This window comes from Helianthus annuus, chromosome 2 (assembly GCF_002127325.2).
Source record: "Helianthus annuus cultivar XRQ/B chromosome 2, HanXRQr2.0-SUNRISE, whole genome shotgun sequence".
Classification (NCBI taxonomy): Eukaryota; Viridiplantae; Streptophyta; class Magnoliopsida; order Asterales; family Asteraceae; genus Helianthus; species Helianthus annuus.
Window position 1 is genome coordinate 128353734 of NC_035434.2, and position 72089 is coordinate 128425822.

At 37.1% G+C, this 72089-nt stretch overlaps 1 protein-coding gene across 1 annotated transcript; it reads left to right on the top strand.

The window, feature by feature from the left end:
• The first annotated feature begins 24596 nt into the window (after nucleotides 1–24596).
• LOC110895758 (protein FAR1-RELATED SEQUENCE 5-like) lies at nucleotides 24597–27554 on the top strand. Its single transcript, XM_022143117.1, has 7 exons — nucleotides 24597–24618; nucleotides 25114–25788; nucleotides 25853–25955; nucleotides 26051–26246; nucleotides 26544–26885; nucleotides 26953–27372; nucleotides 27459–27554. Exons 1-7 carry the CDS (start codon nucleotides 24597–24599, stop codon nucleotides 27552–27554), a joined length of 1854 nt encoding a protein of 617 aa, XP_021998809.1.
• Nucleotides 27555–72089: the final 44535 nt, after the last annotated feature.

The window sequence follows — 72089 nt, forward strand, 5'->3', positions numbered from 1 at the left end:
TATACAGTCCGAGCAAATCCACCTTTCTATTGTCAGAAGCATAAGGAGGGATGGTTCTAGTTGTGATTCCCAGTTTAACTTCTATGAACCATGTTAAGAAGAGATTTATGTTTATATTTAAACACAAACTCTCCATCCTCCATCATATCAAGAAGAGATTTACAGTCAGTGAAATCATGAAATTCCATTGCATGAATTATCATTTGAGTCCAATCCGGTTCTTGTATTGACAGATTCAAATCTTCGAAATAAGAATTGAGATAATTTTCTTTATATTCATCATTCACAGTACTTGCATCGATTACCTTCTGTTTTTCTTTTAAACCGAATTCCTCTTCTTTGGTTAAACCATTCACATTGTTTACAGAATTCATGACCGATGTCGAGAACATCGGGAATATTTTACAAGTGTCACCAGATTTGTTAACTGTGTAACCTTGCAAAGTTAATTGATCTCCGATCTAATTCCGGTGCATAGAATACACTTTGTATTCTTAACATTTCATTACTCGATTTGATTTCCACTGCCCCGATTCCCCGAGTAAACAAGAAATTACTTTCCCCTGATTTCGTTTCCACCCCAACTAAGGGTTTAATTCGTTTAGACACATTCAAATTACCGGCAATATGATGAGGAAACACAGAACTTACATACCAGATATCGCCCCATTGGCCTCCCTCTGTTCCGGTGACTATCATCTCTTGGTGACTGTTAACTACGTCTTCCTCTCTCTGAATTCTGGTATTTATCGCTGGTTTGATTAACTGGGTTGCCTCATTATGTTCCTTTGCTTTGCACAAGGAGATTTGATGTCCGGGTTGATGACAATAGTAACATAATCTTACACGAGGAAATTTCTTTTCCTTTTCATACTTTTCATCGAGACAATATTGACAGGGCATTGTTGTTGACGTTGGTTGGATTTCTGCATTCCTTGGCAACGTGGCTCTGATACCACTATGTTGGGATTCAGTCACGTTTGCAGCGGAAGTAAGTGAAACATTTGATTCGGTATTCATGATGAATAAGAAACAAGTATATGCAGAAACAGTAATATGAACAAGGATAATCGAAGAGAATAGAATGGATGATTGTAAAGAAACTTAAATTGTCTTGATACTAGAACATAATGCCGGACATAGCATATATATACTTGAGATTTTACGGTTGTTTTATGGCGGGAATAACTGCCATAAGCAATTTGAATGTGCCACCCGCTTATCTCATCGTTTATAAGATCAAGTACATATCGAATATAAGTTACATAAGTATATTAGCATAATTAAGTTTAAATATATCTAACATAATCCACATATACACATATCAATAACTTAGTGTAATTGTTTTCTACAACAAGCGTTGAGTTAAGATATAACGAGATCGAGTAAGCCAGAGCTATATATAAGTTCATCAACCAGACAGTTAAATCTCTCGGATGCCCTTTCGATTCTCGGCATTGCAACTGGAATTACTCCTAAGATAAGGTATATTTTTTATTCGACCATATTCTAATACTATGGAATAAACAGATTTACAAAAAAGTACATCGACGCCGAGCTGCCGCTTGGTAACATAGATCGTTGTCGAAAGCTATATAAAAATATCTAGACTGGTTACCGAAAAATTGCTATGCGTGGATCAAGGGCGGACCCAACGCGTTTTATCACTAATTTTTGGCTTTTTGTTTTTAATGGCGTTTTATTTTTTTTAATGACGTGTTATCATTTGTTGGCGTTTTGAATTTGATCGTCAGATCAAAACAATCCATGGACTAGATTGCGCGGTGGTGTTATAACATCAATTTTATTATGTGGGAAGCGCTTCATTAAGGGTAAAAGGGTCTTTTACCACTCAAATTCAAAACGCCAACAAATGATAACACGCCATTCAAAAAAAAAAAACGCCATTAAAAACAAAATAAAAAATTAGTGATAAAACGCGTTGGATATTACAGGAAGAGGAAACAACACAGTAACTGAATTTCAGTTATTAACATTTAATAGAAGAAATTCCCTCCTAAATTATGCGCCAAAAACATCATTATATAAACGACGTAAAACATCGCTTCCATAATCACTTCAATCTATCCATTTCTGCAAAAAACATCTTTAACCTAAAACACCAATTTAACCAAAACGCCAAAAATGCCAACAATCGTTTGGTGGAGATACACTCTAGCAATCAGGTGATTCGTACTGCGTTTTGACAACAGAAGGAGGGTGTATGTTAGGACGATCAAGGCAATTTTAAAGATGGAAGAAGAGGTACAGAAGGGTATCTTATCTCTTGGCATCGCTCTAGATAACGAATGCCATGAAACACATATGCTTATGAACGCATTAACAAGGAAATTTGGACCAATCAAAGCAGATGTAAAGCCGGACCCTGTCATGACATCATGGCGTTTTGATGATGAAACAGACATGGTGACCGTTATATACGACAGCAGAGAGCAGGAAGACTACTGGCTTGAAAACATCATGACAAAGCAGGGACTTGGTTTCATGGAAGAATTGCATAACGCCACTTGTTTGAACACAGAAATGGACTCAAAATTGGAGTTGATGCAAGACATGTTCAAGTGGAGGCTTCAGAATCTTCAGGAACAAGAATCCGATGAAGGTGAAGGTGATGACATGGATGAAGATCCAGATGAAGACTCCGAGGAAGAAGATGACGCAAGTGATGGATACTTTTCGGATAAAGTACCTTCTGACGAAGGGTTTTATTTTTTTTTCTTTTTTTATTCTGTGTAATCTCTTTTTTTTTTTAAATAATTAAATGATATATTTCTCTATTTATTTGCAAAACGCCAAAAAAATACTATAAAAGGTTATTGTTTACAAACGTCAGAAATAACAAAAAATATTTTTTCTGCTTAATATTTTATTTTTTCCGTTATTGTATTTTCTCATCTTGGTCTGCATAACGCCATTTAAGAAAACGCTAAACTTGGAAGATGGGACGTCTATCACCCTAGAAACTGATAAAAATTGATCAAAACAGTAAATACAAACAGTAACTGAAAAGGCAGTTACTTTTTTACTATCATTTATTACAAATAAAAAAAATCCCGCCTAAATACGCGCAAAAAAAACTCCTATAAGAGAGGGGTCTACACACAATGAATTGATCACACCCAGAAAATAAACGCCATGTTCTCTAAAAAGCACTCACGTTAAAACGCCAAAAAAGGTTAGTTAAAATAACCACAGATGGCAAAGCTTTCACCGAATGGATTCTTCTCTGAGGGCGTTATCTCTATGATCTTTTGCTGAATGAGATTGACAAATATTAAAGAAAAAGAGACCGATGACAGTGATATGTCATCATGTGAGCTTTGTTCTTGATGAATATCGGCATGGCATAAAGGGATCCACACAAGTGTAATAGCATCAAGCAAGAGTTGATCTTCAATGGCATGCCACCAAACAAGAATATCACACCAAAACACAAGATGCCACTAAGCAGCTTCGTCTGAAAAAGACGGGGTTTATGTAGGAAAGTTGGCATCTAGCTAAGGTATTCAAAAGGTTCAAAACGCCAAAAAAAATCAAGAAGAAGAGGCTGATGACAGTGAAGATTCGGAAGAGAAATTAGATTACCATTTTTAATTTTTTTTCTTTTTCATTTTATATTATTTTGTTATCAAGTTATCTGTTGTTTTGTTATCTAATTCTCTACAAATAAAATACATTATTATAGAAAACGCCAAAAACTACAAACACCAAAACGCTACTAGTATATAAAACGCCAAAAACTACAAACACCAAAATGACCTTCTACACCCCCTGGTAGACGGCCCTCATTCATAGGTAAATAGCATACTTAGCAAAACGGGCTAGTCGGATCTAGCATGGTAACATGTCAAAACGGGTTCGGGCCAAACAAGTTGTTTTAAAAGATGGTCATTTTGGTTCGGGTCAGAACGGGTATTGGCAAAAATAAATTGTTGGAAAATCAGCCACTTGATTGAACAGACAAACACAAGATTGAACGAACTCGTTCGAATCTTTTTATTATCAACCGAAACACACAAATAACAATAGTCCTAACCTCTATTTATACGAAATTCATTCTAATCCTAACCAAACTCAACTCTATTTTAATAAATAAATAAAGAGTTAATTACATAGTTAGTCCATGTGGTTTGCACAAAGTAACATACTTAGGTACTAATAGTTTAAAATCACCTTCTAGGCTATTTTTTTTTTTTGAACGGCAAATTTGGATCACTGACGGACCACTGGAGTATCATTGTGCCACCAGTGGAACCACCCGATCATATCCATCTCCACTAGGCATAACACCTATACACCAATTCAGGAGGAAACCCAATAAATATGGGAAAACCACCTTGTGGGAATCGAATCCAGGACCTATTGGTCTCAAAGTCTTATCCCACCACCAAGATGCCACTAGGCTATAAAGCCATGGACCACCTTCTAGGTTATTAACTTTTCATTTTGTTAACGTTTGGATGTATTAACTTTTAGGGTATTAACATAGTTAGTCCTTGTGGTTTGCACAAAATAATATACTTAGGTACTAATAGAATGTGATTTTAAACCTACAAATAACGTTAATACCTCCAAACGTTAAAAATGAAAAGTTAATACCCTAAATGTGATTTTAAACTATTAGTACCTAAATATATTACTTTATGCAAACCATAAGAACTAACTATATAATTAACTCATAAATAAATTAACCAACTAGATAAATCTAAATTCTAATAAAGGATTCAAATTAATGCAATGTGACAGTCTATCTCCTTTAATTTAATAATTTAGTAATTTTATTATTATTATTATTATTATTATTATTATTATTATTATTATTATTATTATTTTTATTATTATTATTATTCAATTTATTAATACATAACAAATAAGTACGTAATTTATAATGATATATTTTCATAATTAACCAAAAAATTTAGAAATTAGAGATAGTATAACAAAATATATAATTAAAAAACTGAAAACGTACATTCATAAAACTTTAAAATACATTAAATTGTTATGATATTAAAATATATTTTGATCAATAAATTTGTATTGAGTTTTTCTTTTTAATTATTTGTCGATTTGATAAATTATCGCAATATATTTTTATGGTTGACTTTTGTACATTTCGTAATAACTACTAAAATCATGTGCACGATACGACACTAATTTAGTTTCAATTGTGAGGTTTGAAACTGTACCGATACTCGGTATAGTAACTGAAAAAACCAAAGAAAAAGTTTTTAAACATCAAAGTAAAAAAAATTGTGGTAATTTTATAAAGAGTTTAAACTTTACTATTGCTTGCAAGAAAACTAAAAAATAAATAAAATAAAACATGATATTAAAGGGAAAACCATTAATGAAATATACACTCAAACTAATGTTTAAAATTTTAGCAATATAACATTCCTCGGCTTTTCATTTCAAATTATCTTAAATTTAAGTTGCGTAAATGGTAATCTTAAGTTGTGTATTTATTAATAATTAGCAATGATTATTTGTGATATATTAACCTTTTAAGTTGTGTAACTTTAAAATTTATTTCAAAATTATTATGTTTTCCTTTAAATTTCAAAGAAAGAAATTAATATTTTCCTGATTATGGATGGTTTTAAGCAATTTTTATATCGTATTTATCATTTTTTTACTTACCGGACATATTTCCACAATTCAACCAGTGTAATACACGGGTCTATAACCTAGTATATCTAATAAACCAACAATGATCCTTTATTTAAACATATAAGACTAAATAAATAATTCACCAAGAAGTATCCATAATCCGTCTTAGTCTTAATCTTAATCTCCTTAATTCAACATTAACGTGTTCATAAATAAGGGTCGAAACGGGCCTTTTTTAAAAATGGTCAATTTATTTGGAAACGTCACTTTCTGATTTAGCAGCAACAGTTTTTTAAAACCATTATGACTGAACAGAACATGAGCATCAACAATCCTTTAAAGCATACTCCACGAACACATTGAACACAAAAACAATACAATCATAACTCATAAGCCAGAATAACAACTTTAGAAGCTTGATAATGATCAAAGGATTGAATGCTATAAGGAGCAGCAGCATTATACATAAAACCATAAGCATGAACGGGTTGATACTGCCACTTCTGAAGATAATGTTTTTAGAGTGGAAATAAGCTGACTTTTGTGTGGATTAAACTTTACAAGATTACCCATAAGATGAACTTAAGTTTATTTTATAATGTACTTGATTGTAAGAGTAAGCATAAGCTGTTTAAATGTAATTATCTACTACTGCCCGCTGAGCTATAGGAAGAGAGGGCCATGCGCCAATGCAGGACCGTCTCTGAAAATCACAAAAAAGGCCCTGTGCGAGATTAAAAAAAAAAATTGGGCCCTATTCATTAATCCGTTATGTTTGTTTATTGATTTGGGCCAAATCATTAATCCATTACAAACTTTTTTTTTAAATCAAAGTCAAATTTTCATTCAATCAACAGGGCAAATTACATAAGAATAGCAGGTAAAACAGTTGGGTTTCTGAATTTGATTGGCAAAAACAGTTGGGCTTCAAAACGGTTGGGCTTCAAAACAGTTGGGTATTAACGTTTTCTGTTCATAAATCTAGGCCCTTTAAGTTTTTTCTTTAAAAACATACAATTTTTTTAATATATATATATATATATATATATATATATATATATATATATATATATATAGGGAGGGGCTTATGCGAGAACCACCCTTATTGTGAGAACCTTGAGAACCAATGTGAACATAACCTAAAATAGCTAAAAAAACCTAAACCCCCCACCCCCACAAAAAAACCTAAACCCCCCCACCCCCCCCCCCCACAAGCTAAATGCTAAAAAAACCTAACCCCACCCCCCCCCCCCCCAAAAAAAAAAAAACCTAACCCCCCCCCCCCCCCCCCAACCCCCCCGAAGCTAAAATGCTAAAAACTAAACCCCCAAAAAACCTAAAAAAATCTAAAATTTTTTTTTTGAATTTTTTAATATTTTTTATGTTAAAATCGCTACTTTTAGAAGCCAAAAAAAAAATTTTTTTTTTAAAAAATTTTTTTTTTTTGCTTCGAAAAGTGGCGATTTTTTTTATAAAAAATATTAAAAAATTCAAAAAAAAAAATTTTTGTGTGATTTTTAGCTATTTTTAGGCATTTTAGTGTGTTCACATTGGTTCTCGCGGTTCTCACAATAAGAGGTGGTTCTCGCATGAACTTCTCCCTATATATATATATATATATATATATATATATATTGTACAATTTTTTCGATTTGGGCCAAGAGCGATCACCCACCCGGCACTTGCTCTGGGCCGGCACTGCGCCAATGCTACTAGGAGAATGGTTGAACATCGAGAGCGTTTTGGTGATTGTGCAGGTTAAGCTGCCAAGCAAACCAAGAAGAGAAGACTAACCAAATAGTTAATGGTCTTACCGGGTAAGTCATTCGACTTGTTTTTCTTACATGATAAACATATAAACCATTAGTTTTTATTACAAAAACAATGTTGTTTCAATAATAACAATAACAAATCACAGAGTAAAATAGTTGCGAGTTGTATGCATTTTAGGAGACTTCCAACCAGTTCAACCCATTTGGGCCTGTTTTCCTTTCAGCTATTTTTTTTTTGGCCCATTTGACCCGTTTGAGATAAAGCAGTGCCCAAATGATCATAATGCTTAAACAGTTCTTATAAATTGTTGAAATGGTATGTCATTCAACTTCTTAATTTATGCTTATGTTACATGATAGATAAATTAAGCCTTTGTTGTTGGAAATTTTATAAATAATATTATATTATCAGTTAATATAATGATTATTTAATAATTAAACCAAGATGAATGAGAGATTTTGTGCATTAAGTTTGTGTGTTGGAACCATAAACATGTGGGAAATTGAGCATGTCCCACATAGGTGGAGAGATAAATCTTTTGTAGATTTATAATTACAATTCTCTACACGAATGTATTCTTGTGTGACAACTCATACCCAGTGGTTGCCAGGACCCGGCACGCGCCCGGGCCGAGGACGAGGGCGATGGGCGCAATCTGGCGCTTTGATGGCGCACTTTGCACTTCGCTTGGAGCCGCCGTTACTATTTTTTAGATGCGTCTGGGTTCGTGTGGCTTGAGCAAGTGGTCTGGTGACAGTTTAGATTCCTACTGGTTAAATTGAATTAAGTTCTCATTAAATTAGAGACTTCAATTTTATTGAATTCTGTATTCAATATGGCTTTAATTTTTATTGAATTATGTATTCAATATGACTTTTCAGTTGGAATTCTAAACAACAATATATACAGTTTGGGTGCTTTGTCTAGAGATACAGCAAAATAGAAATTTGTCTGGTTCATAGCACACACAGAGAATTTCCTAACTTCAAATCCCTGAGAACTCTTGTTTCAGGTATTTTTTCAGGTGCTAGGCTAATCCCGGCAGTACAATCTGCTTAGGCTGTTGTACCCTGGGAAACAGACGGGTTCACCTGGGTGGCCCGAAATCTGTTTTAAGGGAAGCGTGATCTTCACGTGCCTCAATCACCGTTGTTTTACGTTTTTCCTTAATTTTTCTTGTAACCTGTTCCTAGTTTAATTTACATTTCTTGTAATGTATTTTCTTTCAGTTTAGTTCTGTTCCTCTTTATGTATTGTAATCAGAATGTTTATTAATAAAATTGTTATTTTCTTTATTTTGTGAACAGTTGTCCTACATTTGTTTTGTTACAATAATAATGTAAATCATCAAGAAAAACAGTTACGAGTTATATGCATTTTCAGGAGACTTCCAACCCATTCAACCCATTTTGGGCCCGTTTCTCTTTTAGCTAAATTTTCTGATCTACCCATTTGACCCGTTTAAGATAAAGCACTGCCCACGCGATCATAATGCTTAAACAGTTTTAACAAACTGCAGAAATGTTATGTCATTCAACTTCTTATTTTTATGCTTCTGTTACATGATAAATAATAAAGCATTTGTATTTGTTACAGAAAACAATATTGTTACAGTCATAACGTACATCATCGAGAAAAACCGTTATATACATTTTCATGAGACTTCCAACCCGCTCAACCCATTTGGGCCCGTTTCTCTTTTAGCTAAATTTTGTGATCAACTAGTTTGACCCATTTAAGATAAAGCAGTGCCCAAACGATCATCATGCACATGCTTTGACAGTTTTATAAAATGCAGAAATGGAAAAAGCAAAAGGTAGCTTCAGATGATGATGATATTGATTGATTGACATCTTTTTCGCTTGCATTATGTGCTTAAGCTCCTGCTCTTCTTTCTCCATAAGCCTCATATTTTGACCATATTATGAATGTGTAATAAGTTTGTTTCCTCTTTATAGTCAGACCCACATCTTATGATTTTGTCATGTTTGATTCTCATAGCAGTGGGACCCACTTGTCGCGCACATGTGGGCATTTACGAGTTTTTATATTCTTTTCTATTTCGAATTAGTTGGACCCATAATTTTGGGTGCGCTTCCAATGTAAGTTTGATCGGTGTAATCAACTATAATATATGTTCTTACTTTTCGTCGTAGCGATTGAAGTATGGATTATTGGTCTAAAGAGATCATTCTCGGTTATTGAAGTCGATGGCCACTAGATATTTCATAAGAATTTACTAAGTTACATAATTTATTTAATCACATTTAATTATGATTTCTAAGAATACTTATGCGGATCAATGTTTTTCTACCGATGTCACTCTAACAAGCCATGCATAAATGTCCAAGCCAAAACCTAAGATCCCCTTCACTGTTGTATCTTAGTTGTGTCTTTAAGGATTCAAAATTTTTCCCACACTTTAGGTTACTTTGTAAGTGAATGTCTTTTTGTATTTGTGTCTACATGCTATTGTATAAATGTTATATCTTTCTTCTTTACCATCACCACTTATTCTGTGTAGGTAACCGATGAGGTGGTCCTTCATTGGTAAAGGTAAAACCTTTAAACACTTAGGTTTAGGAAGAGAGGTCTTGGACCCACAGACGAAAAGGATTAAAAGAGTTTTGTTGTTAAAAAAAACTTATTATGTGTAGGTAGGTTCCTAATTCTATATTTTTAATTACTTTTGTTTCTTTGTCTATTGTTTATTTTTTTAAGTAAGGAGTTTCTCTAGAACATCAATTCTATATTTAGAAATAGAGTTAATGTTTACCTACATCTCACCCTCCGTAAATTATACCGATAACTTTGCTATTTGTAAGAGTTAGTGGATATGGTTGTATTTTTTTTAAATTGTGAATGTTACTCTACTCTTACTAGGGTTGTTCAACAAATCGATTAACGAAATTTCGAATTAATTGAATCAAATTTGTCATTATTTACTTGAATTTGTATTCAATCGCGAGATTCTATTCGTATTTGGAACTTCGATATAATTCAGATTTATTCTAAACAATAAATTATTTTGCTTTTATTTTTAAATCTACTACAAACTAATTATTTTTAACAATAAAAATACTAATCTGCAAAGGACCAAATTTAAAACTCAGAAGTTAGCCTGGTTATGTGTAGTGATGTAGGTTAGGTTAGAATTTAGAAATAATTAGTATGAGCTATATAGCATTTGAGCTTGGTAATATTATGAATAACACACTTATCACTTGTGAATGTAATTTATATTTTGGCCTAGATTTAGAAGTTATATATATACTATAAAAAGTGTATTAATTGAATTCGAATTTTGAATAATTCGAATTTTTAAAAATCAAATTTGAATGTTGATAATCGAACTCGAACTTCGAATTTTCTGAATTAGAATCGACTTCTAAACACCCCTAACTCTTACTTCTAAATTACACTAAATTAATCCTAATTTACCTCAGAATAAGAATTAAACCCTGCTCTTATCTCCAAAAAGTAAAAACTTCTACTACCCACTCAACGTCGATTGCCAAGTATTATAGAGCATATAAAAATCAATTTGATTTGATTTGTGTCACTACATCATAAAAGTATAAATGTATATGTAAATATGTCATAATAAAAACTAAAAAGATATGGAATGGAAATAGCGGGGTAAGGAGCAAACAAATATAGAAGATGAGTCCATCATTAAAGTGAGCAAGCAAATATGTTTGCCACTTGCGTAGTTGCCACTTGTGAAATACAAGGACAAGAACAAAGTTAGAGGCGGCTCCGAATCAGAAAGACAGGGTGGCACCCGTGGGTGGGTAGGGGGACCATCCACATTTCACACTTTATCCGATGCCCTACCCTTAACCTCCATACTACACTCTTCACACCCACACAAAACTACACCTAAAGGTTTTTATTTTTTTAACGGGAGCGGATTTTTTGAGAAAAGAAACGAGGAACCAACAAGAAGCTAGAAGCGGAAGGGGGGAAAGTTCAGGAATTTAGAAGTACACATTATGATGAGGGTGTTTGCCCTTTTTTCTATCTATGTATATGTGTTTAACTTGATATCATCGGTCACCTTTGTAGCAAATGTTGGCTTGCTATTGAATATTTTATCATTATGTGGCCTATCTTCTTTTTATAAGCAAGCTCCTCTGGCTCGTTTAACTTGATGTCCTCGATCACCTTGTGGATTTTTAGAATAAATCATACTTCAAATTTTTAGCAAAACTAATTTAAAGTAGAAGATCATGTATTAACCGTATATTCATTTATATGCTATACTTTACAAATATAATGAAAGTTAAAAGTAGAGTGGAGTGGTGAGTTAGTTAATCACTTAATCTATTGAAACAGTTTCCGTAATTAACATGTTCCAAATATGTCTCTTTCCGTAAATATTCCTGAATTTAATCTATGTTTTCACTTGTTTGTGAGGTAAATTGCATTTTACGTCCTTTAAGTTTCAGTAAAATTTCAGGCGTTGTCCTTTAACTAACGAAATTACAACGGATGTCCTTTATGTTTTAATTTCTTTATAGCAAATGTCTTTTATGTTTTGATTTCCTTACAGCGGTTGTCCTTTATTTTTAGGGAGAAAGGACACCGCCTGTAAAGAAATTAGAATATAAAGGACATACGCTGTAATTTTGTTCGTTAAAGGACAACGCTTGAAATTTTGCTGAAACTTAAAGGACGTAAAATGCAATTTACCTCTTGTTTGTGTGTAACTTGTCTGTTTATTAAAGTTATAGATAAACCCTTTTGTAATATTTTTTATTTAAAAAACAACAATTAAATTATATTGAATGTTGGTTGTTTTTATAGATGGTAGGAGTTGATAGTAATAAATAGTTTTTTTACCTGACCGGTTTTGATCCAATTCATTCGTGTTCACTGCACCTTTTTACTTCTTACTCAACTGGTCCATAGCCTCCTTTATACAAAGTTTTAATTTCTTATGGATCCCTACCTTGTACAAAAACTAATGTCGGATTCAAGACCAGGCAACCTAGCTATGCGTAGATTTGAATTTATTTTAGTTCATCCAAAAATATCGCTTCGCTCAATAACTCAGTATCATTATGTCCACAGTTTAGTATCATTATCGTGTGTGTTCGCATCAATAAAATGAACTAATAATACATGTGTTTTAAAGCTTATAATTAAAGTTATTTGGCTCATTTCCTTTTCCTATGAAACATCAGGAAATTACAGAAGATTACAAATCCATATATTTGATGAGTTATCACAATCAAATTTTGGGTCAAATCCTGTATTTTGTCCTCCAAACAACTATTGGCCTTAGATTTTAGTAAGTGGCAAAAATAGGTACTGAAAATGCAATACATAAGATTGTAGGGGGACCAAAGAGTGATAACAGAAATTTGAAAGGTTGAAATCAGAAAGAACATAATTCTGTTTGTAGGCCTGCTGTCTCTTTCAACTGTATCTTCCTCTTTATTGCCAATATCTGACTGAAAGTTACATTGCTTAGCCACCCTTTTATCTTTCGTTTCTACCAAAGAAGATAGATGTTATCTTTATGAAAAGATAAGGATGTATTATTAGTATTGCAAAACTTGAAGGACTGATTAGTAAAATACAACTATATATCCTACATATACGTGATTTGAAATTCTTCCTTGTTGTCCACTTGTCCTATTGATGTTTGTTTCGGTTACGACCAAACCCCAAAAGCGTGAGATTGTATGTTATTAGGAATAGGAATTTTCTCCAGTTTAAATAAGTTTAATTAGGTGTGTAAATGAGCTCAACTACTTACGAATTATTTTACGTGGACATACTCTATAAAAGCATGAATTAACTCAAGTTTTAACGAGCTTGACCGTAAATTGAAGCTTATATAGTAAATACGTTCAAGTCCGAGCCCAAGTCTAATAAACATATCATATATATAGGGATGGCAATGGGTCGGGTTTGGGACGGGTTTAGGTAATCCCAAACCCAAACCCGATTAGATAAGCTTGTCCCAAACCCGTCCCAAAACCCGTCAGGTTTCTAGCGGGTAAATTCCCATCGGGTATCGGGTATACCCGCGGGTTTCGGGTAAACCCGTTAATTTAAAAAGATTACTCGTTGGGTATACTCATCTCAAGGCTCATTGGGTATCTATCGGGTAACTACTAAGCGGTTACATTGTGTATTGTTATTATAAAAATATATATCAAATAACTACAATGTATACGGAATAGAGTGTAAAAAATGGATGTATCATATATACACATATTAATAATATAAAAGAAATTATATCGGGTATACAATCGGTTAAACGGGTACACTTTATCGGGTAATTGGGTCGGGTAAACGGGTATATCACTAAATCCCAAACCCGCGAAAAAAAATAAAAACTATTCCCAAACCCGTCCCAAACCCGATTAACCGACCCCAAACCCGTCCCAAATGTGTCGGGTTTCGGGTTTACCCATCGGGTTCGGGTCTGATTGCCATCCCTACATATATAATTATGATAAAAAGTACTACGTAATTATGATACTGCTGTCTCAAGGAATGCATGTCTTAGATATATTACAATCACATCATATTGTCACACGTCTTTGGTGTTTACAGAAGTTACGTATATATGAAATAAAAAATACTACTTTAAAAATATGATTTGTATAATATTAAAAAATTTTCTCATTAAGCCTTTCTAAGATGTATCTTTCCATATCATTTAACACTTTTCAATTAAAGGTAAAGATTCATTCATAAACGCTACTATTTCCATACATTTGTAACTCAAAACGATTAGCGATACAGCTAATTTCAACAAACAAATCCTAAATATTCAAACTTGAGTGTTCAAATTAATGTGACGGTTCAACAACCAACAGTCACCGATATTTTTCTATTACATTTGAGTTATGTAACTTTAGAATCTAACTTATCTTCGGTTTCTTGAATAGGTTCTCCATTCATTGATTGACCATTCGTTTGATACAAGTCAGTAAACTCAACGCCCTTTCTAAGAATCTTATCTTGGTATAAAAACCGCACCAAATAAGTGTTGATGGTCCAAAAGCAATGATCGAAGCTCAAGTTGCAACCCAAAAGGAAACCTAGGGACCAAAATGTAATTACCAATTGTTATGGCCTATGGGTGTACTTAACAACTCATTGAAGGCCAAGGAGACAAAAAAACACAAGAAGCATGAAAGAGACACTTTTAGAGTTATTATGTAAGATTGTGGCCCGATTTAAGATTGCGTGGGGCAACGTGTCCTCAAATTTGAAACTATTTACACAAGTTATTATGTTTTATTTTTTTTTTTTTTTGAACGGCAAATCGCTTTATATATATATATAAAGAGCCAGCAAGAAACTGGGAGAATCCAACAAGAAACGCAACAAACAACAGAAACAACAGAAAAAACGGAAAATTACAACAGCTCAACTATATCAAAAACCAACCATTTCTCCCATATAGGCTTCTTCAACTTAGCCCGATTGCATATCCAAAGAAAGGAGTCTTCTTTCACTTGCTCCACCGTCTTCAAAATGGGAATAAAACAGTTGTCGAAAACCATCGCGTTTCTCGCACTCCATATTCTCCAGACCGTAGCAATGCACACCAAATTCACAATTCTTTTCCAAACTCTACTCCCCGGACTATCTTTTACATACTTTACCAACTCCTCAAGCGAGATACAATCCATCGGGAATTTGATGCGAACCCAAGCTAACACGTTCCACCAAATGCTTCTAGCCCAAAGACAAGAAACAAAAATGTGATCGGAATTTTCAGCTTGTAACCCACATCTCGGGCAGTTAACATCAGCCACCGGCACGCCCCTTTTTGCCAGCTCTTCCTTCGACGCTATACGACCAATACACGCTCTCCATAAAAGATAATTACCTTTAGGGGGAGCCCAACTATTCCAGCACAACTCCGGCTCAATATCCGAAGGCAGCAACCGAGCCTTTTCCAGATCTAGACGGACTTGTTTGACTGAGAAAGAACCATTATCAGCGGTTCTCCATCTGCAGCGGCCATTCTCCACCGATAAAAACTGTTTCAGGTCCATATTTTCTTTCTCGAAGGCCTTATCCATCCTCCCTATATCATTCCACACTCCTGGCAAAGACTTTTTTAAAGGAATAACATAGGTCGGAGCATTACCTTTATGGATCGAATTTATCACCTTGGCCCAAAGTTGGTTCGGACTTGAGTTATACCGCCACCACCATTTGATCAACATAGCGTAGTTGAAATCTTTTATACTTCCAATACCGGATCCTCCTATCTTTTTGGACTTTTGAAGTCTCTCCCATCGCATCCACCTAAGTTTTTTATTAGAATCCGAAACCCCCCAAACAAAATCCCGACGAATCTTCTCAAGCCTTTTGAGGACACCCTTAGGGGCTGCGTAAAGAGAAAGGAAATACGACGGAATGCTACCAAGAACCGCTTTAGCCAGAGTGATTCTACCTGCAAAAGATAAATATCGGGCCTTCCATTTAGATAGTCTTGACTTGAACTTATTTATCACCGGATCCCAAAATTTTACTCTCTTCATGTTAACCCCGATTGGAATTCCCAAATAGGAAAATGGGGTTAGGCCGACACCGCATTTGAGAATGGAAGCTAAAACCGACTTCTCTTCATCGCTAACACCAAAACCATAAATTTTACTTTTCTGAAAATTGACTTTGAGCCCGGAAACTAAGCTAAGCCAACGGAGGAGACGATTTAAAGTTGCCGCATTTTTTTCCGACCACTTCCCAATGAATAACACATCGTCCGCGTAACAGAGATGAGACAACATAGGGCCCCCATTGGGCAGCTGGAACCCCTCGAATAATTCAGCACCCGTGACTCTCGACATGAATAAATTGATTATTTCCATGGCAATGATGAAAAGAAAAGGAGATAAGGGATCTCCCTGTCGGAGACCCCTTTTATATTTGAATTCTTCCGTCGGCGACCCATTGATTAATATAGAGCCCCACCCCGTCCCCAAGCACTCCTTAATCCAACTTATCCATCTCTCGGGGAACGCCATATAATCCATCATTCTAAACAAGAACTTCCAATTTAATGAATCGTAAGCTTTTTCGAAGTCAACCTTAACAATTAGCAGTTTCTCCTTCTTCTTCTTAGCCCAGGCTATCGTCTCACTGATAATGAGAGGACAGTCAAGAATATTTCTTCCGCCTAAAAAAGCCGATTGAGTTTCTGATATTAAACTGTTCATGACTAATTTCAGCCGATTAGCCAATACCTTAGCCAATATTTTATAGATAGAACCGACAAGAGAGATAGGCCTGAAATTAGAGAGAAACTGCGGATCTTTAGATTTCGGAATGAGAGCTACGAACGAGGAGTTGCATTCTTTGCTTAAAGAACCACAGAAATAAAATTCGTTTAGCACTTCCATAACTGGGTTTTTTAGCTCTTTCCAAAAGCTTTTGAAGAATTTTAGCGTAAAGCCGTCCGGACCCGGGCTTTTACCTCCATCACAGTCTTTAACCGCTTTCCAGACTTCCGAACTAGAAAACTCCGCACAAAGTGACTCACCCTCTGAGCTCGATAACCTAGGGAGGCCTTCGCCGTTAAACTTAGGCCTACGCCTAATTGGTTCCGAAAACTGTTTTTTAAACCATCTCCTCACCTCCTCCTTTAGCTCCAGCGGATCGGAAACAATTCTACCGTTAAACCATAGCCCATTTATGTTGTTGCTCGCGATATTCACGTTCAAAAGCTGATGAAAGTATTTAGTGTTATCGTTTCCAAACTTCAGCCACTTAGCTCTCGCTTTTTGATGCAAGTTCCAGGCCTTAACATTTTCCAGCTTATTTAGCCTGACTTTAAGGGCAATATTTGATTTTTTATCCGAATCTGATAATCTTCCCACCGCGGCTCTGCATTCTAAATCACCCAGCTCCTTTTTAATCTTCTCGACTTCCTTATTTTCCGCAACTCTAACTTTGGCTCTCCATTTTTTAATTGCCTCTTTAATACTTTTCAGGGACCTGGCTAACCTCGCATCAGCTCTATCTTGACCCAGAGACACTTCCAACTCGTTTTTGACAATATCTTTCACTTCAGCTGCTTCCACCCATGAGTTGAAAAATTTGAACGGAATAGGACCATAGTCTATAGGATTACACAACAGAGAAATCGGACGATGATCCGAGGCTCCTCTAGCTTGAACCCCAGCTTTGGCAGCAGGCCAATGTTCCAAAAAGGAATTGCAAACTAAGAATCTGTCCAATTTGCTCATTTTTACCTCCGCGTGGCCCGAAAAATAAGTAAACCTACTTCCGGACGTCGCATATTCGAATAAACCAGCTCTGTCAATGAAGCTATTAAACGCCTCAGTGGCCCCCCTATCGAATGTGGAATTAATTCTTTCGTCTTCGGCCCGAACGTCGTTAAAATCCCCAAACAAAAGCCACATCCCTTCTCTACTGCCAATTAGAGCCACTAATTCTTCCCAAACCCCTCTTCTACTCCTGACCTCATTAGGCGCGTGAACATTAATCAAATTAATTCTGGTATCCACCCCTATCAATTTCCCCGAGACCACCAGGTAACGATGATTCTTGAGGGTAAAGTCCTCAACAAATTTATCTGGGTTCCACATAATAACCAAACCTCCCGATCTCCCCACCGAGTCAACCGAAATCGTTTTAAGATTGGACTTGTCCCAAAATTTTCGAAGAAAAATATCCGATAAACCTGACATGTGAGTTTCTTGAAACCCGATAACATCAGCTTTCAAGGATTTTTTGAGATTTTTAACCCAGGGCCCCTTCTTTACTGAGGCTACGCCATTCATATTTATGGAAATAAAATTCATTGCTCACCCTGAAGCTCCAATTCCCCATTGACTAATTTTCTCAAGTGGTTATCGAAACCACTTACCTCGATTCCCAGAGCGTTTCCAACTGCAATAGACTCCTCGACCTCCTTCTCTATTTCCCGGCTTCTAGGATCCGAAGCTTGGCCATTGAAGGCCGGAGTTTCCCGATTCGGACTGCAAGCTTGTTCTTCACCATTTCTAGGGTTATTTTTCTCCATTCTAAATATTTCCTCTAAATTAAACGGGTCGGAGTTATCTTCCTCTGCCACTGTATTGTTTAGATCAGGGGTAAAAAATTCTTGGGCTGAAATATTGTTATTCGATTTCTTTTTTTTTGGGCCTCAAAGTAACATAACTGGGCCGAGGAGAGTTTTCCTTTAGTCCAGTAGTCCCCAAATCAAAACCTGAGTCAACTCCCTTATCACAAACGTTTCCACTTGGCCCCACCCCTTGAATATTTTCTCTTTCCTCACTTAACACATTTTGAGCCGCCTCACGACTCCCAACCTCAGACACCACATAGGGCTGACAACCTGCATGGAGAATGTCAACCGTTTGGTTGTTTCCCATGCACGGGGGCGCTTTACACGAAAACGAACCGTTCGGTTCCTTATGCCGGAGAACGGACGGCATACCCAACTCCGGTGATCTCGCCGGACTATGATCATCCCCTATTTCCTCCACCGCTGCTCCAAAGGAATCAGCTTCCTCCCCATCCGTCTCCTCTACCGATTTCGACGACTCGAAATCCTTCACCGAAGACGAATTATTTAGAAAGCCCGGAATCCACTGGCCGGAGATTTCTTCCACCCAAACTGTAATTCTGTGGTCTTTCCAGATCAACTCGAATTCCTCTGCTATCTTTTTACCTGTCTGAACCAAAACCGCCATTCTATCTTCAGCCAAATTTCCATCTGCCTCAGAGGCTTCCGATTTGACTAGTAAACGGCCACATCTTTCACCAATTTTATTAAACACGTGCCTATCCCAAAGAGTAGCCGGCACTCCAATAACTTTGATCCACGCAACTCTGTCAAACATCGGAGGAAGGCCCTCCCAAACGAATAATCTGGCAAACCATTTCTCCCATGAATCTACCTCCTTTCTCAGGAAGTCATCCGCTTCTTTAGCCGATTTGAACGTAATAAGAACTTTAAGGCCTCCCAGGTAACTTAGTTCTAAGCCTTCATGCAGCAGATTGTTAAGATCATTTAGAATTTCGATATCTTTAGCTACGCCAACCAGGGAAACAACTTCTCTCTTAGCTTTAACCTCGGTAGTGATCGGGGGGAGCTCAATCACCTTCCTGTTTAATTGAGTTCTACCGTTTCCATTACTCACAACGTCCCGGAATGATCTTCCTCCTTTCGGGATATTACCATGAACATTATTTGGGATCTCTGCCTTGTATGAACTAGGATTCGGGTAGTCATTGCCCAGCCTGGTAAACACCGAGGCCCTCTCCTCCTTATTTCCTACAGTCACCTTAGACCCATCTCTACCAAACTTGGCCAAGCTAACATCCAGAATAGCCCCGTCTATTTTTACCTCCTTTAACTTCTCTATCCAGAAATCGGTATCAGTTATCTTGAAAAGTTTGATAAACCCAAACTTGTTACCATCCCTGCCTCTTTTGACCGGCACATAAACGTCCTCTAGTTCCGGAAAGTGACCAAACGCCTTCCATAAGCTCTCGTGGTTACAGGAGTCCGGCAAGTTAGAAATAAAGAATGAAGTACATAGCCGCAGCCTCCATTCTCTATCCCTATATTTCTTTTCCGCTCTATATTGTTTCTTACTTAGCACTGTATTCCACTTATTAGGGTTATGACACCCCTTCCCATTACCGGCATAGTACACCATGATAAACACTGAATGAAGATGCTATCTCCCGGACCCTCCAGAAAACAAACGAAGCAGAAGCTCTCCCACCCTAAGGGTGTTAATGGGATTCGAATCGATCTAGCTAAACTATACTCAGATAGCCGCGACCAATATCAGACCCACTAAGCCCCGAAGAAGTCGAAAAGCCGCTGCGGGAAGTGAGGGTGGAGGAGAAGCCAAACCAAGAAAGAAGGATGAATACCGACCTGGTGCCAAAGAGACGCCGTATCAGGATAGAAGGAAAGGTGCAACCTGTCTTCCGGGAGAGGTAGACGGGACCTGCCGCTCTATTCCGACGAAGCAAACTCCGTTAACACCGCGATACACTAGGTTTATTGCTTCGATGAGCATAATGTCAAACATTTAGTTGACAGTTTTATTATTGTCATTTTCTATGTTATTATGTTTTATTACATGCAAATCAATATCATCAACAAAATACATTTATAGCGCTTTGTAGCGTAGTGGTATATTGAAACTGAGATAAGGTTTCAAGACCAATAGATCTTATGTTTGATTCTTACAAAAGAGGTTTTCTTATATTTTTTGGTTTTTCTTCTAAATAGGTGTAAAAAAATACATGCCGTTCAAAAAAAAAAAAAAACAAAATACATTTATATATATTGTTAGCATGAGCAAAAAAGGGACTGTCCGAACCCATAGCTCAAACCCGCCCTAACTAAAAGTAATGTTCCGGTTTTCGGTTCTTGAAGTTCTAGTATTTTGGTTGATGGTCCAGCCCGCTCTAGGACCGATTTAAACCAATATCAGCCGAGACGGTGATAAAAATTAAAAGCTAAATCTTCTTTAAAGTGTGATTTAAAAATATCTTCGTTTATGATTATTGAATACAAAATCTATTAGGTAGTGTTTGGTATGCAGGAATGAGATGTGGAATGGAATGGATGATTACGAAGGAATGAAGAAAAGGGTGTTTGGTTGGTCAATGGAATGGAATCATCCATCCCAAAAGGCATTCCATTCCCTCAAAATCATTCCTTCCACCCCCCATGTTTTTTTTCCATTCCATCCCCTCTTTCACCATTCATCAACAACACCACAACCCACCACCTTCGCCACAACCCACCACCACCACCCACCACCGACGCCATCGCCACCACCCGCCACCACCTCACCCCGACAGCCACCGCCGCCGCCACCACCCACTCGCCACTGTTATCACCCACAGTTGCGACTAACTGCCAACGCCACTCGCCTCCGCCGCCCACCACCATCATCGATGCCACCACCACCGCCACCACCAACGGCCCCCGCCGCCGCCACCACCAACGGCCACCTCTGCTGCCACCCACCACCAACGACCACCTTGCCGCAACCACCACTCGTCGTCACCGCCGCACCGCCACTCGCCGCCACCACCACCACCCATCGCCGCCACCGACACCCACCACCGCCACCTATAACCACCCGCAATCACTACCACCGGCCACCACCACCACTCACCGCTGATTTTATTACTCCTTTTTTCTTGCCTATCGAACAACACACATTAATAATTCATTCCATTCACATATGGTAACCAAACAAGACATAGAATGGTAATGATCCATTGCGTTCCCTCGTCCATTCCATTACCTCGTCCATTCCATTCCTTCGTCCATTCCATTACCTCATACCAAACAGACCCTTACTTTCACTAAGTGATGGTAATATCTAACACGAAACAAACATGGTATAAAAATAACCAGGTATTTTGTGCTGTCTAACTCATTTGATAAACATGACATGTCCAAGTATGACATGTCCAAGTTGACATGCTTAACCTGTATGATAAAATGAGCCGTGTTTAGATGGTCATGTTTACTCTTTTAATTAAACATGTTAATCTCTCAACATTTTTGTAATTGAAACTTTACACACATATATATAATAAAGTCAACTCATTTATGGCAAGTTTAAGCCATTTATTATAACCCGTTTAGACCATATGTAATGGGGTTTTATAAGGGCATGAAAGAGTTTGATAATGCCCTTACACCATTACTCATGGGCATTATAGGGGCATGAAGAGTGAGGGGCATTTCTATAATAATGCCCAAAGAGAAGAAAAATAATGGAAAGTAATAAATGAAATGGGCATTAACCATTACACTTTTTTTAAAAGTGCATTATGATGATGATGTGGTGAAAAATGCCTCTTAGTGGGCATTAACCATTACCTATGGTCTTATAACTTACTAATCTGCTGAACTTGTTTACAACTCAAAACCCCCCAATCTAACACAATTAACACCTCACTATCTAGTCATTAGTCATTTCTAAAAACTCACATCATAACATACTAAATTATTCAAAATACTAAATCAGGGTCAATGGTGTAAATGAGTAAAAATGTTAAAGTGTCAAAAGGCGAAAGTTTATTGAAAAAAAAAAAGATATGCAAGTTGCGGCCGATTTTGAAGGATTCTCCAATTCGACGTCGTCTAGTGTGAAGAACCCAAAAAAGAACAACTAACTCCCCACATGATAGGGCCGTTGTTAGCAACGGCGGTTTCTCTGCTCATCAATTTCTTAAATATTGTGCCATACATTTCCAAACTGATATTTTTCTATTATATATCACTAACATTATCATCAAATCGTAAAATACACTAATATATTTCATCAAATTCTAGCTATTGATTTACACATGTGTATGACCATAATTAGTTACTCAGTTCGCAAATACACTAGTGTTCTCCGGTTCCCCATTTTTTTAGTGTTCCCCAATTAACTCACCCCTATGTATATATTGATGTTATTACATGATATAAGAATTTAATGCAACGTTTTAGGACGATAATCGTTTTTAATTTCTATAAAAACTAATTTGCTCCACATTTAAAAAAACGCCCACCAAATTGCGATCGTAGAATATCTCAGGGATCCCTCCTACACTTTTTTTACTGCTTTAGGTTAAAAAAAAAAACCCAAATAAGGTCAAGAGAGGTCAAGCAGAATTGATTAACCATATCTTTTGAGACCATCTCAAGTCAACTAGCCTCGTAAATAACACCTTCATACCGCACGAAATAATCTTGGTATATATTTATAGGTAATTTACCCTGGTGATTGGAATGAAGTTGAAAATTTAATAAAAAAAAAAATCTGATCTATTAAGCTAGGTGTGAGTTGAATATGATGATGAATGGAATTGGTTTAGTGGTTGTGGTATGGTGTTGAAAGGGCATATAAGTATGTATATGGGAAATCTTTGTAGACCCATGGGTACAAAAAGTGAGATTCATTTGGCAATTGGGGCATGAAAGTGTCCCCCAGGTATCACAAAAGATAAAAATATTCCACAAGATTGCTATATACAAGTGCTTTTTCACTTCCTAGATTGGTTGACTTTGTGTTTTTAATCTATTGAAAGTTATATTATTCATTCCTTTATTGACGATTACCATAAATTATTGAAAGTTGTACTAAATAATTAGCTAAACATGTATGCATAATAACTTCTTATCAAACAAAGCTTTACTGTCGCCAACTATTTCATTGATAAAAAGGCAAACTTAACGGTGAAGTTGAATTTAAAATCACTTTAAAAACTCAGATGGAGATACATAAAAAAAAATCCTAGACTTGCGCTATAAAACTTGAAATGTTTCGATGACACAAAAGATTTCAGTGACCTGACCTGTTGTTAAACCATCTATCATAATAGATAATATACAAGCATTAAAATATTATTAACTCGACCATCGTTGATATCGAACATGTAGTTTTTAGCAAGGTTGGAAAACTCGTTAGTCGCTAGTCGGCCGGTGAGGTGGGGACTAGCAACTACTCGGAATTAAATATATCGGGTTTTTTATATGTAATTTTCAGTTTTATGTATACATATACACATTTTATAGGTATTATTCTAAGTAAACAGGTTTTAACTCTTCCTCAACTCATTTTTTAAGTATACAATATTTATTGTTAGAATCCACATGGTTAGGTTGGAAACTGACTAATTTACAGGTTTTGGCTAGAATATACAGGTTTTTTGCCGAAATATGGCCGCAATCGCCGATTTTTGGCCGGGCGACTAGGTCTGACTAGGTCTGATTAGCGATTAGTGGACTGATTAACGAAAAATTACTCGGTTACTGGCCGACTAGCGATTAATCATCGACTAGTCGCGATTTTTACAACACTGGTTTTTAGTTTGAAAAAAAAAACTTAGCCCTTTATTTATTTTCAAATTTGGTCCAACTCTTTTATGGGTGGGGATCAAATAGGAAGTTTATATTCTCTAGGAAGTATAGGAAGCAATCTTAGCCGTTCATCTGCTATTTTTAAAATTTTGGACGCGTGGGCTTTTTCGTCATTTTACATTATCATATCTTCTTTCTAAAACGATTCTAGATTTTGTTACCTCTCTTCTTAGTTCATCAATTTCATAACAGAATTGAAGATTCTATAACCCTAAATCGCAATCGATCGCAAATTCACATTTTTTCAAGCAATAATCTTGTTTCGTTCGTCAATTCGATAACCTCAATGTCTTCTTCAGACTCTGTTGGTAAGTTTAGCTTCAATTTTGAGTAACTTTTTGTTATTTTGCCGAAATTCATTGTTTTACGTTTTATAATTCGTCTTTCTGTTATTAATATTTGATTTTTTATAAGTTTAATTGTTATTGTTGTTTAATTTAACATAATTTGTTCGTTTTGTTTCTTCATCAGTTATTGCGTTTTAGTGAAAAGTTGCGTTTTATGATTTGATTCACATTATATGCATACAAATTTTAAATTTAAGGTTGATGTAATATAAAGTAATAACTGTCATTGTTGTACAATTTTAGAGTTTTGTTCGTTTCATACATTGTTTTGTTTGTTCATCATTTGATGCGTTTTACTGAACATATTGCGTTTTATGCTTTTAACCATATTAGTTCATATACAAACTTTAAAGGTCTGTATTTTTAAATTTTTATTAACATATTTTGAGATTTAACACTAAAAACATTATTATATAAGAGGTATTGCGTTTTATAGTTATTTGTTAATTGTTTCAGATCACATTTCCAAGTGGGTGGAACGTGTATGCTTAAACAGTGGAAGAAAGTTTTTCAAACCTAAAGTCAGTGGATCCATTACACCTTCTGTTGGAATGTTTTTTAAATCATTTGATGAGGCTTTTGCGTTTTATCAGAGATATGCACTTGCTGCAGGTTTTTCTGCAAGAAAAAATACTTCTTGGAAAAGTGGTGATTTAGTGAAAATAAGATATATTGTCTGCTCAAAAGAAGGATTTCATGTTAGCAATGCAATAGATTCTTGTTCAGTTGATGAAAATAGTAAAAAGATTGTTAGACATAATAGAGGTTCAAAAAGAATTGGATGCAATGCTCATGTGAAATTAATATTAGAGAACAATAATATGTTTAAAATCTACTACTTTGAAAAAGAACATAATCATATCTTTGTTGAAGATGAAGATATTCATTTCTTGCCTGCTGCCAGAAATATTGATTATGTTAAAGAAAGTTTTATATCTGGATTGTCTGCAATCAATATTGGACCTGTTAAAGCATTCAATATTATGAAAACAATGTATGGTGGTTTTTGTGAAGTTTGTGCTAGTAAAGTTGATTGTAAGAACAATAGAAGGGATTTGAATCTTTACATAGGAAAGTATGATGCAGAAATGGTAGTTAGGCGTCTTATTAGGAAGAAAGAATATTCTCCTAGTTTCACTTATTAGGAAGAAAGAATATTCTCCTAGTTTCACATGTGATTATGTTATTGGTGAAGATAGAAGATTGAAAGGACTTTTCTGGGCTGATGAGCAATCAAAAACAAATTATACACTGTTTGGTGACATAGTTGGTTTTTATGCTACTTGTAAATCAAACAAGTAAGTTTTTTTTTCTTTTATTGCGTTATATATTCTATTGTATTATATATTCCTGTTCTATTTTATCTAATGCTTTATTAATTTGTTTTATGTAGATATGATTTGATTTTTGTACCATTTACTAGGATTGATAATCATTTTAGGAATGTCACAATTGGTGGTGCATTACTTGGTTCTGAGACTGCAGATTCTTATAGATGGCTTTTAAGGTGCTTTGTTAATACTTTTGGAAATGAGCCTAAAGTTGTTGTTACTGATCAAGATGCTGCAATGAAGAGAGCTATTAAGGATGTACTTTCAAGACGTAGGCATAGGTTATGTATGTGACATATATGAGAGAAATTGAAGACAAAGGTATTATACTGCGTTTTATGATATAATAAACTGCAATTTTTATATAGGTTTATTGTTGCGTTTTATGTATTATACAATAAGATCCCCAAACATTTTTATCAATAGAATTGCTTTTTAATATAAAAAAAAAAACAATTGCGTTTTACCATTAATGCATTATGTTTATCATTTTCATGATATTGCGTTTTAAATTATTGCGTTTTATGTTTAATAATCTTATTGCTTTTTATACAGGTTGGTCCTGTTTTGTCATCAAACATTGATTTTAATACAAGAATGACTCATGTTGTTTGGAATGATACTATTATTCCAGAAGATTTTGAAACTGAGTGGCATTCAATAATGTCTACTTTTGGATTGGAAAATCATGAGTGGTTAAAAGATATGTACGATCTTCGATTTGATTGGATTCCCTCTTATTACCATGGAGAGAATTTGGCGGGTCTTATGCGTACTACGTCTAGATGTGAAAGCGAGAATTACTTCTTTGGTCCGTTTTGCAATCCAAGATGTACACTTGTTGAATTTTTCACTCATTTTGAGACTGCAATGGATTTTCAAAGGCATGAGCAAACGGTTTGAACAATTTGGTATATTGTGCCGCCATATATTTTATGTTCTACGGTATGATGATATAACTAAGTTTCCTAGAAGATATGTTCTTAGAAGATGGATAAGAGATGTTGTTTCAAATGGATCAATTCATTGCAATATTCGGTTTGATGAAATTGGTAGGAATAGTGAAATTGATAAAGTTTTTAGAGAAATCGTTGTTGCAAATGAGTATGTGGTTAATAGGTTGGTTGGGGATTTAGATGAGTTGTGTCGTTACAGAGATCATATTAAATGTTATATTGATAAAGCGGATGAGGTTATGGTTGTTGCGCCGCCTCCTAGTCGCAAAGAAAGATTTGCTGATATTGGAGGGAACTTAGAAAAGTCTGATTCTATGATTCGTGTCTCGATCAAAATAAGGACCAAAGGATGCGGTGTACAAAAAAGGATCAAGTCTAATCGTGAGATTGCAATTCAGAAATCATCAAAGATCCAGAAATCGTGTTGTGTATGTGGTGGAAAAGGACATAACAGTCGCACATGCAAAGATAAGTGAAGAAACACTGGATAAATGACCTGAATCAAATTATCCAGGGGGTTTGGTTCTGCATAAAGGGTGGTTTCCTCTCGTTTGATTCGAAGAGACAGGTCTTCTTCTCCGATGAATACTGCAAAACAGAACACCGTTAGTCTCGTGACGGGGAGAAGTGAGGTTCTCTCCGTGACCACACTCCGGCGTGAGAATAAGTATGTGTTTATGAAGAAGAATAAGTATTAATGAAGTGAGTGTGACTTGAAGTTCATACCTGAATTACTCTCATATTTATAGCCGGGAGTTTGGGCGGGAAAACTCGTTGTTGAAATATTAACGGGAGATGCTAACTCCGTAAGCGGTTATTTTCCCTTCGTTAATTCTCTTGATCGGATTGTGAGAGCACACGGATCGCGATCCTAATCAATGGTTGGGGAGTTGCCACATGGAAAGTGGGCAAGTGGAGGTTTCTCTCCAATTCCATGCCATCATCGTGATTTCAGGGTGGCCTGGGATGATGACACGTGTCCCAGACGGTTACAACCGTCTGGTGGTGCACGATTGAGTCTTCTAGAAGATTATTGTCATAATCCGGTGTGACTCCTTATCATGTGGTATCAGTTTGGTGAATAATATCCAAGTCTGGGTATTATTTTAAGCGGGGGTATCGTCTGGGATTTTTATCCCTTTGTTATGGAGGATTGGTGCAAGGACTTATGAATTTCCTTTTAGCGCGCATGTGTTGTCTGCTGTCTTTCTTCTAAACTCTTTGTAGGACCAGTGCGCGGCCGCGCAAGGTCTAAAGAGGGTTGAAAGACGAGATTGTGGTATGGTCCTAAGTGCTTGATATGAGGTTTTTGGGACCTTACCCCTTCAAGTCCCCCCAGTCTAGTGTTACTTTTATGCAAATAAGTGGAGCACTGGACTATGGGAGAGGGGTGCTTTTAGGCTTTTGGGCGCGAAAATTTGGGGAATATTCTATGAGAAGATACACTTTGCTTTTTATGCTGATTTTTCCAAAAATCTTTGACTTTGGGTGTGAAAGGTACGGTAATGACTGTGTGACAGGTTGTCACTATCAGATGCACAGTACTGATTGTGTTTTACACGCGCGCGTGAACTCGCGTTTGTGTTGTTCCTTACTCACCCCTTTCGCTTGGGTAACTATGCTATCCCGAAAAAGGTGTTATTGCAGTTACCCAAGCTATTTATGGCGGTGGGTATATAAGAGTTTTGGATTTCCTGTTGCCAGTAATCATTACTTTGTTGAAAATCCCTCTTTGGTTCTTCATCTTCTTTATTCATTTCTAGAAAATTTTTTTTGCAATTTCTTCCTATTATGTCAACCAGAGATCATCACGAAGATTTTACTGAAGAAATGTCTGCCGAACTTCCACCATTAAAGTGGTCTAGGGCAATTTTTGATGGTCTGATTCGGAATCTCTGATTTCCGGAAAACTGGGGTGCCCGATACCCTGAGGAGGGTCAGACAGCGGCAGATGCTCCGGTTTGGTATGTGACCCTTGATATGCGCAAAATGCAACATATAACTTTTATCAATTGTGGCATAAAACTAACCCTTTTTTAGTACTAATGTTGGAAAAAGTGTGCTTTTGTCTTCCTTTTGTATTTTCAGGATTAAATAAGCTCAAATTAACAAAAGAATCAAAAAGACAACAAAATCTAACATAAATACAAGAAAAGGAACAAAAGTGGAATGCCCGACCCCTCGACAGCATCTTCCCAAGCAAAACTAAGAAAACAGAAGACTGAACACGCCCCGTGCTCAGCGAGCACGGGGCCGTGCCCAAGTAGCAGCAGAAAAGACAAACCTTTAGAAGCTTCTACTGCCCACCACGGGGCCGTGCCCAGCGGACACGGGGGCGTGGTCAACTTGCCCAGCGGGCACGGGGCCGTGCCCGAGCTTCTGTTCAGCCTATAAATAGGAGTGTTTGGAGCCATTTCAACTCATCCCTTGGCACACCACCTCTCTCACACTTCACCCACCACCCACCACCCACCACCACCATAACTCCATCATCCACCACCATCATCCATTGTCCATCATAGAGTGTGTGAGTCATCTCGGGATCCAAGATTGATCGTAAGAGTTCTTGACAATCAAAGGCCATGTTTGCCTAAGTCTCTTACATCACTTGGTGAAGACAAGTGTTTAGTGTAATACTTTTTATTTTTAATCTTTTGCACTTTTTAATTGGTTTTGTATTAATGACTTTAATTACTAGTTTCTTATGTTGAAGGTGATTCTTCCTTATCGTTTATCAGTGGTGTCTTGGCATTATATTACTGTCTATATTAAATAAAAGATTTTCACCATTCATATCTCCAATGTCTATATGGAGGTATGTTGGCTACCTGGTCGAGGGTTAAGGGAACGGTTTGGTAAGAGTCTTGTCATTTTTTAGTGTATAGATCCTGCAAAGGACCTGGGTCAAATTTAGTAGGACCTCCTTCAATACCCAAAGGTATTGGATGGCGGGGGTCCAAACTCTTTGATCCCCTCATAAGTTAAACTACTATTAAAACCTTAACCCAGCTACTTAGGACTGTATCCCTGCTGACTCAGACTACTTAGCTGAGGGTAACGTGGCCTTCAAAAGAGGGGCCTACCACATTATGCATTAATAACTTAATTAATTATCTTTCAATAATCCGACCCTTAATGATTGTATCCTTGCTGACTCAAACTATTGGGTTGAGGGTAATGTCGCCTTCAAAAGAGGGGCCTACTACAATAACTAAGATAATCTCTTAAATAAGTGCAAAAGTGCAAAAATAATCAAAGGTTACACTAACACACGAGTCGAATCCAAGTGATTCATCTTGTCTATCTGTTTTTATTTTTATTTTTATTTTTAGCATTTTAGATAGTTTTATTTTCTTAGTTTAAAAATCTTTTTTCTAACATTTTGATTTGATTAGACGTTGAGGATAAACCGGTACTAAAAGCTCTTGTGTCCTTGGACGACCTCGGTATCTTACCAACACTATACTACGTCCACGATGGGTGCACTTGCCCATATGTGTGTTTAGTGTTAGTAAATATCGTGTTTTATAAATTTAAAACTTGGCTAAAAAAGTGTAAAAGGGCTTAAAATACATACCTAAAACATATACACACTTACGCACATCAACCCTATTTTGGGATTTCTTTTGTGCAGGCAACTTCCGTCTGCCTGTGACGTAATTTTTCCTCGAAATCATGGAGTATTACAAGTTCCATATCTCCCAGATGCACCCAATCAGCATGGTTAGGGTTCGGCATTTTGAATTCGTATGCCGGACGATGAATATCGAACCGACGGTTCCCCAATTCCGTGTTTTTCATTAATGCATTGTTCTCAGGAGTTCTATTCTTTTGTGCAAAGAGCCTCGGCGAAGAAGATTTTGCTGAATCCCCCTAAATCATTTCATGACTGGAAGCAAAAATTCTTCTTTATCTAGGTGGAGGTCATTCCGATGAGGATGTCTTTTAGGGGAAAAGAGGATGTCCCCACTGAGACCTTTCAAACCCCTGTTGACGAAAATTAGTACCAGGATCTGAAAGACATCCCGTCAGTTGCTTTGCCGAAAAAAACCCTTGTTGGTGCTAGCATGAGTCTAAATTGGAGGTGAACCGGGAGGATAAACCGATGTATATGGAGGATGGCAAAGGTAAGATTTTGGGGTTTGCCCTGTTTGTTCCTTTCTCTCTCTCTCTCTCTCTTTTTTTTTTTGACCTCGCTCCTCCTCCTTTGCAGTTGTTTCCCTATATGTTGTTGCATTTGAGAGGGAAGGTGGAAAAATGGCTACCATTACGAAAAAGCCTGAGGAAGAGCTCTGGTATCACCGTATTGTGAAGAACTTTGTTCTTACGTGGGATGCTGATCTGTTTGCACAACCTGCTGCTGGTGCTCGTAAGCTTTCATCATATTATTTTTCGTCTGCTACTTTTGCGCGTTTGAATGAGTTTTATTCTGCGCTTTGTTAGTAGGTGAATTGTCTAACTTGGGCATAGGCCCTGAGAAGAGGAAACGTGCGCCCACGACTAGCGCCGCACCAAAGAAGAATGATGCTGACAAGGCACAAACTTCTAAGGCAAAAAATGTGGAAGTAAAGAAGAAAGGTATGCGCCGCTCCTCTGACTCCTGGTGTGATTATGTGGTGGTATCTGATTCTTTGGAGGATCTTGCACCTACAATTATAAGAAGACCAAAGCCGAAACAAAGGATACTGCTGATATTCCTCCATCAAATCCTGAGGATCCCATTGATTTGGAATCGAATCCTGAACACTTGGTGAGGAAAAAAGCTGGGAAAAGAAAACAGGCGGACGCTAAAGCTGAAGGTCAGCCGGCGAAGAAGATTCAGAGGAAGAAAATTACTAGAAAAGGCAACTTGGACGCCTTTATTCTAGAATCTGTTCCTAGTAAATGTCTTCTTCTGTTCCTGTATTTTCCACTTTCTTGACTAATTGTGATATACATATTTGTTTTTCCAGAAAAACCAATTTTCTCCTGTTCCCACAGAACCGTTTTCTGTGGTCAATGAAGAACTTCTGCCCTCTCCTTTACGCGCCTCTGTTGCTAATAAGTTAAAGAATACTGAAGTTCCTGAATGTGGGGCGGGGAAGGCTGCTGGAGTTGAGAATCTTAAGGCTAAAAAGCCTGATGATATTGCTATGAATGCGGAAAAAATTACTAGCCCAGAGATTGCGGATGATGCTGGTAATCCCGAAACCGTTGACTCTGTGGCTCATGTTTCAGAGAAAAGGAAGACTGCTGAGGAGGTTCCTGTTATCGCTTCTCCTTCCAAGGCTTCTGGTGTTATGCCTGAGAACATCGAGAAGGTTACTGTTGAAGATCAGGGCTCATTTTCTGATGCTGGCAAGAATTCTCCAATCCGCCCAGATGAAACTCTAGGGGATTATTATTATAGAACTTATTCGGAGAAGGATGCCTCCGAAATTCATGCCCCTGTTTGGAATCTGAAGAAAGGTGATACTTTCTCAGATTGTCGCGTGTGCCAAGACTGGTTGCAGGGGATATTTCCGCCTGGGGAGATTAAGTTACAAGAAAGTCGTCTTCATGAGCAAACTTACCATGCCTACCTTGAGGAGGCTGCTTCTTTGTAACAACTGCAACTAAAATCAATAATTAGGATGATAATTAGTCAATAAGAAAACCCTAATTGAGACACCCAAGCAATTCTGCATAAACCCTAAAATTTTCATAACAAATCGAAATCAGGATCAGGACCCCTAAAACTCAGGGGGGTTAAACCCTAGTAGATATTTATCTTCTAAAATTGCTGTAGAATGGAAATTGGTTCGTACAAATGACTCATCTAGGCTATCTGGGACACGAAACAACCTAGGCTAGAAAGTAGACCCGTCGCGCCACGCGACGGGTACACATGTCTCTTTCGCGTGGCGCGAAGGAGTCCATTTTCCAGCTATAAATAGTCGGGTCTGGGACTTGACATTCTGCTTTAATTCGACACTCAAATTCCTGTTATGCTTTGAGTTATAGTCGAAACAATCCAACAACACACACAATTCACGAAGTGCTGCCGCAATCAGGGTAATAACTCGATCGCTATTACGATTCAACGTCCGATCGATTATAACTATCCAACGATTGTCCGAGTGCTGCTCAAATGGAGCTTGTACTTTGATTATTCATCGTGATTTCGACTTGAATATTTGAGTGCTGTTCGAATTCGGACTATGCTCTGTTATTCGTTGTGAATCCGATTGAATTATTAAGTATCGCACTTGTTAATCGTTGTGAGGGTTTGATCTCGTGAATTGACGTAACTGCTGTATTAGTTACTAACCCCAATTGCGTGTATTGTGAATTAAATTAGGTTTAATCAAGGCTAATCAGTAGGCTTATAACTTGCCCGTTAAATCTGCAATGTGAGTCATTCCACTTTTATAAACTCTTTTCTCACAATTTGTGAGTCATTCTCTTTTTACCAACTTTTTTACAATACCTCAAACTATTTTCAAAATGTTATAATTACAGGGATTAAGTCGTGGTTATCTTAACCGCTGGCTAGTGGGGTATTGTGCACATTACTAATTTATCACGATTAGGCAATAAGCCCTAACAGGGTTAGGCTAATAAGACCTAACAGTGATAAAACGTCACTAATTGGGTGACTGGACCCAATAGTGGTATGACCATCGTCACACGGGTGGCAAGGCCAGATATTAATTAAGATACTGCCATAGTAATCGCTCTTGTGCTGTAATTTATAATTACGTGTCATTTTATCAAAATGAATGATTCACTCAGTATTTCCCCGCTGACAAAACCTTTTTACAACATGTTTCAGGTGACATACTGTGATTTCAGTATACGTGCTACAGAGCACCATCAAGCTTGAAATAGTGGCTGAATTAAATAAATAAACATGTTTGTAAAATAATGAAATTATGATATTTAAGGGGTTATCCCGAAATGTAAATAAATAATACTCGGGCAAATTTTCTAAGTTTAAAACGATCCTGTTAAGACTTCCGCTGTAAACATAAATACCACGGGTTTTCTGTCCTGCGGCTCCTGGACCGGGTCAAACCGGGTACGGGGGTCGTGACAGAAAAAGGTGGTATCAGAGCCACTGATCAAGCCACTGATTTAAGCTTACTATTGATTTTAGCCTATTATACTTAGGAATTTCTAATTGTTATTTGATAATTATGTGTTTTATTATCTGACTAATTGTATACCAGCATAGAGCAGATCTTTATATACTAGCCAACATAGTAATTAACCCAAAGTTTTATCTACAGTTTAGAAACCTTATTCAGTAAAACCTAGGGTGTTTTAAATTTTAGTTGTTTTGGTAGTTAAACAGTATGAAATAATATTTCAAAGTTTTCTATCAAATTTATTATAAATTCTGACTTAGTAATTATGTTATGTTAAACAGCATGAGTAACTTGTCTGACGCCCTTCAGAACTTAAATCTCTATCCAGTAAGAATAGAAGTTTCCAAAGATTTCAATAGGTATATAGCAAGTAGAGAAGAACCTATAGAATTCAACGCTGTATCTCTCGAAAAACCCACGCCTAAGAAAATAGAAATTGGGGAAAACTCTAGACAAATTGAGAAATTACCATCTCGGGAAGAATTAGATTTTATATTGACCAACTACAGTACCATTAAGCCTGATAATGAAATACAACTGCCAATAAATGTAGAACCAGCTATTCCAAACCCTTCAACCCACTCGCGACCTTTCAAAATAGACGAATGGTTGACTAATGAAATACAGATTCAAAACTATCCCTATAAGCTTTTTCCTCAGTTCGATCCAGAACCAAAATCCACCAATAAGTAACGAGAATATAGCTAGACTCCGCCACTTTGACTAAGAACTAATGAATATTGGGAATAAGATCTAAGAAATTGAGGAATAGATCTCCTAACAGGAAACACCGTTATTAGAATATCATTTACCAAAGAATAGGAGATTTATGGAACAAGGATTGTGTAATAATAGTCAAAATCAGTCTGTAAAATTTTTTACGAATAAAATTTTGTAAGATAATGGTGTATAATAAGGCATATTATTATTTCGAGAAATCAATAGTTTGGCTATATAAAACTATATAATAATTTTGTGTATACTTGTTATTTATTTGATACTAATACAATTATATATATATATATATATATATATACAATTAATTATCAGATGGAAAACGCAAATAATGAACCAGTTAATGAAGTTAATCAATCCGAGCAACAATCAGGGGATCAATATAGGACTAGGCAGGATATAGAAAATATTGTTGCTCAAGGGATAGCTAACACTATTCCAACAATGATAGCTCAAGGGATAGCCAACGCTATTCCAGCAATCATTGCTGCTGTTAAAAATCCAATAGGACCACAGCAAATCATTCCTAGCAAACGTATTTCTGAAGATAACTTCAGTAATAGCGTAAATGGAGGCAATGATCATGATAATCATGATAAGGAACTAGGACAAGCTCCGCTCTCTAAGAAAAAGAAAGCCGCAACGCCTGGTTGCACTTACAAGGAGTTCCTTGCCTGCAAACCTGTAGAGTTCGCAGGCAATGAAGGGGCAACTGTGGCACTGCGTTGGTTAGAGAAAACCGAGGCAGTGATCAGAATAAGTAAATGTGTTGAGGAAGATAAGGTTATGTACGCTTCACACCTTTTCAAGGAAGAAGCATTAGAATGGTGGAATACAGTATTACAGGCTAAAGGAAGTGACGTGGCCTATACCATAAGTTGGGAAGAATTTAAGCGATTAATAGAAAGAAATTTTTGTCCCGAATATGAAAAAGAGCAGATGGCGAATAAGTTTTTAAGTCACCGAATGGTAGATGTAGATTGTCGAGGGTATACTTCAAAATTCTTTGAGTATGCCAGAATTGTACCTACTTTGGCTTCACCGGAACCGGTACTCATCTCTCGCTATATCTGGGGTTTGATTAGTGAGATTCGTGACATTGTCAAAGCTGCGAGACTCCACACGATTGACGATGCGATAGAATTAGCTAACACTCTAACTGGCGGATTGGTACGCACTCGGGAAGAAAATAGGAGGAAGGATTTAGCCCAGAAAATTTCCCAAGAATTTCATATAGGTAATAGTAACAATTTCAAGAAAAGAGAAAACGGGCGATTTTCCACTATCCCATTTTGCAATACCTGCAAGGGAAAACATTTTGGAAAATGCAGAGGATGCTGCAATTACTGCAAAATTCCAGGACATCAAGAAGAAGATTGCAGGAAAAAGAAGGCAATAACTTGCTACAATTGTGGAGAACCCGGACACTTCAGAACAAACTGCCCGAAATTAGGCAATCCAGCAAACAAAAAGACGAAACCTGCAGAAGGGACTACCAAGAAAAACGCAAGAGCTTTTCAATTAACTACTCAGGAAGCTGAACTAATTCCTGACATCATAGTTGGTACGTTTTAGTTCACAAACATTTATGCAAGTATTATTTGACTCTGGTGCAAACCAAAGTTTTATAAATACTTCATTCTGTCAAACTCTTAACCTATCATTAATCAAACTTAGGCAAATCCACAGTCGAAATAGGCAAAAAGGAAAATATAAAACTTTCAGGTCATAGAATTTTTTCGCCAATCTAATTCCTATGAAATTAGCCGAGTTTGATGTTATGTTAGAAATAGATTGAGTAGTAACCAACCCTGCTCAAATTCTCTGTAATAAGAACTTTATAGAAAATCCAGGCACCCGCGGGAGAAGTATTTAGGATTACAGGAAATAAACTACGTAAGGTCACATGATGAATCATGAAGGTATTCACTTAGATCCTGCTAAGATAGCAGCAAATCACTAAAATGGAAGATTTCGCAATCCCTAAATGGAAATTAGGAATCTTGTAAATTTAGCCAGATACCATAGGCAGTTTATTAAGGATTCTCTTAGATAGAGATATCCTTAACTAAGCTAAAACAGTTAATTCTAAATAAGAACTTAAACAAAAAGAAGCCTCTAGCATAAATTAACAAATATTCCAATCCTAGCCTTACCAGAAGGAACAGAAGATTTTAAAAGTATACGGTGATGCTTCAAAACTAGAAATTGGATGTATGGTAATGCAACACAAAAAGGTAATTGTGTATGCATCAAGGCAATTGCAAAAGCACGAAGAAAGCCATACCACTTGTAAACTAAAAAATTAGAAGCCACAAGTTACCCTTAAGATTAGGAAACATTATCTAAGTAAGTTTACTATCCATATGGGTCATAAAAATTTAAGATATATATTGGAGCAACAAAAAAATTAACATGAGGAAAAGGAAATCCTCAGTGACTACGACTGTGACATTCAGTATCACGAAGAAAAGGCTGAAGACGGTTAAAAGAATTATACAAATAATAAACAAGAGCCGTCGAAGTTCGAGTTGGAGACAAAATACTATTGAAAGTATTTTCTTGGAAAGGAATTTATAAATTCGGTAAGAAAAGAAGCTAAGTCTAAGATACGTAGAGCCATTCCCAGTGATCCAACGGATAGGACCAGTAGCTTATCATTTACAACTACCAGAAGAATTAGCTGGAGTACATGATGTATTTCATGTATCCAATCTCAAGAAATGTTTATCAGATGAATTCCTGGTAGTGCCTCTTCAAGATGTAGAGGTAAACGAGAAGTTCATAGAGAAACCACTACAGATAGAAGATAGAAAAGTCAAGTAGGATGCAAAGAAAGGACCAGAATACGCTTGGAAACTGGAATCAGAAATGAAGCGAAAGTACCCTCATCTATTTTAGTAAATCTCGAGGACGAGATTTTTCTTAAGGTGGGGAGGATGTAAAAACTGCAACTAAAATCAATAATTAGGATGATAATTAGTCAATAAGAAAACCCTAATTGAGACACCCAAGCAATTCTGCATAAACCCTAAAATTTTCATAACAAGTCGAAATCAGGATCAGGACCCCTAAAACTCAGGGGGGTTAAACCCTAGTAGATATTTATCTTCTAAAATTGCTGTAGAATGGAAATTGGTTCGTACAAATGACTCATCTAGGCTATCTGGGACACGAAACAACCTAGGCTAGAAAGTAGACCCGTCGCGCCACGCGACGGGTACACATGTCTCTTTCGCGTGGCGCGAAGGAGTCCATTTTCCAGCTATAAATAGTCGGGTCTGGGACTTGACATTCTGCTTTAATTCGACACTCAAATTCCTGTTATGCTTTAAGTTATAGTCGAAACAATCCAACAACACACACAATTCACGAAGTGCTGCCGCAATCAGGGTAATAACTCGATCGCTATTACGATTCAACGTCCGATCGATTATAACTATCCAACGATTGTCCGAGTGCTGCTCAAATGGAGCTTGTACTTTGATTATTCATCGTGATTTCGACTTGAATATTTGAGTGCTGTTCGAATTCGGACTATGCTCTGTTATTCGTTGTGAATCCGATTGAATTATTAAGTATCGCACTTGTTAATCGTTGTGAGGGTTTGATCTCGTGAATTGACGTAACTGCTGTATTAGTTACTAACCCCAATTGCGTGTATTGTGAATTAAATTAGGTTTAATCAAGGCTAATCAGTAGGCTTATACCTTGCCCGTTAAATCTGCAATGTGAGTCATTCCACTTTTATAAACTCTTTTCTCACAGTTTGTGAGTCATTCTCTTTTTACCAACTTTTTTACAATACCTCAAACTATTTTCAAAATGTTATAATTACAGGGATTAAGTCGTGGTTATCTTAACCGCTGGCTAGTGGGGTATTGTGCACATTACTAATTTCTCACGATTAGGCAATAAGCCCTAACAGGGTTAGGCTAATAAGACCTAACAGTGATAAAACGTCACTAATTGGGTGACTGGACCCAATAGTGGTATGACCATCGTCACACGGGTGGCAAGGCCAGATATTAATTAAGATACTGCCATAGTAATCGCTCTTGTGCTGTAATTTATAATTACGTGTCATTTTATCAAAATGAATGATTCACTCAGTATTTCCCCGCTGACAAAACCTTTTTACAACATGTTTCAGGTGACATACTGTGATTTCAGTATACGTGCTACGGAGCACCATCAAGCTTGAAATAGTGGCTGAATTAAATAAATAAACATGTTTGTAAAATAATGAAATTATGATATTTAAGGGGTTATCCCGAAATGTAAATAAATAATACTCGGGCAAATTTTCTAAGTTTAAAACGATCCTGTTAAGACTTCCGCTGTAAACATAAATACCACGGGTTTTCTGTCCCGCGGCTCCTGGACCGGGTCAAACCGGGTACGGGGGTCGTGACATTCTTATACATCCACTACGCATCGCATAGTGCGTGAGTGGCATAGTATGCACAAGGAGTGGGCTGCCTTCAAGGTGTCCAAGAAAAAAGTTGCAGATGATGAGAACTGTGTTGCCCAGTTAAGGGCTAAGCTGGAAGCTGATCATGGCAAGTTTGACGCTGATCGAAAAACTGAAGAATGGTCCGTTGTGGGCTGGAAGAGGAAGGCGGAAGCCGAAGCTGCCCTTCTTTCCGAGGAGCGCAAGAACTGGAAGAAAATTTGTGAGAAGGACAATGCCGAAATGATGGGTCTCCGCAATGTTATCAATAATCTCAAGGCTGAGGTTGAGAAATTGAAGAAACAAGATGCGGAGATTGAAAAGTTGAAAAAGGAAAAAGCTGACGCTGAAGCTGCGCGAGATGAGGTGCATTCCCACAGAGAGCGGAGTGAACAACGAGAGGTACATTCCTACGCCACTCTTGCTTTTATAGATAAAGAGATAGAAGAACTTACCGCTTTGCTTTCTGACCAGGAACAACATAAAAAAGATTTGGAGCTTGCGCATATTGAGAAAGCTGAAGCCTCCCGCCGCCTTGCTGAAACTGAAGAGAAACTAGAAAATTCTGAAACGGCGCGGCCCACAGCAGAGAGCGAGCTTAAACCTTTGAAAAGCGATATGTTATGGTTGAAAGATCGTGGGATTGCCTGTATAAGTTGTTTTTTCTTTTTCTCCTTGTGGAAATGTTTTGCGCCTTGTCCTTATTTACTTGTTTTTGTAGGTTGCTGAATCAGTGTTGAATTCTGAAGAGCTAAATAAAATTGTCGCGCGCTTGGTGGTTGCTGCGCGAAGTGATGGATATGCCCAAGGGTATGCTGAATGTTCGCATCATGTGAATAATGCTCTGAAGGTTGATTAGGATACTAGCAGATCTACTACTCATGGCGTTAATACTGGCGCTGCCTTTGCAACTTTGAAAACAGAATTCAACAATTTGCAGCTTCCTATCATGGATCTTATAAATGTTGCATTGCAATCTGAAGATCACGTGGTGAAACTAAAGGAAATCTTCCCAGATGAAGGCGAAGATTTAGCGTAGATTTTCTTTTGTAATTGTATTGAACAATTTTTTTGTAGTCTTTTGGGATACGTATCCCCTTTTTGTTAATGCGCTGCTGCGCAAGTAACGTACATCGAAACACTGCCGTGTTTGATAGTTTTTTAAGGCGTATTGGTGCGCCAGGAATAGTATGATGTGTGTTTTTTAATTTACAATATCTTGCATGGGTACAATTACTTTGATTAGGTAAGGCGAATGAAGGTGGGATAAAGCTCATGTGTGAACGCATGGTCTTGTGTGATGTAATCACTGACCGTTCACGAGGCTTGTATTATATTTACCATAATGTTTTTGCGCTTACCAAAAGAAATTGCATGCACTTTGTAAGAAAAAACACAAGAATAATAGAAACTTTGTTGTTTATTCCAAGATAAGGCGCAGAGGCCGTTACAAAGTTCTATTGAAAATAATTACACGGGACTTAACTTACACTCTATTTCCTGCTTAAACTTGATAAACTGTAGAGTCTGTTCCGTTCTGCAAGGAGATGATAGAGTTGCTGCTTAATTTTTTGCTTTTTTTACTCGGGCCTTATTCGCCTCGAGTGATTTGTTTTATCTCTATGCGCACGTTTTGTAGTAGGTGAGTGAGCTCACCACTCTTAAGCGCCTTCTCGATCTCAGTGCGCAAGGAGATGCAATTGTTAGTGGTATGACCATTGTCCTTGTGGTAATCACAATATTGACTTGGGTCCTGTCCACGTTTGTTCTTCATGGGTGGTGGAGGCTTAAACTGGTAATCCTCCGTGCTTAGAACTTCTGCAGGAGTCTTGGTTACGGGAGTCCATTGTTTCTCCATGTTCTCTTGTTTAGCTTCTCTTTGTGCAGCGAGCTTATTGATTGTGGCTCGTGCATCCTCTGATGAATAGTTCCCTGAGCTTGAATCGTGCCAGCCTTTCTTAAATTTCTTTCCGCCGCTTGGGCCTAAATTTGAGGGTCGGCTGTGCGGTGGTGGTGGCCTGTTGGTACTAAGGTTCTTTTCCGTTTGGGCATAGACCTTAGCCGCCACCATTAATTTTTCCCAGATCCTCGGTAGTTCTTCTGTTCTAGGCAGGACTTTTATCATGTCGTCGCACCTGACTACATATTTAAATTGGGCGCGGATCAGCTGCTCGTGGACGTCCCCGATTTCGAGTACTTCCTTGTTATAACGGGTAATGAAGTTTTCCAAACTTTCATCATCATGGCGCCAGATGTTCATGACGTCCGCCGTGTCACGGATATATCGCCTCTGCTGGCTGAAATGAACCAAAAACTTCTCGCGCAAGTCTATCCATGACGTGATTTTTCCCATGGGCAAGTTGTCAAACCAGAGCCTTGCGGCGCCTGTAAGGGTTTGAACGAAAAGGTGGCACCACATCGGTAGGGTCCAGCCTCCTACCAGCCCTGCGCTTGTGAAGACTCGCAGATGATCGTCAGGGTCTGTCAAGCCGTTGAACTTGCCTACGTTAGACGGGAGCTTCGCCTTTTCTAGTGGAGCCAGAGCAATTTCGCTAATAAATTTTAAATTCTCTGCCGTTTCAGCAGGGCGATAGATCAGATCATAATTAGGCTCAGCCTCAGGGTTGTAAACTGCGCGGGGTCTACACTTGTTGTAATTCGGTTGTAACCGAGTAAATACACTTACATTTTCTCCTTCACGGTAAGTTCGATCATATTCACTGGTGTGGGTGTTCCGCTGGGAACCCAACCTGGTGTGAACTGACGGTCTTCTATGAGAGTGTGACTCGTCTTGGTACTCTCTTCGACGATTTTCTGATTGAGTATATTCGTATCTCGATGGAGATCTAGAGTAAACCTCTGTATCTTCGATCTGGACTCGGGATGGCCCATCATGTTGAGAAACATGAGGTACCGATGGTGTCCTGGCATGGGATACAGGCCTTCATGATTGAGTTTGGGGAGCCGTTTGTGCACACAGCTGTGTGTACACAGCATTTAATGCCCTCTGAGATCTGACATACCAGGAGATTGGGGTTTCTCCTGGGGGTAGAATTGAGCTTACAGGGATCTCTGGTTGTACCCTTGGGGTGATAGGTTCGTTTGGATAATTGTTAGCAAATTGCATTTCATTGTCATCCGAGGCTTCTTCTACAATACCCTCAACCTGGGTATTGTTAACGAAATTTGGCCGAGGGCCGTTTTGCCGATAAGCTGAGGTTTCTTCCATTTACAAATGGAATCAACAAAGTGAATCGAAAACGAGAAAAAACAGATGAAACAGAGAAAAAGGTGGGCGCCAATGAAGAAACACTGGATAAATGACCGGAATCAAATTATCCAGGGGGTTAGGTTCTGCATAAAGGGTGGTTTCCTCTCGTTTGATTCGAAGGGACATGTCTTCTTCTCCGATGAATACTGCAAAACCGAACACTGTTACTCTCGTCACAGGGAGAAGGGAGGTTCTCTCCGTGACCACACTCCGACGTGAGAATAAGTATGTGTTTATGAAGAAGAAGAAGAAGTATTAATGAAGTGAGTGTGACTTGAAGTTCATACCTGAATTACTCTCATATTTATAACCAGGATTTTGGGCGGGAAACTCGTTGAAATATTAATGGGAGATGCTAACTCCGTAAGCGGTTATTTTCCCTCCGTTAATTCTCTTGATCGGATTGTGAGAGCACACAGATCACGATTTTAATCAATGGCTGGGGAGTTGCCACGTGGAAAGTGGGCAAGTGGAGGTTTCTCTCCAACTCCATGCCATCATCGTGATTTCAGGGTGGCCTGGGATGATGACACGTGTCCCAGACGGTTACAACCGTCTGGTGGTGCACGATTGAGTCTTCTAGAAGATTATTGTCATAATCCGGTGTGACTTCTTATCATGTGGTATCAGTTTGGTGAATAATATCCAAGTTTGGGTATTATTTTAAGCGGGGGTATCGTCTGGGATTTTTATCCCTTTGTTATGGAGGATTGGCGCAAGGACTTATGAATTTCCTTTTAGCGCGCAGGTGTTGTCTGCTGTCTTTCTTCTAAACTCTTTGTAGGACCAGTGCGCGGCCGCGCAAGGTCTAAAGAGGGTTGAAAGACGAGATTGTGGTATGGTCCTAAGTGCTTGATATGAGGTTTTTGGGACCTTACCCCCTCAATAAGGTTTCTTCTAATGCTATAGGTTCTAGCAATACAATGTAAGTATGTATACAAATTCTGTCAAATTCTGATATTAATAAGAAAGAAAAAAATTTTGTCATTGCGTTTTATGATGTATAGGTTTCAGCTCTTTTTGTTATTGTGTTTTGTGATATCCTCCATAAATATCAGCTTTTTTTGGTTAATTGCGTTTTATGATAACAACAGTATATTGTTATTGCGTTTTATACTTAGAACAATATACTGTAAATGGAATTTTTTTGATTATTGCGTTTTATTGTAACACAGATCAAATTAAACATGAAATGCAAGTGGATATCATTGACATTGCGTTATATAGATGATGATAGTTTAAAACAAAGATGATGTTTACAAACCACAAAATTAAATAAAAATTACTAGCAAGATCAGCATCGTGGATCAAAGTTTGTTTCTTCCTCAGATGAGAACCCTAAGCCTCCATTAGGGATTTCCTCATCACTTTCAGATTCAGTCCAAAGTTCAACCTGTGAGACTACTGCCTTTTGAAGCTTCTCTGCAAATTTGCTAGCAGAGTTTTTGATGATTGGTATTTCAGATAATTGCTTCAAAAATTTTATATCGTCACTGGAAGATATGTCATTTGGGTAATATATCTCCACATCACCATCGTCCCAAGTCACTGGAACTTTGAAAGTTTCCTCAATGAACTCCCAAGATGTAACTTGGGCTTCTTCAGTTGCAGTTTGATTCGGATTTCCAAATCTTTTGTGTAGAATTCTGAATAGTGCGGCTGTCTGATTTGTGTAACAAGCAGGTGGTATACCTATTTCATTCATCCTTCTCAACACATTCTCATTGCAGTTTTGAAGAACAGAAGCAACGGAATGGTATCTTATTTTTTTTCCATCAAGAAATTGAAGAAATAAATTCTCTCTTTGAACCCACCAAACTGATAGTTGTTGATTAGACATTTAGGGTTTTTGTGAGTGTTTGTTGTTGGGTATTGGTGTATGAGGAATGTGAAAATAATTTAGGGTTTTTGTTCTTATATAATGGATTGATAGAGGGATTGGTATCAAGTGTGTTAATAATAAAAATGATTATATTTTAGTTTTTTCTTTGAATTGATTGTTCAATCATACAGTATTTTATTAGGAATCTGATGTGTGTAAAATGCAACATATAAATTGTTGGTGCACTACATCCGTTGACTTCATCTTGGATCGAGTCTTAGTCTTAGAGTGTTAGATCAGGGCACGTTATTCGAGAAAACAGGAGATTGTATAAGTGTTAGCAATAGGTTTCGCTTATAGGGTCTTAACCAGGTAGTTTCGCTTGTATGGTCTTAGGAGGTTTCGCTTATTCGGTTCTTGTAGTTCCGCTTGAATGTCAGCTAAAGGTTTCGCTTGTATGACATGTACAATCAAGCGAAACCCCATGCACTATATATAGTCTCATAAGCGAAACCATTTGAAATAGTCATATAACTCGTACCGAAGTGCTGCATGATCGAGATTTGAATGTAAACTGTCAGAAATCAACGCAAATAGAAGTTTCAAGTGATTTGCTAGCTGTTCCTAAGTCAAATACTTATTTTCCGCATCTGTATTTGATAGAATATCCTCTGAACGACTCGTGCAGGTCGAGACACGATCCTACAATTGGTATCAGAGCTTCAGGAGGAGGAGTTCTGCAGAGAATAGCTGGAATTTGTCAAGATTTCTTACTTCTACACCTTCTTTCTTCATTTCAGACATTTTTACCAGTCAAAATCAGCTCAAAATTTCACGGATTGTGTGAAATAGGATATAGACAAACCTTGGAAAGTTTGATGTTAAAATTCAGATTAAAAATGGGTCAAAATTGCTCGTGAACAGATTCCGATTATACGGACACCCCATAGTTCCGCTTCAAAGAACAAAGTAGTTTCGCTTATTGTTACATCAGTTCAGGAGGTTCCGCTTCAAAGCTCAGAGGTTCCACCTCAAATTTTGGAGGTTCCGCTTCAAAGCTCAGACGTTCCGCTTCAAAAGTCCAAATAGTTTCGCTTCAGTGAACTTTTTAGTAGTTCCGCTTATTCGAACGAAGGAGTTCCGCTTTTTTGATCCATTAGTGGTTCCACTTATTTGGTCTTATTTGTTTCGCTTGTTTGAACAATTTGATATTTCGCTTATTTGTACCTTGTGGTTTCGCTCTTGTGTACAACTGCTTTGATAGTTTCGCTTATAAGGACTGTTGTGGAAATTTGAAAATTCTGAAAATGGACGAGGAATTTTATAACGCCTTCGCTACTCCGGTTACACCGATCACTTTTGCGCAAAATACAATGCTCGAGAACGAAACGGGTACAATGCAAAAACCATCCAAACTCATGAACATAGAAAATTTAAAGGTTGGGAAGGTCGTTTTGAAAATTGGGTACAAGCAAATTACTTAGATGCTTGGGAATGTGTCGAGTCAAAATATGTTCGACCGATGAATGATGATGAAGAGCCTGTTCCGATAAAAGCTCTAAGTGCGGATGCTAGAAAGAAATACAAAGATGAGAAAATGATGTTAAGTCTTCTTCAACAAGCAGTGAAAGAGGATATTATGGTGCTTTTGCAACACAATGGAACTTCATATTCGATTTGGAAAGCTTTAAGGTCAAAGTTTCGTGGTAGTGAAGAAATGGTCAAAAGCAAGAAATCGCTTCTAAAGAAATAATTTGATCTGTTTCGCGGGTTAAAGAATGGAAGTACAAGAGAGATTATCGAAAGATACTGCAATTTGCTTGCTAACATGAAGAGATTGACTATTGAGAAAAATAATGAAGAGTTGATCGAAAAACTTGCTGATGCTTTGCCTTATGAAACTTGGGGCACATTTCTTATGATGTTAAGAAACAAGAAGGGTTTTAGCAATTTGACACTCAGCAAGTTCATTGAAAAGATCGAAGCTCAAGAAATGGAACAACGAAAAGTTATTCGAATGAAAGATTTTGATGGTGAACAGGATATCGGATTATACTATAAAGCAGGGGTGAATGAGAAATCATCAAATCTATCTCCGAAAATTGAAACTGCCTACAGTGTAAAAAATTCATCTGAAAGTTCATCTAAAGGATCAAGCAGCAAAACAAGTTTTACATCATTTCCATCTTTTGATCCAAACATTTCAGCAACGAAAAATGGGAAGAAACTTCAGTGCAATATTGTATTAAATCTTGAAAATGATCAAGACTATTCTGAGGAAGTTGCTAGAAACCAAATGTCTTTATTAGGAATGTTTTTGGAATCTTATAGTTGTTTTGTTGCAGGTCGTATCGGGAATCCAATGCTAACCAATAAAGACTACGACCAGATAGATGCTGAAGAGATGGAGCTAATGAACATAAAGTGGTGTTTGGCTAGTGTGTTAAGAAGAGCTGAGAAATTCAAGCAGATCACGGGGAGAGATGATCTTCGTGAGGCAAATGATTCTACTTTAGGTTTCGATAAATCTAAAGTTAGTTGTTTTCGGTGCAGGGAAAAAGGACACCTCAAAAGGGAGTGCACTAACCGCCAAGCAAGTGGAGCTCAGGATCCTTTCAATAACAACAATGATTACTACAGAAAAGCCATCTACCATCAGGTTGCTCAATCACCATCACAACAACATCAACATCAAGCACAAACTGCACATGGAAGACCAATAATTGAAGATTCTGGAAAGAAAGCATGTGTGGTTAATCCAGATGAAAAGAAGTCATTCAACTGGGATAAATATATTCCAGATAATGCAAAAGCTTGTTTGATTGATCAAGAAGATGAAAAGTTACCAGAGGGTTTCAGCTGGGAAAATTTTACTTGGGATGATTATCTTCCTGATCAAACTAGAGCGTACACTGCTTTCATGGCAAAGGTTGAAAGTGATAGTGATGATGATACTGAGTATTGGGCAAGAAAATTCAAAGCTGATATGAAGCTGATTGCTGAAAGTGATAGTGATGATGAAAAAGTTAAAAAGAAAAAGAAAAAGGTCAAAACACCTGTGAGTAGTGATGATGAAGATATTTTTGTAAACAGAAGGCAAAAAATGAAAGAGGTTCCAAAGTTTAAAGTTGATGATGAAGTTAATGCTAAAAAGATTCCTGTGATGTGTGAAAACTGTGAGATTTTCAAGAAGAAAAACAGTGAACTGATTAATAACATAAATCAGTTAAAGGAATCTTATGATGTCCTGAACAAGTCCGTAAATCAATACAATCAATCAAGTGAAGAACAAGCAACAGCAATGAAGACACTTCAGGGAGCTTTCATGATCAAACAGAAAGTTGTGAATAATTACATCGAGAAGTGTGCTGTTTTGGAACAAAAGCTTGAGTTGCAAAGAATTGAAACTGAAAGAGTTAATCGTTTGTTAAAAAGTTACTCATGTACTTCTTATGTCATTGACAGGATTTATCCGACAGTTGAAAGTATGAAGGCATGGGAAGATGATGAGGTAACTGAAGAGAAGGAAGCTGAAAAAATTGCTGATGAAAAGTCTTCTGAAAAGAAGAAGAATTACACGAAGAAAAAGACTGACAAGAAAGATTCTGGTAAGAAACAAGGTGTCAGTTATAACAAGTGTCCACCCCCGCTGGAAAATGGATATTTGCCAAGATACCCAAACGATGAAAGAGTAAAAAAGGCAACAAATTTACAGTGGGAGTCGGAGTCGTCAGTCAATCTACCAGATAGTATTGATGTTGTGTTTACATCGTCTGACACTGATCAATAGTCTCAATTGATGAAGAAAGTCGTGGATCATGTGTTAGAAAACAATGAAATAGAGGAGTCAAAGTCGAAGTTCGCGTCAGAGTCAAAGTCTGGGTCAAGGACTTCATGTCAAACAGAAAAACAGGACAAAAGAGTTTATGATAAAAAAAATTTTGTTATCAAAATCTAATTTGGATGATGGATTGTTCAAAGTTGCATACACTTTGAATAATTCTGACAAATTATATTCTGATGAGGAATTTCCAATAAGAGGTGTCAAAACTGAATTGATAAACAAGGTTTTCAAACTCACAGAAATTAATATTTTTGAAATAAAAGACTTATGTCTTAATGAAAAACCATGACCTTACACCTCAAGAGTGCAACAAAGATTGAACAAGAAAAAGAATTACAGTTTTGGTTCAGGTTTCTAAAAGAAATCAAACCATAACGGTAATTTCAAAAAGAAAGGGTTAGGTTTTACTCCTACAGAAAAATGAAAAATATGTTTGTGATTTTAAATCCAAAATGTCGTTTATTTCAGGAACGTCATCTGAAGAAGAAGAAAAGAAAGATTTCTGGAGGCAGTCAAACAATGAATTCCTTGCAAAGAAGCAAGATGAATTGAAGAAGATGGCTGAGAAGAACACAGATACGAGAACCTGTTTCCGATGCAACACTGTTGGACATATTGCCAAAGATTGTTCTAAGGAAATACAATCAAAACAGGGAGTATTTCGTAAACTCAAAGAGAAAGTAGTTGAGTTCGAATCACCAATTGATAGAACAAAATTGTTTAAAGATTCTACATTTGAAATTGGTGAGAGTTCGAACAAGTTTTACAAGAAGAGAGCTAAAACTGACAACCAAATATGGGTTGTTAAGAAGGGTGGTAAAAGCTCTAGCGATGATTCTGATAGTTCAAAATCAGAGGAGCTATCTTCAGGCGATGAAACTGATTCCACAAAGTCAGTTGAGCCACAAAGTGTTTCAAAATGTGAAGTTGATGTAAAAGATGAAAAATCAGTTCCGATTGTGAATGATGAGGAGTTTCCATCACTCCGGGCTGAGAATTATAAAAAGAAAACTGGTAAAATTGAAATTTCTAACCAGTTTTATAATGATAAACAGGAATTTGATGCTGAGAAGATCTTTAACCCCAAGGTAAAACATATCTTTGGAAAGATGATTGATCGAAAAGTCAAAGGGGTCAAAGAATTTTATGAGAAGAAAACAAAGAAAGAAAAGGTTGAACCATCCCTGGTTTGTGACTGGGATGGTACATATTATGAACAGTGAGTCTCAGGACTTGCCGGAGCTCTCAGGTTGGTAAGCGTGGAGCATGAATCGGCATATTTCTTAAGTTTTATTTGGCAACGTCAATCATACAAACGGTAAAGAGGTTTGTTTATATTTGTTGGTTATATTTACAAATGTTTAGACAATTTGATTGCATATGGTAAATCAAGGACATTAATTTGTACTTGTATTTTCCTACAACTGGCTGGAAGACAAGATGATGAACCACATCCCCGAACATTTGTTTGATAAACCTACAAGTGGTAAAATCAATTAAACTTATTTTCCGGAAAAACCATTTTGATTAAAACAAACTTAAGTGTTTTGAAATCTAAATGGGAAAATAGTTTGTTGATAGGGGGAGTTCTGATTGTTTATGCACTAGAGAATGGCGAATTGATGCAATTTGATATTAGTTGTCAAGTTTTGTACAGTTTGTTTTGTGTTCAAGTGTGTCTAGAACTTAGATAGTTTTTCAAATTTCTTTAATGTGTTTGCATTTTAGGGGGGAGTAGAAAAATTTCAGAAAATCCAAAAACATTAGAAAATTTGAAAAAGCCAAAAACATGATAAAATTTAAAAATGAGTTTTTGTTGCATAAAAGAGGAAATGATAGTAAATCAGTGGACTATCACAGCATGCTAAAGAAATGTAAAGTAAAAATGTGATAAACAATCTTACTGCGGATGTGTCAGTAGGTTTTCGCACATTTAGTAAATTGAAACGAGATATAAACCTAATTCAAACTTGCTTGATTCGTGGGTAACTATTCTTGAATATATGGGTAACCCCCGAAATCTTGTTTGAAAGGTCTCGTATTCTGAGATACTAGGTCTTTATACTCAGTGATATCTGGGGTATTATCCCGTGACTTCTGCTGTATGGAAGTACTGACCTAGTCCCCGAATAATACTTTCTGCAAAAAGCTTTGAAATATAAGCTCACCCTCAGCAATCTGATTAAACAATAAAATTGATAATCTTTGCTATTGTAACAAAAGATCCTCTAAAGGGGACCCACCGAAAGTCGAAGCCGTCATCTCTCTGCGTATACGGAAGTATCGACCTGAGCTCTCACGGCCCTCACACATAACCCCTTTACAGATATCATCTGTGGTATATTCACCTGTAAGACTGAATATTGGGATCTGGATACAGGAGTATATTCAAGTGGAGTGATACACAATTAAGTTTAAGTTCCTAAAACATTAATATCATATCTCGAATTGATTGAAATTTGGTGTGAAAATTTAAAGTGGACCAATATACTGACAATCTAGGTAAATTGTTTAGAACTGAGAATGCTTAAAGCTTAACGGTGTTAGTGATTTGTCTTATACTGATATGATCCTCTTGCACGAACTCGCAAAAATATTGTCTGTAAATAGTTCATTTCTGCATTTATTTTCTTTCAGAAAATCCAAAAAGATTTTAGTGTGTTTTAGCATAAATTTAAAAAAAAATCAAAAAGATTTTCGACAACTGATATTGAATAGCTGATTTTCAAAATTTCAAGTGCTAAACATGATGAACAGATGATTTGGGAGAGTGTGTTGTTTTGATAAGAAACATGATACAATTTCAAGTAGTTCATCAGGATTCAGTTGGTTGATGTGTTTGTGATAGTTTATATGCTTAAATGTTTATCATAAAACTTATGTATGTGGTAGAGTTTTGTTCAGGAAAAGTCATTATTTGAAGGGGAGTGAATGTTGGAGCTGAGAAACTCAAAAGATGTCAACATCAAAGTGAGGGAGTCTGTTGGTGATAAAAGATAGAGAAATGAAGATAAAGAGAGGGAAGCCCAGAGACTGATCAAGACTGAAGATGTGAAGACACAGCATTGTCGTAACTCGATGGACGACTCCGTCAACATCTGAGGGGGAGTCTGTTGGTGCACTACATCTGTTGACTTCGTCTTGGATCGAGTCTTAGTCTTAGAGTGTTAGATCAGGGCACGTTATTCGAGAAAACAGGAGATTGTATAAGTGCTAGCAATAGGTTTCGCTTATAGGGTCTTAACCAGATAGTTTCGCTTGTATGGTCTTAGGAGGTTTCGCTTATTCGGTTCTTGTAGTTCCGCTTGAATGTCAGCTAAAGGTTTCGCTTGTATGACATGTACAATCAAGCGAAACCCCATGCACTATATATAGTCTCATAAGCGAAACCATTTGAAATAGTCATATAACTCGTACCGAAGTGCTGCCGGATCGAGATTTGAATGTAAACTGTCAGAAATCAACGCAAATAGAAGTTTAAAGTGATTTGCAAGCTGTTCCTAAGTCAAATACTTATTTTCCGCATCTGTATTTGATAGAATATCCTCTGAACGACTCGTGCAGGTCGAGACACGATCCTACATAAATTACATCAAATGAGGCATAAAACTAACCCTTTTTAAGTACTAATGTTGGAAAAAGTGTGCTTTTGTCTTCCTTTTGTATTTTCAGGGTTAAAACAGCTTAAATGAACAAAAGAAGCAAAAATGCAGCCAAATCCAACATAAATACAAAGAAAAGGAAGAAACGTGGCATGCCCGTCTCCTCGACAGCATCTCCCAAAGCAAAAACAAGAAGAAAGCTGAGCATGGGGCTGTGCCCAGCTGAGCATGGGGCTGTGCCCAGCTGAACACGGGGTGTGCCCAGCTCAGCACGGGGCGTGTCCAGCTCAACACGGGGCATGTCCAGCTCAACACGGGGCCGTGTCCAGGATGGTCAGCCCTGGCACAAAAGACAAAGTGGTAGAAGCTTCTATTGCCCACCACGGGGCTGTGCCCAGCGGACACGGGGCCGTGGTCAGCTTCCTGCAGGCGCATTTATTGTAATTGCGAATTACAATTAATGAAGAAAGAGAGTGTCAGACGGACACGGGGCCATGCCCAGCGGGCACGGGGCCGTGCCCAGGCTTCTGTTCAGCCTATAAATAGGAGTGCTTGGAGCCATTTCAACTCTTCCCTTGGCACACCACCTCTCTCACACTTCATCCACCACCCACCACCACCATAACACCATCATCCACCACCATCATCCATTGTCCATCGTAGAGTGTGTGAGTCGTCTCGGGATCCAAGATTGATCGTAAGAGTTCTTGACAATCAAGGCCATGTTTGCCTAAGTCTCTTACATCACTTGGTGAAGACAAGTGTTTAGTATAATACTTTTTATTTTTAATCTTTTGCACTTTTTATTTGGTTTTGTATTAATGACTTTAATAACTAGTTGCTTATGTTGAAGTTGATCTTTCCTTATCGTTTGTCCGTGGTGTCTTGGCATTATTTTACTGTCTATATAAAATAAAAGATTTTCACCATTCATATCTCCACGGTCTATATGGAGGTATGTTGGCTACCTGTTCGGGGGTTAAGGGAATGGTTTGGTAAGGGTCTTGCCCTTGTTCAGCGTTTAGAGGTCCTGCAAGGGACCTGGGTCAAATTTAGTAGGATCTCCTTCAATGCCCATAGGTATTGGATGGCGGGGATCCAAACTCTTTGACCCCCTCATAAGTTAACTACTATTAATACTATAACCCGGCTATTTAGGACTGTATCCCTGCTGACTCAGACTACTTAGTCGAGGGTAACGTCACCGCCAAAAGAGGGGCCTACCATAATTTGCATTAATAACTTAATTCATTATCTTTCAATAATCCGACCCTTTAGGATTGTATCCTTGCTGACTCAAACTACTGGGTTGAGGGCAACGTCGCCTTCAAAAGAGGGGCCTACTACAATAACTAAGATAATCTCTTAAACAAGTGCAAAAGTGCGAAAATAATCAAAGGTTATACTAATACACGAGTCGGATCCACGTGATTCATCTTGTGTATCTGTTTTTATTTTTATTTTATTTTTCAGTATTTAGCTAGTTTTATTTTCTTAGTTTAAAAATCTTTTTCTAACATTTTGATTTGGTTAGATGTTGAGGATAAACCGGTACTAAAAGCTCTTGTGTCCTTGGACGACCTCGGTATCTTACCAACACTATACTACGTCCACGATGGGTGCACTTGCCCATATGTGTGTTTGGTGTTAGTAAATATCGTATTTTATAAATTTAAAACTTGGCTAAAAGTGTAAAAAGGGCTTAAAATATACATCCAAAATATAACACATTTCACGCACATCAGAATCCAAAAGGCTTTTTAAGGCTTTTTGTCTAATCAATTTCGTTGTCATTAATCTATCAGTTTTTTCTTTGTTTTATCAATTCCTCATTTATTATTATTTTATTTTATGACATTGCGTTTCAGAAAGAGTATAATATATTAGTTTTATGATTGTCATTATTGTCATTAAGCCTTTATTTTTTTTTTTGCGTTATAAAAATAGTAAAAAAACTTTTATTGCGTTATAAAGATATATTGCGTTAGATGTTTGGAAATGAATAATTAGGAAACACTTTGTAATGTGTTTTAGAATAAATAACTTATGTCAAACAACAAATAAATAGACAATGTTGAGTTATAGCATACTACTAAAATGCTGCGCTTTATCATAATAGCATTTCACTATATATGTATCCTTTCTTTTAAACATATTATTTAAAATTTTTATTGATAAATTGTACAAATTTTAAATAATATGTTTAAAAGAAAGGATACATATTGCGTTTTAAAATAACAAACAAAAAGTAGCATTTGTAACTCTAAGTATATTTTTAAAGCAAATATATCAACAAAATATTGCATTATATGAAAATTATGCTAAAAGAAAAAACATTGCGTTTTATAATAAGTAGCATTTCTAAATCAAAGTAAACCAGCAAGATCAAGAAAATATTGCGTTATATTAAAATTATGATAAAAGAAAAAACATTGCGTTTTATAATAAGTAGCATTTCTAAATCAAAGTAAACCAGCAAGAGCAAGCCTCTCTTTAATCCTTTCTAAACTAGTGTCATAAGATTGTTTTTTAAGTTTTGCACTGAGGTTCTGAAACTTCTTTGAGTCCTCAATAACATAATCTTTGTGTTCATTGATATCGTGCAATAATATCTTTGCGATAAACTTTCTTCTTAAATCATCAAGTTGTGCGGTCTGCTTGTTCACTTGTTTTTTGTTTTTACCCTTCTTGATAATTGCAGGTTCTTCGTATCCCTCATTAAATCCACAATCCCATTTTTCGACTTCTTCACCATTATAACATTCCATATGACGCATACAGAATATACCACAGTCAATGCCGTTATCTTTTGTCCTCCATTTCATCTCCATTCTAACAGCATAAGTCGGAAACTTACTGTTCAGGCACATCACCATATTTTTCCATATTTGTGACCGCTTTCGCACTGTTGTCAATGATGAATATTTGTTTCTCTTCAAGATTGAATAAGATCACAAAGAAATGTTCTGAATGGAGAATCGGGACAAGGATAATTTTAAAATCTTTTATGCTTTTTAGCTTTGCACCTTGAAGAATTTCTTCAATGTTCTTTGTGAACGCTTCTATCATTTTTTCTTCCTTTTTAGTTTCTTCCTTATCACTCGATGTTAAAGCCTGCATAACATTAAAAAATTAACATATTAATTGCGTTTTATGAAGGTAATAAAACATACAGTTGCATTTTATAAAACTTCATTCAAACAAAGTATACATTGCGTTTTATGAAAGAAATAAAACTGGCAATTGCGTTTTATATAAGTTTATTCAATCAAACTTCAAAAAACTTCATTAAACATATATTATTTCTATAAAACAGACAAATTGCGTTTTATAGATCTTACCAGCATTCGAATAGTACAGAAAAATCTTGGAGTTTTGTTGTCTTTTGATCTTCTTTTTTCTTCTTCATTCAAAATATATGCCCAACAATTGATTACTTCTCCGGTGATTTCCAATCCTGGCCTCATTGTTTCTGCACCAAATATCGACAGAAATACATGATATCTAATTTCAAAGAGAGTGTGCCTGCAAAAAAAAATAATTAAATTATAATATTTTGATTTTTGTTTTGCGTTAGTGTATATAAATGATTTTTTACGTTATTTCTCCTTCTGCATGGAAAGCATATCCCGATATGTTGTTTTCGTGTGCCGTTCTTGCTTCCTTCATTGCTACTTGTCTTTGATAGTATGGTGAACAAAATACTTCTGGTACATTTTTCTGTCGATCTGGTCGTACCATCTTTGTGATTATTTGTTCTGTTTTGTTGATATCACTTGTTGGTTGTTCTTGCTGAACTGATTTTGCAGGTGTTTTATACGGATCTTCTTGTGGGTTGAGGAATGATGTGTTTTGAATTAGATCACTGATTTCCTTTTCAGTTTTCTGTTCTTCAATTCTATCAAACATTGTTTGTATTCCAGTAATTTGAACTTCTTTTTCGATTATTTTATTTTCAGATTTCGTTTGAATTTCGGTTTGTGCAGCGTGACGAGTAGTATCAACTTCCACTTCATTTTCATCCACATTTGAAGACAACTGAGAAATTTTCAAATCAAAGGATGGTACCTCCTCATTTTGAATTTTTTTTTATTTGGTTTTTTTTCTTCTTCATCTGTCTTTTTTATTATCTCCAACATTAATGATGGAGTTTCTTCGCTAAATGATGATTGTACCAATGAAGGGTTTTCAATGGGTGTTTGCAGACTCGATGTAGGTTCATTCTCAATGATTTTTTCTGGATTGGAGGACTGGACTACAGCTGTGTTATCTTCATTGCGTTTTGTAGCATCATCATTGCGTTTTACAATCAATGGAGTTGAAATGATTTGATTTTCGGTGTCTTCATTTTGGCTCAAATTTAGAAATCTTCATGGTGTTTCGATCAGAGTTGAATCAATATTAACTTTCTTGTGCTTTTTAGCTTGATTATTGAATTTTTCAATCAATGACGCCCATTCGTTTACTTTGTTATGAACAATTTCACTGTTTGGGTATTCTTCAATGATCTCATCTATGCGTGATTGGATGCTTTCGAAAACTTTTTCAAATCCTTTAAAATGATAATCCAAGGCAGTCACAACATATTCTTCATTTGATTTTTTACCTTCAATGTTCATATTTTCATCGCCACTTTTTGTTGAATGAGTGTCAGAAAGACCTTCACTTTGAATTTGTGATGGCATGAAATTACGCAATCGGCATTGACTGTCTACCCACAATTTATCTTTATTTCCTTTTGATGGTTTTATGAAGAATTGCCCCCATGATCCTCCACTTTCTGTTTGTGTTTTCTCAGTTTCATTGGTTTTAAGTTGGCTGTTTTGAACATCCTCTTGATCCTCTTGTTCAATCCAGTCTGTTGCAGCTTTAAGTAAGGTGTTTCCATCTTCTATCTCTTCTGAGTTGATATTGATGTTTGGTTGTTCTTCAGAATCGTCTTCATCTTTTTCTTCAGATTCATCGTGAAAAATTTCTTCATTTTCATTCTCGGATTCAGATGGATAAACATAAAATTCATCCTCCTCCTCCTCATCTTTCTTTTTTTGTTTATTCTTTCTGACATTTTTCTCTTTTTTCTTTTTATCCATTACAAGACCTCTCCCCTCGTTTAGCGCAGCAATTTCCAATTCATCTTCAAATTCTTGTAATGTTGTAGAGTCAATTTTATCTAGAGAGAACTCTTCAGTGTTTTCAGCATCGTCAAATCCTTGTTTTTTGTAAGCATATAGAATCTGTATGAATCATTGCGTTTTAAAAAAAATACTCAATACTAATTTTATTGTGTTTTATAATATAAATCATTGTAAACAACTTACACAACTAATTTTTTGTAATTTTAAATACATTGCGTTTTACACAAACATTGCGTTTTAATAAAGCATAGTTTGAAAAAAAGCATATAAACAAGTTATTGCGTTTTGTACCTTTATAAACGTTGCGTTTTAAACAAACAAACAAATAATATAAACAAGTCATTGCGTTTTGTAACTTTATATACATTGCGTTTTAATCAAACATATTTTAAACAAAGAATATAAACAAGCAGCCTAAACAAGCATTCAGCAAATATGTAGTAATAATGAAAGATCAGATTTCATACCGCTAACAATGCAATAGGTCCATTGAAGAGCTTGTCATTTCCAGGCCATTGTCTTCTTGTACGCCTTAAAACATTCAGAATATATTCACACCAATTAAAATCCTGGGTTTTTTTGTCACTTTTCATCGATAGCAAGAATCTTTGATTAACGTTACTACTTTGCATTGCCTCTGCCATGACCGTAAAAAATATAACCAAGAAGTTTAGTTTGAACAGTATTCCAAGCTCATTTCTTGATTTTAAATATTTAATCAAGTTGGCAGCATACATTCTCTTCAAAATATCTTTGCTGAATTGATCGCGCCAGAATTTAATTATAAGATCAGTTTCTTTTGGTCTCAATTTTTCCTCAATCTCTGTTTTGCCATTTGGTATTTGAAATACCTTTTGGATCAATTCAACTGTGATCTTAATCTTTTCATCTCCAGTATTTATCTCATCATTTTCAGCATCAAAGTTTTTTACCAGCCAATATCCGAATTTGCGTGGAACTGAATGCAGCTTGAATGATAGTATGCTGCCAAACCCTATTTCTCTAACAACTTTCTTTTGCTCTTTTGACAAATTTTCAATATAATCTTTCAGATTATTGACTACACATCTTATGTTGATTTTTTTCCGTCGTAATCATAATATGGTTGTTGTTCTGGTTGTTCTTCTGTTTTATCTTTCCTCAATGATCTCTTTGGTTTTGATTCTGCCTTTTCCTTCTTTTGATATTTTGTCTGTCTCACTCTTGGTGGTGGATCAACAAAATCATCATCTTATACATTGAAGTGTTTTAGAAACATATATTTTTTCATGAAATTTGTTTAATGCGTTTTATGTTACCTGAATTTACTTGTTGTTGTTCAGAAGTATGCAGAACTATAGCTCGACTAGTATTTTCATCCTTTGAAACAGAATCTGTATCTTTTGAAGATTCTATCACCACTTTCTTTCTTCTCCTTTTTTTGTTTTTCCTCTTGTTTTTTAACTTTAAACAGAATAATGAAACAATGTCAATTAACAAATTTAAGATAAAATGCATTAGCTAACACTATAAAGATAAAAAACAGTAATTCACAGTTTTAAGATAAAACGCAATACTTTACATCATATTAAATTTAACACAACAAATTAACATTACATAATCTCATTTTGTTTTTTATGATATTTTAATATAAAACGCATTAGTCAAGAAAAAAAAAAGCATTTGATACAGTATTATGATAAAACGCAATAGTTAACAACACATGTATCTCAACAAATTCAAAGATAAGAGAAAACGATTGTTTTAAAATTCGATTACATTATCATAATAATAATCTCTTTGTTTCTGCAAATTTATTAAGATAAAACGCATTAGTTCACAATATATAAATCCCATAAAAAGCATTACCACCCTAGGTCATAGTTTTAACATAAAACGCAATGCAGTCTCTAATAACAAACCTAATTAAGCAATTCAATGATAAGATAGGGATAAGATATCACTTATTAACAATTTTTGGGAAGGGATATGTTATATTAGGTCTATTGCACTTCATAAAATGTAACTTGAATTCAGTTAAAAAGCGAAAATACATAAAATTACCATTGTCTGAAATCTCTTTGCGTTTTCTACTACTTTGTTGTTTCATTGTTGATTTTCGGCTAATATTTACTTGTTGATCTATGTTTTCTTCAATTGATGATATTTTTGGCTTCTTTGATGATTTAGGATTTTGAGAGACGGATTTCTTTTAAGTAACTCGAAGGTAAACCTTCAAATTATCTCTCGACGACGCCATGAACTTCAATGGAGTATGATTTTCTCAAATTTCTGTATGTGTGTGATCGTTCAATGGAAGTGTAAAACGTAATGAACTTTTTTTCGAATCGTTTCCATGTATATTCAATGGCGGTTATTTTGGAATTTGACGACAATACCTTTGAAAGCCCGGAGAGCGTGTTTAAATGACAGTTTTTAATTTGATTTTAATCTAGACCGTAGATTGTGCAATTGGACGATCATGATTGCTTCCTATGCTTCCTAGCGAAATAAACTTCCTATCATATCTTCACCCAATCTTTTATTGCGATTATTAGATAGTTATTTCGTCATAATTTGTCATATCTATAACTTTTAAGTATAAAAGTATTATTAAAAGCGGTGACACAAAGCTTCAATGGCAAGTACCAATGGTGCCAAATACTACGAGAACATTGGATGAGATAAAATCGATGGCTTTCTTATGGGTTAAAAGTCGAGCAAAGCTGATTTCATTGTCATGGGAGGATTGGAGTCGGTTCAATGTTGGTGTCATGTAATGATGTAATCGTTTTTATTTGAGTCTTTTGGTGTAAAACGTTGTATATTTGGTGCGTAGCATCTTGCTGCTTTGAATAAAATAATTTCTGTCGGCCGTTAAAAAAAAAAGTACCAATGCATATGCTTATTCTGAACACGTTCTCTCATGTCCAATAATTTTTAATACCATATTTTTACTGAATATTTAAGTGACATTCACTGAAATTTACATTTATATTATAATAATCCTACTTTTTAAATAAAAGCTAATTTAGAACTTTGCGTCCATATCCTACTTTTGGTATTAATCAATTACTAGATAGCGGTGCATAGATACGAGTCACCAAAGTTTCACCTTTATCGGTTAGGGAGCATCCACGTAAAATTTGGACTTTAGATTGTTAAAACGAACTGAACACAATCCTTTTGGTCTAGGTGACTTCAGCTTAGATGCTTCAAATGTTTCGTTTGTACTATAAATAAAATAGTGTCTATATTGTTTTATTTATTACTTTCACCTTGACATTTTTGTACGAACAAACAAGGAGTAATCAGGCTGAGGAGGTTGTATTCTTCATGCATACGTAAACTTGTGATTACGAATTTATAAAAGCATGTTGATAAAAGCAATATGTTCATTGTTATGATTGAAAAGTTAATTATTCCACTGTATATTTCATCTCTGTTTTGTCTTCTATTATTATTTTCATCTTAACTATCACAACAATCAAACTCAGATCCTAACATGGGGTGTTTGGTGGATAAGGTGATGTTCCAGGTGGGTCAACAATGGAGGTGGTTGTTTAGGTTGATAGCGGTGGTGGGTGGTGGTGATGGTGGTAGTAGACAGGGGTTGTGTGTGGTGGTAATGAAGGTGGTGATGGTGGTGGTAGATGGTGGTTGTGGGTGGTGGTGATGAAGGTAGTGATGGTGATGGTGCCACATAAGCTTCCGCATCAGCAAATAACCAGGTTTTGTGCAACATAAGCTGGCACGTCAGCAAAACACTAACTGAGTTAGACCCCAGTTAGTAAAGGCTTGGTGGAGGAAAATAGCTTGAAAGTTGGGACTGGTTGAATGATATTTTTAAGTTGGGATTATTGCCGACCAATTAATCAAAGTTTGAATTATTAAAATTCAATAACCCTAGAATAAAGAAATGTTGTGTGATATTGTTGGTCTCTAAATTAAGGGAATGAGTGTAAGATTATTAAATACTGAATGATTATTATTGAATGAGTAAGTTACAATATATATGGATAACCCTAGAAACCTCACCGAGCCCCTGGGCACATAGTCTAATACTCCCCCGCAGTCGAAGCGGATGGAACTAGAAGCTTAGACTGAAAACAAAAAACAATAATAAACCCTAAAAATCTGTCTTCGATTTCGGTAAAAATTCCATAATCTTGCAATCTTCAATCCATAATCTTCGATACACGGTTTTGAATGATCTCGTAATCCAATAAGAGACAACCAATACGGCAGTGTAGAGGAGGCTGGTAGCGGCGCGGTGACGGATCATAATCCTACAGGCGGCGCAGCGAAGACCGTAGTCTAATGAGCGGCAGCGGCACGGCGGCAAGGGGCGGCTTGACGGAGATGCGAAATCAACAGGATGAGCCGTATCATCATCTGTGTGGTAAGAGACCGTAAGAAGACCGGTGAATCTAGAACCGAAGACGAAGCTTTATTTGAACACAAAACTGAAAAAAAAAATGGAAACGGTAAACGAACAAAGACCGGACAGGGCGGCAGTGGCGGCACGCCGCCCTGTCTAGGGTTTTTCTCAAGTGGTGACTGCTAGGGTTTGTATATTTGTGTGTGGCGTGGCGGAAACGGTATAGAGCCTAGGCTAGCTCTGATACCATGTAAGATTATTAAAGGCTGAATGATTATTATTGAATGAGTATGTTACAATATATATGGATTACGAGTAACTCTAGAAACCTAACCGAGCCCGTGGGCCCATAGTCTAATAATAATCTTACAATGAGAACTGAATCCCTAAGTTTAATCTCCGTTTGAAGGACTGAGATGGAGCACCAAATTAATGTGTAAACCGTATATTTGTTCTCAAATTATAGAGATAGGGATGTTATGGGGAACAGGAATGCTATGAGGATATAGAGCAAAATGCTTTATGAGTTTTGACCTTATCCCAAATAGGAGCAAACATAAATTCCAAAACAAGTATGAAGGTGAAGTTTCAGTTGTTACCAATTCGATGATCAAAAGAAATAACATGCAACAAAACCTAACTAACATGTGCATGTAGTGACTATTGGTGTTGGATTTAGTATGACACTTTGTCGTGTTATTATTTAGTTGCGCACATTTTTGGGATCCTGTCATGCAAATATAAAAGTCACACATGTTCATATGGGTAATTTTTGTGAAAAAATATCAATTTTGATTTAGGATAGTTATTATTGTAATATTTTTTTCTATGGAAAATGAGGTTCTAAGTCTATTTACAAATAATGATCATCATCAATAAATTATGCATAGATGAATGTCTAAGAGAATTTGTGTTTTAAGACTTTTTAATGATATCATTTTTCGGATTTGTAAGCATTGCAAATTTTTACTAATTCCGCTAAACTCCTTAAAGGTTGCGTGTTTATAACATTTGTACATGGTTTCAAATTAAAATTTCACCTCAGATTTGTCTTTAATACCGGTGTTACAAGTCATATGCACAAAAATTAACCGATCTTGATACACTTTGAAGTTGTGTATATCAGGATCCAAGCTCTTTCTTTTGATTTAATGATTTGCAAAACAATTGCTATTGAATGTATCAAATGAGCGAACTTGATATATGTTAATGTTGCACGGTATACATCATAGTTTGATGACCTTAAACTTTATAAACGAAGTTTAAGTTATTTTTTGTTATTATTCTGTTTGAAAGTAAAATAAATGAACCTCCACATCGTCTCGACCTAAACACCAACATTGACATCGCTAACTTCATCTAGGTAAAGCTACTTCTCCCAATCATCAAACTACTTTCCCTCATCTTCCTCAAGTCATTAAGGCGACCAACCTTGAGTTAACACGAACTCAAGAACTATGATATCTAAACCTTCGGAGAAACCAACAAAAACCCTCAATCTAAGTAAGGTGTTGTGAAGTTGAAGAAATAGAAAAGTGTGTCTAGTTTTGGTTTTAAGAAACTCTAACCATCTTCGTAGGAACCGAACCTCCCTCAGTCCCTCTTCATAATTCTTCACCCATGACCCATCCGCCCCATCTAAACCGATTTCCCCATACCCAAATTCATTTTCTTCTTTGTTTCATTTTTTATTATGGTTTTCTAGTTAGATTACCCAAGTTGGCAAAGGTAAACAACTATCATCTACGTTATGACTCGATCATAACCAGACATCAAAGTATGCTAAAGTGAGTTATAGGTAATTGATGATCCACTTCATCCAATATATTCAATAGCATTTTTTGTAAGTTCATGATATTTTAAGAGAGTTTTGAGTTTGATACACACAATTATAAAAAAAGGATAAAGGTGATTATATATTGATGTAATGATCCATTAAATTAATAATAATAACAAGCCGAAATCTTGAGGTAAAAATATCTTGATGAAGCCAATAATGCAAGAAAGAGGAAAGTTGAAGCAACGAATTTAAGATCAGGGTGCAGGTGTCAAGTTAGAAGAGTTGACTCATGACTACAACACTAGATTTTTTTATTCAGCCGTTCAAAAAAAGTTATATATATTTTTTATTCAACATTTTTTTTTTTTTGAAAAAGGCGGTTATATTAAAACTCAAGCAAGATGCTCAAGAAAAACAGTACAGACATGAAAAAAAGAACAGAAATTTAGTACATGAAACCAATTACACACTAAAACTCCTCCATTTCTCCCAATTGATCTCCGATAGCCCAGCTCGATGTTTTATCCATGAGTGCGAAGTAGCCTTGATATCCCCTATTAGTTTTGACATGGAGAATGGTTTTACCTTGAAGATCACATCGTTTCTCATTAACCAAATGCACCAACATGTGGCCGCTACTACTGCATATGCAGCCTTCTTTTTGTTTTTTGAGCATGCCTGTGAGTGAATTATTTCCAGCAATTGTACTACACTCAAGATATAGTTTGGCAACGGTATTTTCAGCCATTGGAAGATCGTAGTCCATACCAGCTGGGTCGTCTCACATGTTAACAAGAGATGGTCTGCCGATTCCCTCGTGTTGTTGCATAGGACACAGTTTGTGGATGGTAGCTGAATATGACGAACCTGAAGTGCGTCCCTTGTTGCAATTCTGTCCAGCACTACACGCCACATAAAGCAATTGACCTTCTTTGGAATCCAATGTAACCATCTTAGAACTTTGGTTTCCTTAATGGTGTCGATTTTATCGAGCTCCTTCCTAACCGAACTCACCACAAAATCTTCCACCCTTGAACCCGATTTCCACAGCCATGTATCCGGTTTACAATGAATGGTTACCCTATCGAGCTCATTAGTACATTCAGCCCATTGCCTTAGATGCACCTCAGCTGTGAGTGCATTGTCGCTGCCCCATTTCCATTCGGTTACATTTTGAGAAGAGACGTATCGTTCCGAAACCATGCATCTTTTGTTGGATTCTAGTGCAAAGATCTCCGGGTATCTCGTACTTAGTGGACCGCCCCCTATCCAGTTATCTAGCCAGAAAAGAGTCTTTTCACCATTGCCTATAATCGGAGTGAGCCTTTCTTTTACATTTATTAACTGATTTTGAGACATGCGGCCCATATTGATTATACCCTTCCATACGCCACCAGTGGAGTTTTTCAATGGGATATATGATAAACATCTACCCCCTCCATGAATGGCATCAATTACTCTCGCCCACAACGAGTCCGGCTCATTCTTGAAACGCACAGCCCACTTAATCATCAATGCTTTATTTATTGAGGCCAAACTACCAATTCCCAATCCCCCATCGGTTTTAGGTGCAACCACTTTATACCATGGAACCCAACTAACTTTATTTTTTTCCGTACAACCCCCCCACAAGAATTTACGCCTAATCCTTTCGAGATGCTTCAATACTTGAATCGGTGCACCAAAGAGTGAGAGATAGTACGTGGGGAGGTTACCTAGAACCGCTTCAATGAGAGTGACTCTACCACCGAAAGAGAGTGTACGAGCTTTCCATAAACTAAGTTTTTCCTCAAACCTATCGATTACCGGTTTCCAGTTTTTGATTCGCCCCATGTTCGAGCCAACCGGAAGACCAAGGTAAACAAAAGGCAACGATCCCGTCTTGCAGTTAAGAATGGATGCTTTTTGTGCAACCTCTTCCATATTTACACCAATGCCGAATAGTTGGCTTTTATTAAAATTTACCTTTAGGCCCGAAGAGAGGTTAAAACACCTCAATAATCTTGAGAGATTTTTGATGTTTGATTCCGACCAATCACCCACAAATAACACGTCATCCGCGTATATAAGATGGGAGATGATAGGACCATTGCCTGGTAAACTACACCCTTTGAATATCCCACCCTCAATTGCCGAGACCGTAGCCACGTGTAACGCCTCCATAGCAAGAATGAAGAGTAGAGGAGATAATGGATCTCCCTGTCTTACACCCCGCTCAATTTTGAACTCTAGTGTAGGGGTGCCATTGACTAGTACCGAGGACCTCGCGGAAGACAAGATACCCATTATCCATTTTCTCCATAACGCCGGGAACCTCATTTGTGACATAATAGAATCCAGAAAATTCCAACTCACCGAATCAAAGGCCTTCTCAAAATCGACTTTGAACAACATCGCCTTGTTTTTTGATTTTTTACTCCATGAGATAAGCTCATTAATTGTTAGAGGCCCATCAAGTATACTCCTACCTTCAATATACGCAGTTTGCGTACCACTCACCAAAGAATCAATCACTTGCTTAAGTCTTTTAGCCAACACCTTCGAGATAACCTTAGAGATGCAGCCAATAAGATTAATCGGACGAAATTCCTTAATGAGCTGAGGATTGGATGATTTAGGCACAAGAGTAATGAAGCTCGAGTTGCACCCCCGGCTTAACTTTCCATTAACGTAGAAATGATCTAGGAGTTTGATGAAATCCACTTCCAAAATGTTCCAGAAACGTTTGATAAACCCGAAGCTGAAACCGTCTGGCCCCGGCGCCTTGTCTCCACCACAATCCCAAATCGCCTCTTTGATCTCTTCTCTGGAGAATCTCTTCACTAGCATGGCTGATTGATCCGGTGAAAGGAACTTGAAACCACTATTGATAAAATTCGGCCTGTTGAAATTGTCTTCCTTGAAGAGCTTCTCGAAGTAAGTTTTAATTTCCTCTTTGAGAGAATCCGGTTCCGAGACCCATATGTTGTCGAAGTTTAGACCATTGATCCTGTTATGCTTATGATGACTTTTAATAATTCCGTGGAAAAAAGAGGAGTTTTCATCTCCATCAGTCAACCATTTGATTTTTGCCCTTTGTTTCAAATCCTCCAGATTATTGTCTTCTATTTCCGATAGAGTTTTTACCCATAACTCCCTATTTGAAACTTCCTCTTCAGTCAAGAATGCCGATTCAGCTTTGGTATCTAAGTCCTCAATTTTTTTTCCAAGGTCTTTAATGATTTTACCGTCCCGGGCCTTTTTTTCTTTACACCACATCTTCAAAGCCCCTTTTACGGCTTTCAATCGATGACTTACTAGCTTATCCGGTGGGTGTATTTGATGAACTTCCGAATATGCTTTTGTTACGATATCAATCAGCCCGTCTTCATTTAACCATGAATTGTAGAACCGAAACGGCGGGTTCCCGGGTGTTATCTTAGCACATTTTAAGAGTAACGGTCGATGATCTGACCTATACCTTGGCAAACCATAAAGGACAGCTGATGACCATTTAGAGAGGAAGGATTGACATACCAGTATCCTGTCGATTTTGCTTAACCGTTTGCCATCATCCGAGCGATGAGTGAAAGAACATCCAATCATAGTATATTCCGATAGGGCTGCTGAACGAATAAAATGGTTGAAGGAGTCAGCAGCTTGGGAATTAAATTTCGAGTTTTTCCTTTCACTTGGTTCTCGTACGCAATTAAAATCTCCCAACAGGATCCACGAGCCGCTATATAGATTCATTAGATTGAGTAATTCCACCCACAACTCTTTTTTAAGATTGTTATCATGCGGAGCATAAATGTTTATCACGTTTAACTCCCCATCCCCATTTTTTAGTTCTCCCAGTGTGGCCAAATAAAATCTTCCTGAAACCGATGCTTTGCGGACAAATAACAATGGATCCCAAATGTTCAACAAACCCCCCGACCTCCCCGATGCGTTCACAAAGTCAGACTCAAAGACCGAATTGCCCCAGAAAGTGTTTACCTGAATTTTTGAGGAGTCAATGAGCTGCGTTTCCTGAATGGCAATAAAATTAATACTATTTTTCTTTTTCAGTTCTTTTATGTGCTCCGCCTTCAAGGGGTCACCGGCCCCTCTGATGTTTGCTGTGAGAAAATTCATTGGGGAAGGTTTGACTCCTGTTCGGTAATAACTTGCTTCCTGATTTCATCCTCTCTTCCATTTAGCGTGAAACCCAGAAGTTCCCCAATTTCTTTAGTACGAGTCGCCTCCTGATCGATCTCATTGGTACCACTACTTTGCTCCGAATTTTCCGAAACTGAGTGTTCTTCATCCAGTTTGGATTCCGATGCTTTGTTTCTATGTTTCGATCCCTCACCAATTTTTTGAACCCACAAAGTGTCTTTCATCTTCATCGAGGGAAACCTAAACTTCCCTTTCCTTTGATTGCCCAAACGAGTCGACTGTGATGATGATTGTTGAGGAATAGCTGCATTTTGATTTGGGGGATTATTCAGATCTATGGTGAGGTTTTTTGTTTTAACCTGGTGTAACAGTTCTCTGAGATTGAAAGGGTCAGGGGATGCTTCTAGCTCTTGGTTATCAAGTTGGTTGGCCTGGGTGGGGGGGGCCGCATCATTGGGCTCCTCACATGGTGTATCTAAAACAGCTTCATCAAATAAATTATTTAGGCCCAAAGCTGAATCCTTGGCCCAAATATCAACAGACTTATTTCGTGGTGGAGGAGGAGGGGGTGTGTCATAGGGGCCCAGTTGTGCATTTTTTGGATTTGAGGCTGACGAGGCACATCCTTTGGAACCGTTACTATTGCCTCGGGATTTGCTAGAGCTGTTAATGGTAGCCGCCATATTCATTGCTGATGAATTCGGTTTATTCCCAACTTTTCGATTACTTACCTCCTTTCCGAGGTCATCGTTTCTCGATGTAGACACCTCACCTTCCGCTGGGCATGCGGTAGAGCCTGAATGGACATGGATGAACTTTTCACCTTCCATATTCTCCGGTTCACCGGAATAGACCGGAGCAAACGGAATTCCCGCATCAATATCTTCCGTGATCAAGATGTCGTGTGGAAGCCCATGCCATGCGATCGTCAGCTTACTATTCACCCTGGCCACATTATTAGTGATAATACCAATGGAACTAACTGACAGGTCCAGATCTTCGTCACTGGCAGCAGACGGCATTACTACCGTACCAATTAAACCTCCAATTTGATTAAAAATGGACGGACCCCAGAATTGTATCGGTACCCCTCTGATAGATAATTTCGCTAGTCGTTGAAATGGTATATGCATGCCGTCCCACTCATGAATACTTTTGAACCACTTTTCCCAGTTTTCTTTCTTGTGTATTAGGAAATCCCGAGCATCATTTTGAATTGGAAAAGTTAGTAACACTCTTAGACCACCCATGTATCTGATTATGAACCCCTGCAAACCATCTTCATCTAATAGTTGTTTTAGACTTTTGAGATCAAAAGGGTTTTTTACTTCAGCCACTAAAGAGTTGCTTCTCCATCTTTTCGATATTTCACTTTCCACCACTGAGATGTTCATAGAGTTCTCTGGCTCACTGGCATGTCTTATTCCTGTAACAACCTCAGCATAGGATCTGTTGACGTTTCCATGATCCGGATGTTTAGCGTTGTTATTACCCTTCCTATTATCGACATCAACCCTATGAGTATGTTTATTCGTATGCACCTGATTGCATGGGTGGTGTTTTTTGTAATTCTTTTCTTCATGCTTGCCGAATTTCGCCGGTTTCACAAACAACTTTTTGTGGTCAATAGATGCTGTGCTCAAGTACCCTGCCATGTTGTGAGCGTCCCTGACTTCTTCAAATCTTAAGAATCCGAAAGTGTTACCTCTTTTGTCTTTCTTCCTAGGGACGTAAGCATCCGTCATCAAACCAAAATCTTTGAAAACATCCCATAGTAGGAAACTGGAGCAGTCGTCCGGTAGGTTGCCGATGTAGAACGTCGTCTCTTTCGTTTGGGGCCTTCTTTGTTTCTTTTCACCATTAACTAGACGTTTACCTTTGTACCTTGCCTCGCGCCATTCATCTTCTTGTGAGTCTGCATGATCCCAGCCATTGTAATGTTGCCTGCCAGACTCCATATTAAGTGTGCTTATGCAAAGAAGGAATCACAGCCCGTATGCAAACTCCTGTGCCCCTCGAAATAGACAAATGAATCAGTAGCTCCTCGACCTTACGGGTGTTAATGGGATTCGAATCGATCTAGCTGAACTATTCTCAGATAGCCGCGACCAATATCAGACCCGCTAAGCCCCAAAGTAATCCAGGAACCACTGCGGGAAGTGAGGGTTGAGGAGATGCCGACAGAAAAGAAGACCAGAGAAAATCAAAAACCGACCCGGAGCGAGTGGGAGAATTATCGAATCGAGATAGGAAGAGAGGTACAAACCGGTGGATGGGGGTACCGGGACCTGTCCTGCTATTCCGACGGAGCCATCTCCAACTTTCCGGCGACGGTTAATAAATTGTCCCGACCTATTTATTTGGGTTTGTATTAGCGTTGGATGAACTTCCGTATCTTTTATTCAACATTTGCCAAAAACCGAACACCTCATCAATATACCACCACCATCCCATAACTCATAAGTCATATCTTCACGCATTCTTAGAGTCGGTCATTCCAACTTTTTAATATGTTTTTTAAATGCTGACATTTTAGTTTATAGATTTTATAAAAAGTGACTTTAAAGTTAAAAGTAATAAAATGTCATTTACATCACTTAGTATCAATGTTGATACATCAAAGGGGCAATGCTTTAGCGGTTTCCGGATAACTTTTACTAGGAAAGGTCGTCGGTTGGAGTCTTATTCGTGATAAAATATCATGTGCGAACCATGGGTTTTATCAAAGTGGGCTTTTGGGTGGTGAGTTTCCTCTGTAATTAGTGACAGACTGAATCATCACCGTTGTCTGCGATCACAGACGGAAGTGACATTTTTCCAATAAGTGTACCCAGGTGACCGGGACGTTAAAAAAGGTATAGATGTGGATACTTTCTAACAATAAGATTATCTTACACAAAGCACCATATTAATTGATTTAGTCGATTATGTGATATAGTAATTAAACAAAAGTTATTGTAGCCAGGGGCGCAACTTTTAGTGGGTGGGAGGGGGCGGCTGATCTTCCAAACTTTTTGATCAGTAGTGGAGAATATATAGTTTTTGTATAGATTTTTCTGGGTATATACGTTTTCGACCCCCGGTTTTATAGAAATTTTTTGGTATATACATTTTCGACTCTCCCGTTTGGAAATCTCAAGCTCAGGGGCGGACCCATATGGTGCACGTCGGGGTCCACGGACCCTAATGTTTTTAAAAAAAATAGTAGAACCGGTATGTTAAATTTTTCAAGGACCCCACAAAATAAATTAGTTGCACCGCATAATATTAAAAGCAAAACTGTATGGTGGTAAATCACTTTGTGTTCCAACAAATAGGTCTAAAGTTCAAGTCTTACACCTCTTGTTTTTTAGTTTACTTTTTTCATCAAAATTAAACTAGTGTTTTAAAACAGCACAACCACCCATTGACCCTCTAATTTGCTTCTTTAAAATGATAAATTTAACGTCTCCGAATGATTTTATTTCATATTTGATTACCGAATAAGACTTCCAACACATAGTGGCGTTCAAAAAAGAAAGCTTAAACAAAATTTTGAAGTTATGTGAAGTAGTTATGTTGTTTAGGTTTTTTTTTTTTTTTTTTTTTTTTTCAAAAATAGCCAACGAAACTTTTATACCACACAAACCGGAGATTACAAAACAACCAGCCAGTAGCTGGATTCAAACAGAAAGTAAACGGAAAAAAGAACAAGAAAAGAAGTTACATTGTTACGTTGAAATCCCACCACTCCTGTCTTGTTAACAAGCTGAACTTTGATCTCATCTTCACTCCTTGATACGAGGCTTCTTTGATCTCTACCATTATTCTTTGTACGTCTCCTTGTTTGTTTGAGAAAATCTTACCGTTTCTATGTTTCCATAGTATCCACATCGTTTGAATTGCGATCGCGTGTATAACCTTTTTCATTTTTTTACTTCTTTGTAACCTGTTCAGCTCCTGTAATACATCTTTTATGTTTCCTTCCGTGTTTATCATCGGTATACCCAGCCAATTTACAACCTTTTCCCATGTTCTTTTATGTTTCCTTCCGTGTTGTTTAGGTAGCTATTCGTTTCAAGCAACTTATTAATCACCACAATTTGATACCTTGATTCTTAAAAATGGTTCTTAATAATGTAGTGGTTTCATGTCCACTAAATGCTTCTACATTATTTTCTAGACCCGGCTCGACCACGATGACCGACCCGAAAATTTTAATGTTTAGTTGTCAAAAAATTCTAACACGAAAAAAAAAAACTCCAATAGAAAAAAAATCTGAGTCCGCAGTTGCTCAAGCTTCGGCCACTGATTGTAGGAAGCATGGTTTCACATATAAGGGTGTCCGGGGCGTACTCGGTAATCCCCTTCGGTGAGCGCCTTCCCCGATCGGGAACACCGCCGCCAACGTTGCGGGGACCCGAATCGGTGAGGGAGAACGGTGGTGGTTCAACGAGAGCGGTGAGGGAGAAAGGTGGTGGGCCCCATATTTCCAGCCAATCAAACCATTTTATTTCTTTTATTTTTTTTTTTTTGAATAAAAAAATAAGGGGAGTTAAGAGGGGAGTGGCGCCATCAAATGGGGGTGTTAGGGGAGTTTAAGAGGGGAGTTGACGTGGCACACGGGGATTGGTTTGGCGTAAGAGAGTGCACTCACCTATTAGGTGTGCACCCCCTTCACCCTAACATTTTGCAATGTCTGAATGTTTCAGGCCATGCTCAGGGAATGTCGGTGTTTTTTGTTTTTGTTTTTTTTTTTTTTTTTCTGGTTCATCCTTTGTCCGAGCCAACATAATCGTACGAGTTTCATCCATAGCAACGTTGGCCAGGATGATGAAATGAATGATAAATTTTCTCCACACAGATCCATAAATACGTCATCAATATACATATCGAAGTCATAAATAAATCATCA

What these genes read in the sequence shown, in the direction of transcription:
- LOC110895758 (XM_022143117.1), top strand. Translation starts at nt 24,597, where the DNA reads ATGTCTTCTTCAGACTCTGTTG. An exon ending in TTCAAAGGCATGAGCAAACG is followed by an intron (nt 26,886 to 26,952) that starts GTTTGAACAATT and finishes GATATAACTAAG; the next exon opens with TTTCCTAGAAGATATGTTCT. An exon ending in AGATCCAGAAATCGTGTTGT is followed by an intron (nt 27,373 to 27,458) that starts GTATGTGGTGGA and finishes CAAATTATCCAG; the next exon opens with GGGGTTTGGTTCTGCATAAA.